Source organism: Heptranchias perlo, chromosome 2 (assembly GCF_035084215.1).
Source record: "Heptranchias perlo isolate sHepPer1 chromosome 2, sHepPer1.hap1, whole genome shotgun sequence".
Taxonomy (NCBI): domain Eukaryota; kingdom Metazoa; phylum Chordata; class Chondrichthyes; order Hexanchiformes; family Hexanchidae; genus Heptranchias; species Heptranchias perlo.
Window position 1 is genome coordinate 150,282,175 of NC_090326.1, and position 72,089 is coordinate 150,354,263.

The 72,089-nt window shown below is 44.8% G+C and overlaps 1 protein-coding gene across 1 annotated transcript; it reads right to left on the reverse strand.

The window, feature by feature from the left end:
* Positions 1-35,508: 35,508 nt before the first annotated feature.
* Positions 35,509-52,760, reverse strand: insig1 (insulin induced gene 1). Its single transcript, XM_068008269.1, has 6 exons — positions 52,498-52,760; positions 51,530-51,923; positions 48,983-49,107; positions 44,508-44,674; positions 42,632-42,731; positions 35,509-36,532 (listed from the first exon to the last, which is right to left on the reverse strand). Exons 2-6 carry the CDS (start codon positions 51,867-51,869, stop codon positions 36,479-36,481), a joined length of 786 nt encoding a protein of 261 aa, XP_067864370.1. The 5' UTR covers positions 51,870-51,923; positions 52,498-52,760; the 3' UTR covers positions 35,509-36,478.
* Positions 52,761-72,089: the final 19,329 nt, after the last annotated feature.

A 72,089-nucleotide genomic window follows, 5' to 3' on the forward strand; every position in this document is an offset into this window, starting at 1 on the left:
GCCAGGAGCAGCTCGGCATGAAAGACGCTGCAGATCTCCACGACTACATGTCGAGCGAATCTGCGCCTCCCTGTGCACTGCTGCTCGGAGAGGTCCGGGGAGCTGCGCCTCGGTCTGTGGACCCTGTGGCGAGGGTAGTGCCCTCTGCGACGCGTCTCTCTCTGCGGTAGCCCTCCCTCCTGCTGTGCAGGTGGGCGTGCAACAACACCGTGTTGGGGGGATCCACGTCTCTGCGGCGGACGGCGTGGACTGCGAGGCTGCTGGTGCTGGTCATGCTCTTCGTCCTCCGAGGGTCTCCACACACCACCCAACTGGCAGGTGTTGGTCTGAGGGGTTGTGCAGGGTAGGTGTGTGGTTCCTCGGACTGGGGCTGCGGTTTCGTGTCGGTCTGTCCTCTGGCTTGGCGGGGGGTAGTGGAGGGCAGGGGTTGCCCTATGTGACGGGGTGGCCTCCTGCGTGGGTGAGGGCTCTCCCCCGTGGAGCGCACCTTGGCACCTGCCACAGGCTGCTGGCTGCAACACGCCTGGTTGGAGGGAGACTGTTTCCCCCAGTGTGGGAAACTCACTGCCTTGAACCGAAAATCCCACACTTCCTCTTTTGACAGCTGCTTCAGCTCATTAACTGACCACAACGAGCAAGGTAAGTACACTCAAGTGGAACCCCGCTGGCTTTAATTGCCTGCGGGATTCCCACCAGCGGGGCTTGCGCGCGCAGCCCCGCACGTCAGCGCGGTACCCGGAAGTGGCCGGGATTTCGTCGCGATCCAGTCACGTGACCGGATATCGGGATTTTCGGGGCCACCCCGCTGGGAACCCGCCGGAAACACGATCCTAAAATTGAGCCCAATGTCTTTTTTTGTTGGCTAATTTAAAACATTTGGTAAAGATATGAAGTAAAGCCAAATCCATGGTTAAACACACAAACTGTTTGGTTACAGTTGGTGCTCATCTCCATTCTTGTGTGCTAAAATATCTTATTTTGATTTTCTAAAAGTACTGAACTGTATGCTTATTATTTTAAAGGAAAAACCTCACCATCAGCAGCCATATTAAAAATCAAACGGCTAATAAAAATCTGTATTCAATATTACTAGCAAATATATTATTGCATTTGTATGGAAATCCTTTATTAGAATAAACGGGTTAAAACATTTATTAAAATAGTGTCAAAAGAATTTCATACAATCATAATCTTTATAAATATCACAGTGTAATTTTAGCCCATTGATAAACTTCAATATCCTTTTGTAGTTCTTTCAATTTTTTGGATTTTTTTTGTTTTAACCATGAATACAAGCGACATCATCAAATGAACTGGCTTGAAAGGCATTACTGAAACCAAGAGTGCGCAGTCCAGCCAAGTGTCATTCACTGGCAGTGACAGTCACTCACTTTCTTTTGTTTTAAAAGTGTAACCTAGTTTCATTTATGTCACTCTGAAAAAAATAAACAAACATAGCTTCATGTGTTTAAATGGGATCTACAATCTAGGCCGCTATTCTTGATAGTAAATCCCATTCGGAATTTCCCACTGTTGACAGCTCTGATTGTGAAGGAGATGAATTTAATATGCACAGTTAAAATGACAAGCTCTTTGAATCACGCTGAGTTCATGACTGTACCTACTGGTGTTAATTCAGCTGTCTCACACTGTCGGAGTTAGTAAGTCCTCAAAGCCATTTCCTCCAATGATGTCATCAGTATGCACAGCTTAAATGTTTAAACCCCGCCCCCCACAAAAAAGTCAGTTGAAAAGAATTAGAATTAGTATAAAAGTAAATCAATAATTCACGGAATAATTTTAAATAGAAGAGTTACCATCTGTCAGGTTTGTATGGTCACCAGCGCGAGGACTGGCATTGCTGAAGAATAGAGAGTTTTCCTTCGTCTTTTGTTCTTCTCCACATGCCATAAGTTACTTTCCCAGATCACAAACTCACGAGGATGCATGCATTACTTGCACCCTTAGATTCCAGATTCGAATGTCTCTAATTGACCGGTTACACAGCTGTTTCTGAAATGATGAGTTTTTCACTTTGCATCAATTCAAGAACTGTAGTATAATCGGAGAGTGAAAGAAAGAAAGAAAGAACGAAAAGAAAGACATGCATTTATACAGCACCTTTCATGACCTCAGGATGTCCCAAAGCACTTTATAGCCAACAAAGTGCTTTTGAAGTGTAGTCACGATTGTAATGTAGGAAATGCAGCAGCCAATTTGCGCACAGCAAGATCCCACAAACAGCAATGTGATAATGACCAGATAATCTGTTATAGTGATGTTGGTTGAGATATAAACATTGGCCAGGACACCGGGGAAAACTCCCTTGCTCTTCTTCCAATAGTGCCATGGGATCTTTTGCATATGAAGTTGGTATTCTGAAAGCTCACAGCATTTTGAACAAATGGGGTGAGATCATCTTGAAGAGCTTGTCTCAGTATAATTGCACTGGTGAACATCAGAAAAGGTGGATACCCTAGAACCTTGTTACTTTTCATTTTCTTTTAATATTAGTGCTTTCAAAGAGCTGACTGTCCTGTCTGCCCTTCACTAACATTAACCATTTAGATGGTATTAAGGGATATGGGCCAAAGGCAGGTATATGGAGTTAGATCACAGATCAGCCATGATCTTATCAAATGGCGGAGCAGGCACGAGGGGCTGAATGGCCTACTCCTGTTCCTATGTTCCTATGGAGTTTGGACCTGGTGACGCAATTAATTTCAAGTCTGTGTGCCTTCCTTCGTGACTTTCAAGTTGACATTCTGCTGGACGATACTTGTAACTAAAAGCAAAATAAAAGCAGCAGATGCTGGAAATCTGAAGGAAAAATAGAAAAAAACTGGGAAACACTCAGCAAGTCAGTGGAGAGAAGAGAGAAGTTAACAGGGGTAAAATTCAACTTTAGCCAGGGCATAGAAACATAGAAACATAGAAAATAGGAGCAAGAGTAGGCCATTCGGCCCTTCGGGCCTGCTCCACCATTCAAAATGATCATGGATGATCATCTAACTCAGTATCCTGTTCCTGCTTTTTCCCCAGATACCTTGATCCCTTTAGCATTAAGAAATATATGTATCTCCTTCTTGAATACATCTAATGACTTGGCCTCCACTGCCTTCTGTGGGAGAGAATTCCACAGGTTCACCACCCTCTGAGTGAAGAAATTTCTCCTCATCTTGGTTCTAAATGGCATACCCCGTATCCTGAGACTGTGATCCCTGGTTCTGGACTCCCCAGCCATCGGGAACATCCTTCCTGCATCTAGTCTGTCTAGTCCTGTTAGAATTTTATATGTTTCGATGAGATCACCTCTCATTCTTCTAAACTCTAGTGAATATAGGCCTAGTCGACCCAATTTCTTCTCATACGTCAGTCCTGCCATCTCAGGAATCAGTCTGGTAAACCTTCATTGCACTCCCTCCATGGTAAGGACATCCTTCCTCAGATAAGGGGACCAAAACTGCACACAATACTCCAGATGTGGTCTCACCGAGGCCCTGTATAACTGCAGTAAGACATCCCTGCTCCTGTACTCAAATCCTCTTGCAATGAAGGCCAACATACTATTCGCCTTCCTAACTGCTTGCTGCACCTGAATGCTCGCTTTCAGCGACTGGTGTACAAGGGCACCCAGGTCTCGTTGCACCTCCCCTTTTCCCAATCTATCACCATTCAGATAATAATCTGCCTTTCTGTTTTACAACCTAAGTGGGTAACCTCACATTTATCTACGTTATACTGCATCTGCCATGTTCTTGCCTACTCACCCAACTTGTCTAAATCACATTGGAGCCACTTTGCATCCTCCTCACAGCTCACATTCCACCCCAGCTCTGTGACATCTGCAAACTTGGAAATGTTACATTTAGTTCCCTCATCCAAATCATTGATATATATTGTGAATAGCTGGGGCCCAAGCACTGATCCCTGCGGTACCCCACTAGTCACTGTCTGCCACCCGGAAAAATACCCGTTTATTCCTACTCTCTGTTTCCTGTCTGTTAACCAATTCTCAATCCATGCCAGTATACTCCCCCCAATCCCATGTGCTTTAATTTTGCACACTAACCTCTTGTGTGGGACCTTATCAAAAGCCTTCTGAAAATCCAAATACACCACATCCACTGGTTCTCCCCTATCTATTCTACTAGTTACCTCCTCAAAAAAACTCCAGTAGATTTGTTAAGCACAAATCAGGTGGTAAGTGAATGGCTGCCCACAAAGCCAATGGAAAGGAAAATCATTCTGGGTGTGTCATGGGGGGCCGATCAGCTTCCGCCCACTTTGCACCCCTGCTGAAGTTGAACTTTACCCCCAGCATTTCAGAGGTGGACTTTTCGTTCGAACTGTACAGACTCCAGTTCTGAAACGTTAACATGTCTGTTTTCCCCACAGGTGCTGACTGGCTTGCTGAGTGTTTCCAGCGCTTCCCGTTTTTGATACTCTTATCACATTGGAGTTTGTGTGAAATTCCTCTGTTCGTTTATTAAAGATGGTGTTTAACCTGTTTAAAGTAAATGGGTTAACCACTTCATTAAAACAGATGAATGCATTAACCAATGAGTTATAACTATCACACAGTGGATTTTCAAAAACTTGTCAGTGCCAGAACTATTCTCGTCATTCTTCTCTCGACGTTCCTCAGTCCCTTGAAACTAGGGTACGCAAAACTACACACAATTTTCCAAATGTCGCCAGGGCACATTAGTGTAGTGGTTATGGTATTGGATTAGCAACCCAGAGGTTGTGAATTCAAATACACTATTAAAAGTTGTGAAATTGAATTCAACAAATCTGGTAATTTGAGAAAAAATCATTAAAATTGCTGGTTTAATGTAACAAGCCATTAATACTAGTATCAACCAGCTCCTATTCACAAAAAACAATAAATCCAACCTGGACAACTAGCACCTGATCAGAACTCCTCCTTGGGATTGGATTTTGCCAGCACCACATGGCTCTAGCTCACTGATAATTCCACAGTCATCGGCTTCATTTTCAACTCCTCTGATAATGAGTCAGTCCATACCAAAGTACAGGAAGACCTGGGCAACATCCAGGTTCAGGCTGAAATGACAGGTAACATGTGCACCACTTATGTGCTCAGTAATGACTATCTCCAACAAGAAAATTCTCATCCACTTCCCCCGACATTTAATGGCACCATCACTAAATACCCAGTCACTATTAACCAGAAGATTAACTGGACCAGACATGTTAATGCCGTGACAACAAGAGCAGAGTAGACGTTGGCTACTCTGTGACAAGTGGCTCACCTCCTGATCCCTCAAAGCCTCTCTGCCGTCCACAAGGCTCAAGTCAGGAGTGTGATGGAGTACTTACCTGGATGGGTGCAGCTGCAACAACACTTGAAAACTGCGGCACCATCCAGGACAGAGTCATCGGTTAGGTCGGCAGCCTTGCCACTGGAATCAATACCTAGTCCCTCCACAACCCGTGCACCGTGGCTGCTCGATGTACTATCTACAGAGTGCACTGCAGCAACTCGCCAAGCTTACTTGGACAGCGCCTCCCAGCTCGTAATCTGTACCACCCCGAAGGTACAAGAGCAGCAATATCATGGGAATGCTATCATCTCTAAATTCCCTTACCAGTCACATTTTTAACTGTTCCTTCATTGTCACTGGATCAAATCCTGGAATTTCCTGCCTAACTTTCCATTGCCACAAGGACTGCAATGGTTTAAAAGGCCCCATTACCATCTTCTCAGGGTAACGAAGGATGAACAATAAAATGTATCCTTGCCAGTGTTGCCCACATCCCATGAACAAATATAAACAAATTATAACTGAGTTGTAGAGGGTTCATATAACCCCTCTCAACTCAATCCTGGCTCACACCAAGTCCCGTTCATCCATCATCCCTGTGCTTGCTGACCTACATTGGCTCCCAGTCCAGCAGCGGCTCAAATTTAAAATTCTCATCCTTGTTTTCAAATCCCTCCATGGCCTCACCCCTCCCTATCTCTGTAACCTCCTCCAGCACTACAACCTTCTGAGATCTCTGCGCTCCTCTAATTCTGGCCTCTAGTGCATCCGCGATTTCCTTCGCCCCACATTGGCGGCCGTGCCTTCAGCTATCTAGGCCCTAAGCTCTGGAATTCTGTCCCTAAACCTCTCCGCCTCTCTACCTCTCTCTCCTTTAAGACATTTCTTAAAACCTACCCCTTTGACCAACTTTTGGTCACCTGTCCTAATTTATCCTTATGTTGTGCAGTGTCAAATTTTGTCTGATATCCCTTCTGTGAAATCCCGTGGGACGTTTTACTATGATAAAGGTGTTATATAACTGAAAGTTGCTAATGTTGTTGTCATTAAATGCCCTTGAGCTGCATTCCACTACTGAACAACTTTGTTGAGTAATAGATTCACATTGAGTGAGAACTTTCATTGAATGTTCAATAATTACACACAAAGGAAAATAGGAACAGGAGTAGGCCATTCAGCCCCTCGAGCCCACTCAGCCATTTGATAAGATCATGGCTGATCTGTGATCGAACTCCATATACCTGCCTTTGGCCCATATCCCTTAATACCTTTGCTTGGCAAAAAGCTATCTATCTCAGATTTAAAATTAGCAATTGAGCTGGTATCAATTACCGTTTGCGGAAGAGAGTTCCAAACTTCTACCACCCTTTGTGTGTAGAAGTGTTTTCTAATCTCGCTCCTGAAAGGTCTGGCTCTAATTTTTAGACTGTGCCCCCTACTCCTAGAATCCCCAACCAGCGGAAATAGTTTCTCTCTATCCACCCTATCTGTTCCCCTTAATATCTTATAAACTTCAATCAGATCACCCCTTCACCTTCTAAACTCGAGAGAATACAACCCCAATTTGTGTAATCTCTCTTCGTAACTTAACCCTTGAAGTCCGGATATCATTCTACTAAACCTACGCTGTACTCCCTCCAAGGCCAATATGTCCTTCCGAAGGTGCGGTGCCCAGAACTGCTCACAGTACTCCAGGTGCGGTCTAACCAGGGTTTTGTATAGCTGCAGCATAACTTCTGCCCCCTTGTACTCCAGTCCTCCAGATATAAAGGCCAGCATTCTATTCGCCTTATTGATTATTTTCTGCACCTCTTCATGACACTTCAATGATATATGTACCTGAACCCCTAAGTCCCTTTGGACATCCACTGTTTTTAACTTTTTACCATTTAGAAAGTACCCTGTTCTATCCTTTTTTGGTCCAAAGTGGATGACCTCACATTTGTCTACATTGAATTCCATTTGCCACAGTTTTGCCCATTCACCTAATCTATCAATATCTCTTTGTAATTTTATGTTTTCATCTACACTGCTTACAATGCCACCAATCTTTGTGTCATTGGTAAACTTAGATATGAGACTTTCTATGCCTTCATCTAAGTCGTTAATAAATATTGTGAATAATTGAGGCCCCAAGACAGATCCCTGCGGGACTCCACTATTCAAATCCTGCCAATGTGAGTACCTACACATTATCCTACTCTCTGTCGCCTTTCGCTCAGCCAACTTCCTAACCAAGTCCGTACTTTTCCCTCGATTCCATGGGCTTCTATCTTAGCTAACAGTCACTTTAGTGGGTCTTTATCAAATGCCTTCTGGAAGTCCATATAAATAACATCCATTGACATTCCCGTGTCCACTACTTTAGTCACCTCTTCAAAAAATTCAATCAGGTTTGTTAGGCATAACCTACCTTTCACAATTCCATGCTGGCTCTCTCTGATTAACTGAAAATTTTTGAGGTGTTCAGTCACCCTATCCTTAATTATAGACTCCAGCATTTTCCCCACCACAGATGTTAAGCTAACTGGTCTATAATTCCCTGGTTTCCCTCTCTCTCCTTTCTTAAAGAGCGGAGTGATGTGCAATTTTCCAATCCAGAGGGATAGTTCCTGAACCTCGAGAACTTTGAAAGATTATAGTTAGGGCATCTGCAATGTGCTCATCTACTTCTTTTAAAACCCTGGGATGGAAACCATCTGGTCCTGGGGATTTTTTACTCTTTAGTGCTATTATTTTCTTCATTACTGTTGTTTTACTTATGTTAATTTTATTGAGTCCCTGTCCCCGATTCAATAATAGTTTTCCTGGGATTTCTGGCACGCTATCCTCTTTTTCTACTGTAAATACTAACGCAAAGTAATTATTCAACATGTCTGCCATTTCCCCATTGTCAATGACAATATCACACAAATGCTGATCTACTTTTGCTGATGTGTTTATAGGCACATTATCCCTATTAAAGTCATCTGCCATTTCTTAACCTGTTCATTTAACTATCCAGAATCCACTGAATGTTTCTCCTATCCTACTACCTTGATATGAGGTCTCAGAGCCTGTTAGCTTTTTGGATCTTATTTAACCTTCTTATGCTAGATTATTTTGTCTCTCAAATCTTAGATTACTCTCATGTGTGAGTCCCAACTCCCAAACCTTTCCCTCCAGTGCTGCATGGGTCCAGAGAGGCCATCTTGAATACCCGCCTTGCCCCACGGGCTGGAAAACACTGATATAACTTTCCCGTTCTGGACTCCTCTCGTGGAAAACAATGGATCTTGGCCCCAGGAGCTCCCTGTGTCAGGGGGCCGCTTTAAAAGTTAAACCCCCTCCCAAACCCAAGCCCTCACCTTGGCCTGTGCAATTGTGCACTTCAGGAGGCCGGTATACTTCATCTCACTTGGCGTACCGGCCTCCAAACATACGCTAGGTCCCTTTGAGGCCGAAGAAGCAAGAATGCCCATTAAAGGAATCTCTACCTTTAACCTCACCTCCTCTGTATTATTGACAGTAGGCTAGGATATGATTCCATAGGCGCTGGTCCTCATTCAAGGAATCATTGTTTACATGCCCATAGGTGTTGGCAGATTTTTCAACAAGGAATCACTGGATTGAGATTAAGAGCAGCACTCTGGTGGATTTTCTCTTTTCTAACCCAGGGCTGCTGATGCCAATGATAATAATCTCCAATTACTATCGAAATCAGCTGACTCAGCACAGATCAGGGGTCAAACCTGGGATCTTCCTAGTTCAGCAAATCACTTGATAAACTCAGTTACATTTTCAATCTTCGTGAAGAGACCATTGGACAGTCTTACTAGGGCTAAAATGCTCAAAAATGAAGTGTCAAAAGTTGGGCAGCCTGATGGTGAATGGTGAAATTTGTACAGCACTCTTGGGGATTTGTAAACACCATGAGAGTCAGATCAGTCGTATCTTTAATGTCTAGGGCTTTTAAAGTTTATTTATAAAGTTTTGATTGTGCTGGTTGGGGGTTGATTAGTCCTGTTTCTTTGGTTGACATTGTTTTCGTTATGTGGCCCCATGTTTCTGACAACAGGTTGCTGGTTCTTTCCACTTGAATCTCAATCCTCACTGTATCAGCAGATTTATTTGCAACTTTATTTATTTTCTGGGTAATTGTTGCCCAGGCCTTTGAGTGACCTTCAGTGGTTGCTATACAAGATCTCACTGCCAACAACTATGTCAAAGCCACCGAGGAATGATGTCTGTTTGGTTACAGTTGCCATTTTTTACACACTTAGGGGGTAATTTTAACCCCCCCCAGGATGAGCCAGACATATTAATGCTGTGACTACAAGGGCAGAGCAGGTGTTGGTTACCTGCTTCCATCCCCGTGATCGACCGACCCTCCACCCACAGCAATTGGACCTCCGATGTCCGACTCACCTCCTGACCTCCGATGTCCAACAACCCCCGGCACGATCTCCTCCTCCCAGCATCGGACCCCCACCCACCCCACCCAGCACCGATCTCTTCCTCCCGGCCCGTGATCTTCATCTTCTCCCTGCCCCCTCACCCCAGCCTCCCGATGTCCTCCACAGCCCACGATCTCCCCCTCCCTTCCTTCCGCTCACCGGCTGTGGCCTGGTGTCGCAGGCCTCCCTGCCCGACAGCCTCTCAATCTGGCTGGCTGCGGGTCGGAAACCGATTTGCAAAATTTTAAACAGCCGCTAAATCTCCTTCCCCCCTTACTGCCTCTGTTATTATTGAGACCTTAGAATCAGAGCACTAGAAGCTATGCTCAGATGCAAAGTTATGGTGGCTCATTTCTAGTTGTTTTGGTAAATTGGAATAATTTCAAATTAGTTGCCAAAAAATTTCCTGAATTTATGTCATAAATTAAGATATTGAGTTAAAATGCAGTGGATTGGAAAGCTAATTTTTTTCAGTTGCCTGGTAACAGAGTTAAGTGTTCAACTGGCTGCCCAAGATGGTCCTATTCATCTAGATTGGAAGAGAAGCCCCCAAGACGTTTACTTGTAGGGTTGAGCCACAGTCTAATCAATTGGTCTTAAGAGGAATTACCTTTGACGATTCTAAACCAGGCCACCAGGGAGCAAACCAGCACAATGAGGAAAACCTGATGCATGCGACTCCTCGGCAAGTATCCCTCCTTTTTCACTCCTCTACAATTTCTCTTTCCTCTCCTGAATGTGATGACTGGTGCTGGGGTATGGTTCCTTGGCGATGGCCACCCTTTTGTTCTCTCCCAGTCTCTACACATAACAGGGGAGGGTCTCCTGGGTCTGCGCATAGGTGGCCTGAATTGCTTGGGCGTAGCAAATATTGGTGGGCTCCTTGACAACCGTGCGCTCCGATCTTTCTGATTTTCGCTAAGCCCAGGTGATCCAGGCCTGACCAAGGAAAATCTCACCTAACGGGTGCTGCATCAGGAGTTATTGGGTCGCAGGGTTACCCCTGGGGGTAGGTCAGAACGGTTCGGCGTGCTGTTCGGGGTTCTTGCTTCAACGAGTCCTTAAAGTACTGCCACTCCTGCAAAACCAAAATATGCCGTTAAGCATGCTATAATCTTTTTACATGGCTGCCACACGGTGTGAGGACAACACAGTGTGCTGAGAGTTCGGTACGTGTGGGAGTTTGGTAAAGTGGGGGAAGGAGGTGCTGCTTTGCCTTGCTTTTCCTGCAGAGCGGTAGTGGACCTGAGAGCGGTGAGCGGCGGGAGAGAGCGAGACCAGAGCGGGGATAAAAACAGCGCGGAGAGAGCGAGAGTCCAGTCGGTGAGCGGCGGTAAAGAGCGAGACCAGAGCGGAGATATAAACAGCGCGGAGAGAGCGAGAGTCCAGTCGGTGAGCGGCGGGAGAGAGCGAGACCAGAGCGGGGATAAAAACAGCGCGGAGAGAGCGAGAGTCCAGTCGGTGAGCGGCGGTAAAGAGCGAGACCAGAGCGGAGATATAAACAGCGCGGAGAGAGCGAGAGTCCAGTCGGTGAGCGGCGGGAGAGAGCGAGACCAGAGCGGGGATATAAACAGCGCGGAGAGAGCGAGACCAGAGCTTACTCTGAGAGCGAGACTCTGAGACCAGCGGCAGAGTTCGGGGTGACGTCACCAGTCAGAAAGTGACGCGGCACAGGGGAGGCAGCTGATTGGTGAGTAGGTTCAGGTGAGTATTTCTACCATTTTACTGTAAGTAAAGTAATAAGAAAGGGAAGATCTGCAGGTTTTATAGCAGATAGTGTTTTTTTTTAGTGAACCTAGGTCCCTAGTATAGTTAACATTTTCTAATTTCAAAGTAATTTAAAAGGGGTAACTAAGCTAAGGCAAGTCATGGCAGCAGACCTCGCACCCGTGATATGCCCCTCCTGCAAGATGTGGGAAGTCATGGACACTACCAGTGTCCCTGCCGACCATGTGTGCGGGAAGTGTGTCCACCTGCAGCTACTGACCGATCGTATCTCGGAGCTGGAGCTGCGGGTGGACTCACTGTGGAGCATCCGCGATGCAGAGAAACTCGTGGATAGCACGTTTAGCGAGTTGGTCACACCGCAGGTAAAGGGTATACAGGGCAGGAAGTGAATGGGTGACCACCAGGAAGAGTAAGAGATGCAGGCAGGTAGTGCAGGGGTCCCCTGTGGCCATCCCCCTCTCAAACAGATATGCCACTTTGGATGCTGTTGGGGGGGATGACTTATCAGGGGAAGGCAGCAGCAGCCAACTTCCTGGCACCACGGGTAGCTCTGCTGCACAGGCTGGGAGGAAAAAGAGTGGCAGAGCTATAGTGATAGGGGACTCAATTGTAAGGGGAATAGACAGGCGTTTCTGCGGCCGCAACCGAGACTCCAGGATGGTGTGTTGCCTCCCTGGTGCAAGGATCAAGGATGTCTCGGAGCGGCTACAGAACATTTTGGAGGGGGAGGGCGAACAGCCAGCTGTCGTGGTGCACATAGGCACCAACGATATAGGTAAAAAAGGGGATGAGGTCCTAAAAGCAGAATATAGGGAGTTAGGAGGTAAATTAAAAAATAGGACCTCAAAGGTAGTAATCTCAGGATTGCTGCCAGTGCCACGTGCTAGTCAGAGTAGAAATAGGAGGATATTTCAAATGAATACGTGGCTAGAGGAATGGTGCAAGGGGGAGGGATTCAAATTCCTGGGACACTGGAAACGGTTCTGGGGGAGGTGGGACCAGTACAAACCGGATGGTCTGCACCTGGGCAGGGCCGGGACCGCTGTCCTAGGAGGAGTGTTTGCTAGTGCTGTTGGGGAGGGTTTAAACTAAAGTGGCAGGGGGTTGGGAACCTGAGCAGGGAGAGAGAGGAAAGCGTAACAGGAAGGGACAGAAGGTATGGAGTAATAGGTAAAGTGTTAAAAAAGGAAAAAGCAGGAACTAAGCGTCACAAAACAGATTTGAAAGTTCTTTATCTGAATGCACGTAGCATTCGTAATAAAATGGACGAGTTAACGGCACAAATAACTACGTATGGGTATGATCTTGTGGCCATTACAGAAACATGGCTGCAGGGTGACAACGACTGGGAATTAAATATGCCAGGGTATTTAACAATCAGGAAGGACAGGCAGGAAGGAAGGGGAGGTGGGGTGGCTATGTTAATAAAGGAAGGAATCACTGTAATACAGAGAAATGATATTGGGACAAAGCATCAAGATAATGAAACAGTTTGGGTGGAGATAAGGAATAATAAGGGAAAAAAAACATTAGTGGGCGTAGTATATAGGCCTCCTAATAGTTGCAACTCTGCTGGAAGAAGTATTAATCAGGAGATAGTCGGGGCATGTAATAAGGGAACAGCCATAATTATGGGGGATTTTAATTATCATATTAACTGGACAAATCAAATTGGGCAGAGCAGCCTTGAGGACGAGTTCATTGAGTGCATCAGGGATGGATTTCTTGAGCAGTATGTAACTGATCCTACAAGGGGGCAGGCAACCTTGGACCTGGTCCTGTGTAATGAGTCAGGATTAATTAATAATGTCCTAGTTAAGGATCCCCTTGGAACGAGCGACCACAACATGGTTGAATTCCATATCCAATTAGAGGGTGAGAAGGTTGATTCTCAAACAAGCGTACTGAGCTTGAATAAAGGAGACTATGATGGTATGAGAGCGGAATTGATTAAAGTGGACTGGGAAAATAGATTAAAGGGTAAGACGGTACATGAGCAGTGGTGTTCATTTAGGGAGTTATTTTACAACTTTCAAAATAAATATATTCCACTGAGGAAAAAAGGGTGTAAAAGAAATGACAGCCATCCGTGGCTAAGTAAAGAAATCAAGGATAGTATCCGACTAAAAACAAGGACATATAAGGTAGCCAAACTTAGTGGGAGGATAGAAGATTGGGAATTCTTCAAAAGACAGCAAAAAGTAACTAAAGGATTGATTAAGAAAGGGAAGTTAGATTATGAAAAGAAATTAGCAAAAAATATAAAAACAGATAGCAAGAGTTTCTATAGTTATATAAAAAGAAAAAGGGTGGCTAAGGCAAACATAGGTCCCTTAGAGGATGAGACCGGGAAATTAATGGTGGGAAACATGGAGATGGCAAAAATGCTGAACAAATATTTTGTTTCAGTCTTTACAGTAGAGGACACTAAGAATATCCCAACACTGGACAAACAGGGGACTCTCGGGGGGGAGGAGCTAAATACGATTAAAATCACTCAGGAGATGGTACTCAGTAAAATAATGGGACTCAAGGCGGATAAATCCCCTGGACCTGATGGCTTCCATCCTAGGGTCTTGAGGGAAGTGGCAGTAGGGATTGTGGATGCTTTGGTGATAGTTTTCCAAAATTCCCTGGACTCAGGAGAGGTCCCGGCAGATTGGAAAACTGCTAATGTAACACCGTTATTTAAAAAGGGTAGTAGGCAGAAGGCTGGAAATTATAGGCCAGTTAGCTTAACATCTGTGGTGGGTAAAATTTTGGAGTCTATTATTAAGGAGACAGTAACGGAACATTTAGATAAGCATAATTTAATAGGACAAAGTCAGCATGGCTTTATGAAGGGGAAGTCATGTCTGACAAATTTGCTTGAGTTCTTCGAGGATATAACGTATAGGGTGGATAAAGGGGAACCAGTGGACATAGTGTATTTAGACTTCCAGAAGGCATTCGACAAGGTACCACATAAAAGATTATTACTTAAGATAAAAAATCACGGGATTGGGGGTAATATTCTGGCATGGGTGGAGGATTGGTTATCGAACAGGAAGCAGAGAGTTGGGATAAATGGTTCATTTTCGGACTGGCAACCAGTAACCAGTGGTGTTCCACAGGGGTCGGTGCTGGGTCCCCAACTCTTTACAATCTATATTAACGATTTGGAGGAGGGGACCGAATGCAACATATCAAAATTTGCAGATGATACAAAGATGGGAGGGAAAGTAGAGAGTGAGGAGGACATAAAAAACCTGCAAGGGGATATAGACAGGCTGGGTGAGTGGGCGGAGATTTGGCAGATGCAATATAATATTGGAAAATGTGAGGTTATGCACTTTGGCAGGAAAAATCAGAGAGCAAGTTATTTTCTTAATGGCGAGAGACTGGAAAGTACTGCAGTACAAAGGGATCTGGGGGTCCTAGTGCAAGAAAATCAAAAAGTTGGTATGCAGGTGCAGCAGGTGATCAAGAAAGCCAACGGAATGTTGGCTTTTATTGCTAGGGGGATAGAATATAAAAACAAGGAGGTATTGCTGCAGTTATATAAGGTATTGGTGAGACCGCACCTGGAATACTGCATACAGTTTTGGTCTCCATACTTAAGAAAAGACATACTTGCTCTCGAGGCAGTACAAAGAAGGTTCACTCGGTTAATCCCGGGGATGAGGGGGCGGACATATGAGGAGAGGTTGAGTAGATTGGGACTCTACTCATTGGAGTTCAGAAGAATGAGAGGCGATCTTATTGAAACATATAAGATTGTGAAGGGTCTTGATCGGGTGGATGCAGTAAGGATGTTCCCAAAGATGGGTGAAACTAGAACTAGGGGGCATAATCTTAGAATAAGGGGCTGCTCTTTCAAAACTGAGATGAGGAGAAACTTCTTCACTCAGAGGGTGGTAGGTCTGTGGAATTTGCTGCCCCAGGAAGCTGTGGAAGCTACATCATTAGATAAATTTAAAACAGAAATAGACAGTTTCCTAGAAGTAAAGGGAATTAGGGGTTATGGGGAGCGGGCAGGAAATTGGACATGAAGCTGAGTTCGGATCGGTCAATGCCCTGTGGGTGGCGGAGAGGGCCCAGGGGCTATGTGGCCGGGTCCTGCTCCGACTTCTTGTGTTCTTTAGATTTGTGGTTGGGATCAGATCAGCCATGATCTTATTGAATGGCGGAGCAGGCTCGAGGGGCCGATTGGCCTCCTCCTGCTCCAATTTCTTATGTTCTTATGTTCTTATGTACAACTCAAGGCTTCAAAAGCAAAATACTGCAGATGCTGGAAATCTGAAATAAAAACAGAAAACGTTGGAAAAGCTCAGCAAGTGAGGCAGCAACTGTGGGGAAGGAAACAGAGTTAGTGTTGCAGGTCGAAGACCTTTTGTCAAAACTGCTCTGAATTCAAGGCTTCTTCAACAGCACCTCCCAAACCCACGACCTCCACCACCAAGTCACACACCATCCTGATTTGGTCATATATTGCCGTTCCTTCATCGTCGCAGGGTTAAAATCCTGGAACTCCCGACCTAACAGCACTGTGGGAGAACCTTCACCACCACCTTCTCAAGGGCAATTAGGGATGGGCAATAAATGCTGGCCTTGCTAGCGATGCCCACATCCCAAGAATCAATTTTTTAAAAACAATTCTGGTTTCTCTGTCTGAGCTTCCCCCCGATCATTGTTACTGCAGGTAAGCTGCTTGTTTTTAAATGTTAAAATTTGTCTCATTGTTTTCAACAAAGCCAAAGTCGAATGATGCATGGAAAAGAAACAAAGAGCAATAAATATATTAAATCACCTTTATGTTATGTATTGAAGAGCATACAACACAGCAGATCTCAGAATTCACAAGTATCAGTAAAAACTAACCCTCAGTGTTTAAAGTCACAGTGACTTTATATCAAATTTTCCAGCACAGAAATAGCCCACTTGGCCCAACAGATCAATACCGGTGTTTATGCTCCACACGAGCCTCCTTCCCAACCTATTTTATCTAACCCTATCAGCATATCCTTCTATTTCTTTCTCCCTCATGTGTTTATCCAGCTTCCCCTTAAATGCATCTATGCCATTTGCCTCAACTACCCCATGTGGCAGCAAGTTCCACATTCTCACCACTTCGGTGCAGGCATTGCAGCCCAAGTACAAGCCCTAACTGCCAGAGTAAACTTGTCCTAGTATGACATTAATCTTCCTGTAGGTGTGGGGTAGGTTCATACAGTTTGGAGTCAGTCCAATACAAACAATAAACAACAACAACAACTTGCATTTATGTAGTGCCTTTAACATCGTAAAATGTCCCAAGGCGCTTCACAGGTTTTCAAACAAAATTTGACACCGAACCACATAAGGAAATATTAGGACAGGAGACCAAAAGCTTGGTCAAAGAGGTAGGTTTTTAGGAGCGTCTTAAAGGAGGAGAGCAAGGTGAAGAGGTGGAGGGGTTTAGGGAGGGAATTCCAGAGTTTAGGGCCTAGGCAGCTGAAGGCACGGCCGCCAATGGTGAAGTGATTAAAATCGGGGATGTGTAGGATGCAAGAATTGGAGGAGCGCAGAGATCTCAGAGGGTTGTAGGGCCGGAGGAGGTTACAGAGCTAAGGAGGAGCAAGGCCACTGAGGGATTTGAAAACAAGGATGCGAATTTTAAAATTGAAGCTGGACTGGGAACCAATGTAGGTAGTGAGCACAGGGGTAATGGGAGAACGGGGCTTGGTGTGAGTTAGGATATGGGCAGCAGAGTTTTTGATGAGCTCAATTTTATGGAGGGTGGAAGATGGGAGGCCAGTCAGGAGAGCACTGGAATAGTTAAGTCTAGAGGTAACAAAGGCATGGATGAGGGTTTCAGTAGCAGATGAGCTGAGGCAGGGGCAGAGGCCCAGATTTGCTGCTGTACCTGACCCTTTATATTTACTATGTCCATTCTGTTCTTGCCACTATATTAATAATTACTTTTTTTTGGTTTGCAATAATGAAATATCGTATGTGCTATAAAAATAACCCACTTCAGTGATGGGGTTGCCTTATTGTCAACCATCAGGGTAAACCATCCTACTCAACTCAATCCACCATGGAGATTCACATACTGAACACTGATTAAATGCACAACAGTTTTACCTTCAAGAACTGTCACAGTTTGAGCTTGTTCCAGATGCTTATTCTTGTACCAAAAGCAAAAATCTACTTTCACAGGTAAGGACTTGCTTTCTGTGAGCTGAACGTGACTTTATGCACAAAGTAATCTGGAATGGCAAGTTGCAGGGCAAACAATGAACTCTTTTTACTGTTCGGGTATGCGCTGGAAATGTTACAGGATTGCACCCTACAGTCCTGATCTCACAAACTGATGGACAAATAACATGCTGACGGACTATAGATCTCAGGCTAAAACTACAAATTGAGTTTATTAAAAAAAAGAAGAAGCAAGATGAAAACCAGCAGATTCAGTTTAATGATAGCCCTGCATTTAACTCACCTCTCTCTCTTTTAAAACATTGCAAGTTCTGAAGCTCTAACAGCTTGTTGTAGTAAACCTTTGAGTTCGGATCAGGCAGCAATGATGAGCCTTTCGTTAACCTCCGTTCATACAAGGGTACAGTGAAAAGTAGTGTGGTGAGCTAGCAAAAGCATGCCACACTTGTATGCAGTTTCAAGCAGCTTCTGGCTATTCTTCTTGCTCGTTCTTCAGTTATCACGGCTGGAAAGTGCGAGTGTGGGAACATCAGGTGGCTGCAATACCGTTCACCTTTGAACAGCCCACCGACACTCACCGTTTAGGCTCATACATGAAGATCGGCTATTGTGACCGGGTGCGTGCCATTACCCATGGAATTGTAGCCCAGAATGAATCAGTGGCTTCAGATGAGGGCAGAAAAAAAAGAAAAGGTTGTCATGGAGAAATTTGTAAACAATTTTACAACACCAAGTTATAGTCCAACAATTTTATTTTAAAATCCACAAGCTTTCGGAGGCTTTCTCCTTCCTCAGGTGAATGTTTGAAGCACCTCCCAAACACGTGGCCTCGACCACCTAGAAGGACAAGGGCAGCAGATACATGGGAACACTATCACCTCCAAGTTCCCCTCCAAGTCACACACCATCCCGACTTGGACAAATATCGCCGTTCCTTCGTCGTCGCTAGGTCAAAATTCTGGAACTCTCTACCTAACAGCACTGTGGGAACACGTTCACCACACAGACTGCAGCAGCTCACGAAGGCGGCTCAACACCACCACCTCAAGGGCAATTAGGGATGGGCAATAAATGCCGATCTTGCCAGCGACGCTCATATCCCAAGAATGAATTTTTAATAAATTCATGGGCTTGGATTTTGGTAAGGGCTGTTTTTAGAGCTGTTGCATCATTGGTGAACACATCCTAAGACAGAACAATGAAATCTGTTACATCTGTACTTGAGAATATGCAAATTAATAGTAACGTTGATTTAAACTTTACACTTGGCCACCAAGGCTCCATGATATGCCCCTAAGTGGTCCACAAAGACCAGAAGCTAGTGTCTTCCGGGCTCACTTGGTAGCATTCGCGCCTGCAAATCAGAATGCTTAGTGTTTGCCTCTCTCCAGGACTTGACACATGAACCTAGACTAATACTTCAGTGCAGTACGGAGGGAGAGTGCTGGGTTGTCAGAAATGCTGCCCTTTGGAGAGGTTCAACCTGTTCCAGTGATTCAAGTTAAGCATCCTGTGGCATGATCCAAAGAGCAGCGAGTTCTCCTGGTAACCAGGCCAACATTCTTCTCTCAACCAACTGTACCGAAAACAAATGAACTGCGTTTTCATCTCATTGCTGTTTGTGGGGCATTGCTGTGTGCAAAATAGCTGCGTGCTTACCTACATCATTTTATGTAAAGGGCTTTGGGCGACATTAAGGAACCAGTTGGGTTTTTATGACAATCCGACAACTTCACGGCCACTTTTACTGATACCAGCTTTGGATCTGTCTTTGCCAAGAAAGAAGATGCTGTCAAAGTCATAGTAAAAGAAGAGGTAGTTGCGATACTGGATGGGCTAAAAATTGATAAAGAGGAAGTATTAGAAAGGTTAGCTGTACTTAAAGTAGATCGGTCCAGATGAGATGCATCCCAGGTTGCTGAGGGAAGTAAGGGTGGAAATTGCTGACGTGCTGGCCAAAATCTTCCAATCCTCCTTAGATAAGGGGGTGGTGCCAGAGGACTGGAGAATTGCAAATGTTATACCCTTGTTCAAAAAAGGGTGTAAGGATAAACCCAGCAGCTCCAGGCCACTCAGGGGTAGGGAAACTTTTACAAATGATAATCCGGGACAAAGTTAATAGTCACTTGGACAAGTGTGGATTAATTAAAGAAAGCCAGCACGGATTTGTTAAAGGCAAATCGTGTTTAACTAACTTGATTGAGTTTTTTGATGAGGTATCAGAGAGGGTCGATGAGGGCGATGCAGTTGGTGTGGTGTACGTGGACTTCCAAAAGGCGTTTGATAAAGTGCTGCATAATAGTTTTGTTATCAAAATTGAAGACCATGGAAAAAAGGGGCAGTGGCAGCATGGATATGAAATTGGCTTAGTCACAGGAAACAGAGAGTGATGGTGAATGGTTGTTTTTCGGACTGGAGGGAGGTGTACAGTGGTGTTCCCCAAGGGGCGGTACTAGAACCACTGCTTTTCTTGATATAAATTAATGACTTGAACTTGGGTGTACAGGGCAAAATTTCCAAATTTGCAGATGACACAAAACTTGGAAGTATAATAAACAGTGAGGAGGATAGTGATACATTTCGGTAGGAAGAACATAGTTATCATAGAAAGGTTACAGCACAGAAGGAGGCCGTTCGGCCCATCGAGTCCATGCTGGCTCGATGCAAGAGCAATCCAGGTAGTCCAGCTCCAGCGCCCTATTCCCATAACCCTGCAATTTTCTTTCCTTTCAAGTACTTATCCAGTTTCCTTTTGAAAGCCACAATTGAATCTACCCCCACGGCCCACCCTGGCAGCACATTCCAGATCATAACCATTCGCTGCGTAAAAATGTTTTTCCTCCTGTCGCCTTTGGTTCTTTTGCCAATCACCTTAAGTCTATGTCCTCTGGTTCTTGGCTCTTCCGCCTGTTGGAACAGTTTCTCTCTATCCATTCTGTCTAGACCCTTCATGATTTTAAATACCTCTATCAAATCTCCTCTCAATCTTCTCTGTTCCAAGGAGAACAACCCAAGCTTCTCCAATCTATCCACGTAACTAAAGTCCCTCATCCCTGGAATCATTCGAGTAAATCTTTACTGCGTCCTCTCTAAGGCCTTCACATCTTTCCTTAAGTGCGGTGCTCAGAACTGGACACAATTCTCCAGTTGTGGTTGAACCAGTGTTTAATAAAGGTTCATCATGACTTCCATACTTTTGTACTCTATGCCTCTATTTATAAAGCCCAGGATCCCGTATGCTTTTTTATCCGCTTTCTCAACCTGCCCTGGCACCTTCAACGATTTGTGCACATGTACCCCCAGATCTCTCTGTTCCTGTACCACTTTTATAACTATGCCCTCTAGTTTATATTGCCTCTCCTCGTTCTTCCTACCAAAATGTGTCACTTTGCATTTTTCTGTGTTAAATTTCATCTGCCATGTGTCTGCCCATTTCACCAACCTGTCTATATCCTCTTGAAGTCTATCACTATCCTCCTCACTGTTCACTACACTTCCAAGTTTTGTGTCATCTGCAAATTTGGAAATTGTGCCCTGTACACCCAAGTCCAAGTCATTAATATATATCAAGAAAAGCAATTGTCCAGTACTGATCCCTGTGAAAAACCGCTGCACACCTCCCTCCAGTCCGAAAAACAACAGTTCACCACTACTCTCTGCCTTCTGCTACTTAGCCAATTTTGTATCCATGCTGCTACTGCCCACTTTATTACATGGGCTTCAATCTTGATGACAAGCCTATTATATGGCATTTTATCAAATGCCTTTTGAAAGTCGATATACACAACATCAACCGCATTGCCCTCATCTATTACCTCATCAAAAAACTCTATCAAGTTAGTTAAACACACTTTGCCTTTAACAAATCCGTGCTGGCTTTCCATAATCAATCCACACTTGTCCAAGTGACTGCTAGTTCTGTTCTGGATTATCATTTCTAAAAGTTTCCCCACCACTGAAGTTAAACTGACTGGCCTGTAGTTGCTAGGTTTACCCTTATACCCTTTTTTGAACCAAGGTGTAACATTTGCAATTCTCCAGTCCTCTGGCACCACCCCCGTATCTAAGGATGATTGGAAGATTATTTCCACCCTTACTTCCCTCAGCAACCTAGGATGCATCCCATCCGGACCGGGTGACTTAGTCATAGAGTCATAGAGTTATACAGCATGGATAGAGGCCCTTCGGCCCATCATGTCCGCGCCGGCCATCAGCCCTGTCTACTCTAATCCCATATTCCAGCATTTGGTCCGTAGCCTTGTATGCTATGGCATTTCAAGTGCTCATCCAAATGCTTCTTGAATGTTGTGAGGGTTCCTGCCTCCACAACCCTTTCAGACAGTGAGTTCCAGACTCCAACCACCCTCTGGGTGAAAAAGTTCTTTCTCAAATCCCCTCTAAACCTCCCGCCTTTTACCTTGAATCTATGTCCCCTTGTTATAGAACCCTCAACGAAGGGAAAAAGCTCCTTAGTATCCATCCTATCTGTGCCCCTCATAATTTTGTACACCTCAATCATGTCCCCCCTCAGCCTCCTCTGCTCCAAGGAAAACAAACCCAATCTTCCCAGTCTCTCTTCATAGCTGAAGCGCTCCAGCCCTGGTAACATCCTGGTGAATCTCCTCTGCACCCTCTCCAAAGCGATCACATCCTTCCTGTAGTGTGGCGACCAGAACTGCACACAGTACTCCAGCTGTGGCCTAACCAGTGTTTTATACAGCTCCATCATAACCTCCTTGCTCTTATATTCTATGCCTCGGCTAATAAAGGCAAGTATCCCATATGCCTTCTTTACCACCTTATCTACCTGTTCCGCCGCCTTCAGGGATCTGTGAACTTGCACACCAAGATCCCTCTGACCCTCTGTCTTGCCTAGGGTCCTCCCATTCATTGTGTATTCCCTTGCCTTGTTAGTCCCTCCAAAGTGCATCACCTCGCACTTTTCCGGGTTAAATTCCATTTGCCACTGTTCCGCCCATCTGACCAACCCATCTATATCGTCCTGCAGACTGAGGCTATCCTCCTCGCTATTTACCACCCTACCAATCTTTGTATCATCAGCGAACTTACTGATCATACCTTTTACATTCATATCCAAGTCATTAATGTAGACCACAAACAGCAAGGGACCCAGCACCGATCCCTGTGGTACCCCACTGGCCACAGGCTTCCAGTCACAAAAACAACCTTCGGCCATCACCCTCTGCCTTCTGCCACTAAGCCAGTTTTGTATCCAAAGTGCCAAGGCACCCTGGATTCCATGTTAAGTTATCGACGTTAAGTACAGCTAGCCTTCTAGTACCTCCTCTTTATCAATTTTTAGCCCATCTAGTATCTCAACTACATCCTCGTTTACTGAGACTCTGGCAGCGTCATCTTCCTTGGTAAGGACAGATGCAAAGTACTCATTTAGTACCTCAGCCATGCCCTCTGCCTCCATGGGTAGATCTCCTTTTTGGTCCCTGATCGGCCCCACCCCTCCTCTTACTACCCGTTTACTGTTTACATACCTATAGAAGACTTTTGGATTCCATTTTATGTTTGCCACCAGTCTATTCTCATACTCTCTCTTTGCCCCTCTTATTTCCTTTTTCACTTCCCCTCTGAACTTTCTATATTCAGCCTGGTTCTCACTTGTATTATCAACCTGACATCTGTTATACGTCCCCTTCTTCTGCTTAGTTGCCCTACTTTTCTCCCGCGTGGGAATGTACCCAGACTGTACCTGAACCATCTCCTCCTTAAAGGCCGCCCATTGTTCAATTACAGTTTTGCCTGCCAATCTTTGATTCCAATTTACAGATCTGTTTTCATCCCACTGAAATTGGCCCTCCTCCAATTGAGTATTTTTACTTCAGTGTCGTCCATGTCCTTTTCCATAGCTATTCTGCACCTTATGATATTATGATCATTGTTCCCTAAGTGTTCGCTCACTGACACTTGCTCAATTTGGCCCGTCTCATTCCCCAGAACCAAGTCCAGCAATGCCACCTTCCTCGTTGGGCTGGAAATGTACTGGTCAAGAAGATATTCCTGAACACACTTCAAAAATTCCTCCCCCTTTTTTCCCCTTATATTATTACTATCCCAGTCTATATTAGGGTAGTTGAAGTCCCCTGTTATCACAACATTATGGCTTTTGCACCTCTCTGTAATTTTCCTGCAAATTTGCTCCTCTATATTCTTCCCACTAGTTGGTGGCCTATAGAATAGACCCAGTAGTGTAATGGCACCTCTATTGTTTCTTAACTCTAACCAAATAGACTCTGTCCTTGACCCCTCCAAGACAGCCTCTCTCTCCAGTACTGCAATATTCTCCTTAATCAATACTGCCACCCCTCTTCCTTTCTTCCCTTCCCTATCTTGCCTGAACACCTTGCATCCAAGAACATTTAGTACCCAATCCTGCCCTTTCTTGAGCTAGGTCTCTGTTATCGCCACAACATCATATTCCCATGTGGCTAATTGCGCTTGCAGCTCTCCAACTTTGTTTACCACGCTTTGTGCGTTTACACACATGCATTGTAAACCTATCTTAGACTTTCTTGTACTCTCTCTTAGTCTGATAGTGATAGATTTCAAGAGGACGTAGACAGGCTGGTGGAATGGGCAGACATGTGGCAGATGAAATTTAACGCAGAAAAGTGCGAAGTGATACATTTTGCTAGGAAGAACAAGGAGAGGCAATACAAACTAAAGGGTACAATTCTAAAATGGGCTCAGAAACAAAGAGATCTGGGGGTATGTGTGCACAAGTCTTTGAAGTTGGTAGGTCAGGTTGAGAAAGCAGTTAAAAAAGCATACGGGATCCTAGGCTTTATAAATAGAGGCATAGAGTACAAAAGCAAGGAAGTTATGATGAACCTTTATAAAACACTGGTTTGGCCACAACTGGAGTATTGCGTCCAGTTATGGGCACCGCACTTTTGGAAGGATGTGAAGACCTTAGACAGGGTGCAGAAGTGATTTACTAGGATGGTTCCAGGCAAAAAAGACTTCAGTTATGTGGATAGACTGGAGAAGCTGGGGTTGTTCTCCTTAGAGCAGAGGTGGTTGAGAGGAGATTTGATAGAGGTATTCAAAATCATGAAAGGTTTAGACAGAGTAGATAGAGAGAACCTTTTCCCATTGGCGGAAGGGTCAAGAACTAGAGGACATAGGTTTAAGGTGATTGGCAAAAGAACCAAAGGTGACTTGAGGAAAAACTTTTTTACACAGCGAGTAGTTAAGATTTGGAATGCACTGCCTGAGGGGGTGGTGGAGGCAGATTCAACTGTGGCTTTCAAAAGGGAATTGGATAAGGAAAATTTGCAGGGCTACGGGGAAAGAGCGTGAGAGTGGGACTAGCTGGATTGCTCTTGTAGGGAGCCGGCATGGACTCGACAGGCCGACTGGCCTCCTTCCCTGCTGTAACCATTCTATGATTCTTATTTCCAGATTTTACAAAACTGAATTCAAATTCTCAAACTGCCATGGTGGCGATTTGAACTCACGCTCCACTGGATTATTTGTCCAGGCCTCTAGATTACTGCTCCATTAACATAACCATTATTGTACTGTACCCTAATGTCTGGTGTTAACCATCCTCACCCCTGACACTTATTGGCAATCTAACTTAAAGAAGCCACAAGGACGGATGGTGTGGGAAATGGAAATCAAACGTTGGTACAATAGGGGGAGCTATCTTACTGTTGAAGTTAAGAGACATTAGGGCCGATTTTCGGGGCGGTAGAGGGACGCCCATTTCAAGATAAATCTCGCCAACTTACTGCTGGAGGTCTGCCAGTAGCGTTTGACAAAGTGCCGCACGGTAGGCTTATCCTCAAGATTGCGGCCCATGGAATAAAGGGGGCAGTAGCAACATGGATACAGAATTGGCTAAAATTTGCAGATGACACAAAACTTGGAAGGGTAGTGAACAGTGAGGGGGATAGTGATAGACTTCAACAGGATATAGACAGGCTGATGGCCTGGGCGGACACGTGGCAGGTGAAATTTAACACAGAAAAATGCGAAGTTATACGAGAAGAGGCACTATAAACTAGAGGGCACAACTCTAAAAGGGGTGCAGGAACAGAGAGATCTGGGGGTATATGTACACATATTGTTGAAGATGGCAGGGCAGGTTGAGAAAGCGGTTAAAAAAGCATAAGGGATCCTGGGCTTTATAAATAGAAGCATAGAGTACAAAAGAGGCATAGAGTACAAATGGAAGTCATGATGAACCTTTATAAAACACTGGTTCGGCCACAAGTGGAATTTTGTGTCCAGTTCTGGGCACCTCACTTTAGGAAAGATGTGAAGGCCTTAGAGAGGGTGCAGAAGAGATTTACTAGAATGATTCCAGGGATGAAGGACTTTAGTTACGTGGATAGACTGGAGAAGCTGGGGTTGTTCTCCTTGGAACAGAGACAGTTGAGAAGCGATTTGATAGAGGTGTTCAAAATCATGAAGTGTCTAGACAGAGTAGATAGAGAGAAAATTTTCCCATTGGCGGAAGGGAAAGAATCAGAGGACATAGATTTAAGTTGATTGGCAAAAGAACCAAAGGTGACACGAGGGAAAACTTTTTACACAGCGAGTGGTTAGGATCTGGAATGCGCTGCCCGAGAGGAGGTAGATTCAATCATGGCCTTCAAAAGGGAACTGGATAAGTACTTGAAAGGAAAACATTTGCAGGGCTACAGGGATAGGGCGGGGGGAGTGGGACTAGCTGGGTTGTTCTTGCATAGTGCCAGTGCGGACTCGACGGGCCGAATGGCCTCCTTCTGTGCTGTAACCTTTCTATGATTCTACGGTTTCCAGGCCGACGATGATGTAGACAACCAGCACTCTCATCAGAAACAAGTAGGCGCTCAATGAATATATTTAAATAAGGGGCAGATGACACAGTTAAGACTCCGGTGCAATTTTCATGCCAGTCAGCGCTGCTACCGCAACTTCCTCAACCCACCCATAGCTCATGGAAGGATGTGGTCATTTCCAGTGCAACTTAAAGGTGTCAGCTGTGGCTCAGTGGGTAGCGCTCTTGCCTGTAAGTCAGAAGGGCATCCCACTCCGGAGACTTGAGTGCAAAATCTAGGCTGACACTCCAGTGCAGTACTGAGGGAGTGCTGCCCTGTCGGTGGTGCCGTCTTTAGATATGTTGATAGGGTGAGATGAAGTAAGGTGGGAGGAGATTCATGTGGAGCATAAATACTGGCATAGACCTGTTGGGCTGAATGGCCTGTTTCTGTGCTGTAAATATTATGTAAAACTATGCATCCCCATCTGCTCTCAATTAAAACTCAGCAAAGGTTTTGCAGACATTTTATAGTAGTTTTTGGTAAGTTACTTGATTTTAAAGTGCCTGTAGTAGCTGGGGGCCAGGCAACCGTTTGAAGTCATAAGGGGGGGCACTGGGAACGTGCTTTTTTTCAAAATAGGGCATCTGTCTAACAATTCTCGAGGAAGAGGAGCAGCAGCATCGGGTGGACGGAGCACGTAAAGCTTCAGCTTCAAAGAGACCAGCTAGAAGGAGCTGAGCTTGTAGGAATCCTTAACCTCAGAGTCTAAAGGCTCAGGACAACATACCTGCATTTCTTTGAAGAACGCTACATAAGGAAGCCACACTTCTCTTGGGAGGCTCTCATAGACCGGTGTCGCCTCCTGCAACCCACTGCCACAGCTGCCACAGCATTGCTCGTCTCAGTCAAGGTCATTGCAGGCTTGAACTTCTTTGCCTCCAGCTCCTTCCTGGCTGCCACTGGGGAGATCATCAACAGCAGTCAGTCTGCAGTTCACACATGCATTAAGCAGGTGACTGATGCCATGTTTTTTAAAGCAAGTACTTTCATGATGTTCCCAATGGACAACCGGAAACAGCAGGATGGGGCTCTGGGATTCACGCAGATTGCAGGCTTCCTCCAAGCCCAGGGCCTCATTGACTGCACTAACGTCGCCTTGCTGCGAGGCCTCTCCTGGGCTGTCCTTTTCACTTGTTCCTGTTCTTGCTCGCTTGTGCTCTGTGACTCCCCCAGTGTAGGCCCCTTTAACTTGCTATCCATTCTGCCCGGGGTGTCAATTTCTATGCTTGGAAGGGTAAGCGTGATTGATGGTGCATCCTCGGGAGGGTTCTCCCCCTCTGTCTGTGTGGCTGCAGGGCTCGAGTCATCTGAAGGACATAGAAGAAGGGCAGAGGGACAAGGGCTAACGTGTAATGGCAAGGATAAGCAGTAGTAGGTGAGTGGCAGCGGAATGCAGACCCAGGTTGTCATGCTGTGTGTGTGTGAGCTGCGTGATCTCTCCCTCCATATAAACTCCCCCACCCATATTCACAGCCACACCCTCGATCTTGCCATCTCACATGGCCCCTCTACTCCCATCGTGTCAATCACGGATAAGGCCATCTCTGATCACTCCCTTTAATCCCTCTCCACACATATCCCCCTTCCCCCTCCCAACCCCACTTCCTTCTATGTTCGCCCTTGGAAAAAACTCTTTCCCTAAGTCACTTAAAACGGCACTTTCAAATTCCCAACTGTCTAGCCTTTGGCCCTCCATTCACCACAACATTTCTGCAGCTACCGATCTGCTCAGTCACACCCTCACCTCCACTTTGATGCCCTTGTCCCCATTAAACCCATTACTCTCTCTTACTCTGGTCATTCCCCCTGGTAGGACCCTCATCTCTGCTCCCTTGAGTCAAAGGGACGCAGACTTGAATGTTTATGGCGGACAACTAATTTAGCCGTTCATTGCCAGACCTGGCTGGACCATATAAATCTCTATCAGGTCCTGCTTTCCTCTGCCAAAACTGCTCACTATTCCAGGATCATCCTGGAATGCAAAGATAACTCCCAGCTTCTCTTCTCCACTACACACTGTCTTCTTAAACCCCTCTCCGCTGCCTCCTCCACCCTCACCTCCAACAAGTGCGAGGAGCTCATGGACTACTCTGTCACTAAGATTGAGACCCTCCGTTCAGCTGCCTCTGTCACTTCAATCCCTTCCCCTAGACCACCAAGCCAAACTTCCCCTACGGATCCCCCATGCCCTAGCCCTGAACTCGCATCTTTCTCTAGTTTCTCTCCTATCTCCCCTCATGCCCTCTCCGAACTAATCTTGACCACGAGACCCACCCCCTGCTCCCTAGACCCTATTCGCACCAAACTGCTGACCACGCAACTTCCCTTCCTGGCCCCCTGTTAGCTGATATTGTTAACGGTTCCCTCTCCTCAGGTACTGTCCCTCTCTCCTTCAAATCTGCCATCATCAACCCACTCCTCAAAAAAACCCACCCTTGACCCCTCTGTCCTTGCAAACTACAGCCCCATCTCCAGCCTCCCATTCCTCTCCAAAGTCCTTGAATGCGTTGTCACCTCCCAACCCATCTTTCCCGCAACTCCATGTTTGAATCCCTCCAATTATGTTTCAGCTCCTGATACAGTACTGAAACAGCCCTTATCAAAGTCACAAATGACATCCTATGTGACTGTGACGATGGTAAACTATCCCTCCTCATCCTTCTCGACCTGTTTGCAGCCTTTGACACAGTTGACCACACCATCCTCCTCCAACACCTCTCGTCTGTTGTCCAGCAGGGTGGGACTGCGCTCGCCTGGTTACATTCTTATCTATTCAGTTGTAGCTTGAGAATCACCTGCAATGGCTTCTCGTCCTGCTCCCGCACCATTACCTCTGGAGTCTCCCAAGGATCTATCCTTGGCCCCCTCCTATTTCTCTTATGCATGCTACCGCTCGGTGACATCAACCAAAAATACAATGTCAGGTTCCACATGTACGCTGACGACACCTAGCTCGACCTCACCACCACCTCTCTCGACTCCTCCACTGTCTCTGATTTGTCACACTGCTTGACGGACATCCAGTACTGGATGAGCAAAAATTTCCTCCAATTAAATACTGGGAAGACCGAAGCCATTGACTTTGGTCCCCGCCACAAACTCTGTTCTCTAGTCACCGACTCCATTCTTCTCCCCGGCTATTGCCTAAGGCAGAACCAGATTGTGCGCAACCTTGGCATCCCATGTGACCCTGAGATGAGCTTCTGACCAGATAGCCACTCCATCATCAAGACCGCCTGTAACATCGCTCATCTCCGCCCCTGCCTCAGCTCATCTGCTGCTGAAACTCTCATCCATGCCTTTGTTACCTCCAGTCTTGACTATTCCAATGCTCTCCTGGCCGGCCTCCCATCTTCCACCCTCCATAAACTTGAGCTCATCCAAAACTCTGCTGCCTGTATCCTAACTCGCACCAAGTCCCGTTCACCCATCACCCCTGTGCTCGCTGACCTACATTGGCTCCCGGTCCGGGAATGCCTCGATTTGAAATTTCTTATCCTTGTTTTCAAATCCCTCTGTGGCCTCGGCCCTCCCTATTTCTGTAACCTCCTCCAGTCCTACACCTCCCGAGATCTCTGCGCTCCTCCAAATCTGGCCTCTTGCATATCCCCGATTTTAATCGCTCCACCATCGGCGGCCATGCCTTCAGCTGCCTAGGCCCTAAGTTCCGGAATTCCCTCCCTAAACCTCTCTATCCTCCGATAAGAAGCTCCGTAAAACCTACCTCTTTGACCAAGCTTTTGGTCACCTGTCCTAATATCTCATGTGGCTCGGTGCCAAATTTTGTTTGATAATCACTCCTGTGATGCGCCTTGGGACGCTTTACTATGTTAAAGGTGCTATATAAATGCAAGTTGTTGTTGTAGAGTGGAAAGAGAAAAGGAAGGGAAAATGCCCAGTAACCATCCTGTGCATGGCCTCCAGCCTGGCAAACTCCAATTCTTCATGTCCTCGCTCTACCACTGACAGTGATGTTAACGTCCTCTACTGGAGTCAAAGCTCACAACGTGCCGGGACCTCCTCCTGTTAAGATCACCCTCCGATTGTATGTCAGCTTCTTCTCCACTTGTTGAAGGGTTCTGAAGATGTGCTTAACAATACCGTGCATGCTGAGAGAAAGCAGCAGCGTGAGCAAGAGTGGGCAGATGTTGTCGGGGCAGGGTCAGGTGTTGAGTACGTGAGTGCGAGCAGGAGGTGCAGTGAAATGTTCCATTGTGATTGGAAGAGAGGTTTATGAAGTGGGGGTGGGAAAGATTGATAGTTCTGGGATTAAGGTCTGGTTGTTTCAGGGTCATGTAGAGGCTGGTAAGGTCATTAAATTTCATCCCCCCACTACAGTCACATCTTAGGAACTATGCTGTTGGCATTGACCTGCGCAACCCTCCACGACTGCCCTGGAGTCTCCAGGAATTAAAGATTAATCTCCAGGACACTGCTGTCTGTGGGCAACCCAGGAGAAAAATCACAGGGGCATCAATAAATTGTGTGTTTTTTTCATTTTCATTGAACACTTTTATTAGAACTAAAAAATATTGGAGATGGATGAAAGGCTGTTTGACTGACAGCCAAGAATCATCCAATGGGGTAACAGAGAGTCTGCTCCCTTTCCAATTGACGAGTCAGGTGACCATTGGCAGGTGTGTGAGGGCGGTGCATTTGGAGGCCGGAGGTCATGTGATGAAATCTCCAGGGATACGTCCAATCAGAGTTGGCAACCCTTCTGCGCAGCCACAGCTGTTGTTGAATTTGCTGGTGCACTGTCACCCATCTGAAGGAAAGAGGAACTCCTTTCTGGTCCTCACTTGTTCCACGAAGACCTCCATGGCAGTATCTGAAAATAGGGGTGCTCTGGCCGGGGTCGTTGTGTCTGCTCACCATTAAAAATGGCACTTTGAGAGCTGCAGGCTTTCTCACCCTCCCACACGGCGAGCTGCCTATAAGCGGTGGTGCAAATATCCCTGGTAACATGGCTCCAGTATTTAAATGAGGCCTGGTCACAAAAAGCATTCAGGCCTCTCGCCGTCATCCGGTGGGAGAGATGGGCATCTCGTCCATCCGATCTGTGTCATGAACAAAAGTTGAGTTGGGTTACTTTTGGACTGTAAAATCCACTGAGGGAGTGCTGCACTGTTGGAGATGCCGTCTTTCGGATGAGACGTTAAACCGAGGCCTCGCCTGCCCTCTTGGGTGGATGTAGAACAGCCTATGGCACTGTTTTGAAGAAGAGCAGGGCAGTCCTGGCCAATATTCATCCTTGAACCAACATCACTAAAACAGGTTATCTGGTCGTTAACATATTGCTGTTTGTGGGACCTTGCTGTATGCAAATTGGCTGCTGCGTTTCCTACATTACAACAGTGACTACGCTTCAAAAGTACTTTATTGGCTGTAAAGCACTTTGGGATGTCCTGAGGTTGTATACGCAAGTCTATCTTTCTTTAAATAATTATTATTGAAAATAAGAAAATAGTATTAATAAATAAAAAAAAGGTAAAGCAAAAACACGCAAGGGTTGTAACTCAAATGCACTGTGTCGCCAGGACTCCTTATTGTTTTGCTTTTTATCTTTTCAAGGTCCATCACTGTTGACTTTTCCAGGGCTACAATTCCTGTCAGATATTCCTTCCTCTGTGCTGTGGTGCTGCAGTGCTCCATCTAGTGCTTGGCAGAGAAACTTGCACATTTGTGGAAGCAACAAAGGGATTCGAAAGACTTACATTTATGAATCTTACGCATTTCTCAAACGTCTCAAAGTGCTTTTATTTACTTTTTAGAATGCAGCGATAGTTGAGCAAATGTGGGAGACATTTTATGCACCACAAATAGCATTGTGACAAATGAATATTTTTGGTGATGTTGGTGGAGAGAGAAATGTCGGCAACACCCAGGAGAATGCACTATACTCAGTGCGGTAGAGTGTTTCCGCTTTGCGCAAAATGCGCTTGAAAGTGCACTGGTTAGGTTACAGTTCAAGTTTCTGATAAAATTAATTTCAATACAATAAAATCTTCCATGAACCAGCCCAATTGGGCAGCGTAATAGAATGTAGTCGTTTCATTTTTTCTTTCCATTAAAAAATAATTAATGTATTTAAGATGGTACCCTAATGCAGTTTTATTGATACTAAAAGTGTTTATTTTTTTAGCTGTAAGTGTTCGCTCCTCCACCTGTGAGTAACCTGATTTAAAATCACTGAAAATGGCTTAAAAAAAACTATACTGAGCCATTTACTATTTCCAATGGTGCACATGTCAGTTCCCTGGCCTACTAGTGCCTGTGCGCCGAAGAAAATGAGTGGAATTTGAAGAGCCTTCCCTAACCATCTAACCAGTTCAATTGGCAGAATCTCGCAATGTCGGCCTGGGGACAAGGCAGTTTTGTGGACGGGGCCTGATCCAGGCAAAGTGAATCTTAAACCAGCGTAAAAGATCGCGGAAAACACAAACGTAAGTGGCCTTGGGCGTAACGCACTTAGGTTTAAAGTACCCCGATCTTTTGCACTGGTTTGGCCAATTTCGCCCGGATTACACTGACATTACTGGCGTGGTATTGATAAATACAGAAAAGACTGGAATTTTAAGAAAGTTAAGCTCAACAATCATTTAGCGTGAGCTAGGTTGGGGTAGATGTCTGCCGTCGCTCAGTGATAGCGCTCTCGCCTCGGAGTTAGAAGTTTGTGGGTTTAAGGCCCACTCCATAGGCTTGAGCACAAAATCTAGGCCGACACTCCAGTGCAGTACTGGGGGAGTGCTGCACAGTTGGAGGTCCTGTCTTTTGGATGAGACATTAAACTAAGGCCAGCCTGCCCTATCAGGTGGACGTAAAAGATCCCTTGCCACTATTTCGAAGAAAAGCAGGGGCTTTCTCCCTGGTGTCCAGGTCAATACTTATCCACAACCAACATCACTAACACAGATTAACTGGTCATTATCACACTGCTATTTGTGGGACCCTGCTATGTCTGTATTGGCTGCCGTGTTTCCTAAACTACAACAGTGACTATACTTCAAAAAGTACTTAATTGACTGTAAAGTGCTCTGGGACATCCTGAGGTTGTGAAAGGCACTCTATAAATGCAAGTTCTTTCTTAATATTTAAACACAAAAATAAAAAGTATTGCCTTGGAGCACCCAGTGGCTCAGAGGGTATATGAACTGCCCAGTGCGGAACTGACCCATACAGACTGGGATGGGGCCATGTTTGATTGACTTTACATGCTATAGAATCATAGAATCATAGAAGTTACAACATGGAAACAGGCCCTTCGGCCCAACATGTCCATGTCGTCCAGTTTATACCACTAAGCTAGTCCCAATTGCCTGCACTTGGCCCATATCCCTCGATACCCATCTTCCCCATGTAACTGTCCAAATGCTTTTTAAAAGACAAAATTGTACCCGCCTCTACTACTGCCTCTGGCAGCTCGTTCCAGACACTCACCACCCTTTGAGTGAAAAAATTGCCCCTCTGGATCCTTTTGTATCTCTCCCCTCTCACCTTAAATCTGTGCCCCCTCGTTATAGACTCCCCTACCTTTGGGAAAAGATTTTGACTATCGACCTTATCTATGCCCCTCATTATTTTATAGACTTCTATAAGATCACCCCTTAACCTCCTACTCTCCAGGGAATAAAGTCCCAGTCTGTCTAACCTCTCCCTGTAAGTCAAACCATCAAGTCCCGGTAGCATCCTAGTAAATCTTTTCTGCACTCTTTCTAGTTTAATAATATCCTTTCTATAATAGGGTGACCAGAACTGTACACAGTACTCCAAGTGTGGCCTCACCAATGCCCTGTACAACTTCAACAAGACATCCCAACTCCTGCATTCAATGTTCTGACCAATGAAACCAAGCATGCTGAATGCCTTCTTCACCACCCTATCCACCTGTGACTCCACTTTCAAGGAGCTATGAATCTGTACTCCTAGATCTCTTTGTTCTATAACTCTCCCCAACGCCCTACCATTAACGGAGTAGGTCCTGGCCCGATTCGATCTACCAAAATGCATCACCTCACATTTATCTAAATTAAACTCCATCTGCCATTCATCGGCCCACTGGCCCAATTTATCAAGATCCCGGCAAAGGGACCCACAACTGGCCTCAGGGCCATGGGCTTGGGAGAGGAAAAACATCAGCCACTCCTCCTCACTGTCCAGTTTTTCCAACAGCGATCACACGTGTATCTGGGTGAGGACAGGACCGGACTCGACTTTGATGCACCCAAACCCTCAATAATAGCCCACCAATGTTCATTGTAAATGTTCACACACGAAGAATGACCATTTGGGTGAGGTAGCAGAGAGCGGCAACCTATTGGAAGCACGGTTATGTTGCCACCTTCAGGAGAGGACGAAGAGATCTGGGGAACGGAAAGCCAAAAATGGTAGAAATTGTTTTTCTTGGAGCAGCACTCAGCCAATCTCAACAGTGAGCAGCACTAAGAATTACTGAGCCCTGCATCCTATTGGTCACATGCCATTTGTTCTATTTATATAATACCTTTCACATCCTCGAGACATCTCAAAGTAATTCACAGTCAATTAATTACTTTTTAAGTGTAGTCACCGTTAGGGAGGCAAATGCAGCAACCAATTACAGTAAGATAAATGACTAGTTAATTTGCTTTGCTTGATAGGATACCAAGAGAACTGCTCTACTTGAATGGTGACGTGGGATCTTTTATGTCCACCTGAACAGCCAGATGGTTTAATGTCTCATCTGACAGATGACACATCTGACAATGCACTGAAGTGTCAGCCTAGATTATACGGTCAAATTCTGGAGTGGGGCTTGAACCCATGACCTTCTGACGCAGAAGTACGATTGCTACCACTAAGTCAGGCTGCATTGTGTCAACTCCAGAAAGCAAATTTTATTTACTTATTTCTAGGAGCTAACACGATTGTGGGAAAAATACTGTTTTCAGGTTGACAATAACATAAAATGATATTTTTCAGATGAACTATTACTTTTAGCTGCTCCTTTGTATTTTTTTTTAAGAAAGCGCAACAAGGGAAAACCACTTGACAATTACTGTACATTTTTATTCAGAACGGAAAAACAAAGAATACATTTAAACAGAATGCGTACATTTAATTTACAAAAAATCAGATAAATCATCCTATTGACAGGCGTGCAAACTCGATGATTGGTTCAGATCAGAAACACTGCAAAAACAAAAATAAATCACTTCACTCTGTGTGTGTGTATATGTGTGTGGGGGGAGGGGGTTGGGGAGCAGGCACAGACAGATTTGGCCCAAAGCAATGGAATTATTCTGTCATTGCCTTATTGCACTGTGAAGTTAGAGGGGAAAAAAAATACACCTTCACTCTGTGTCTGTCTCAATATTGGTTCAAGTGGAGAACTCCGGCTCGAGAAAGTTCACTTGCTTCTGTTCGGCACTGCGCACATCCCTTAGGATCATATATCTTTATATATACACTGTACATATACACATTGTGGCACAGGAGCTAAATTCTGATGAAAGCTATTGTCACTTGCACATACTGACTAACAGTTTGAAAAAAAACACTATCTCTTTGCTTACAATTTAATACTCATGCAGTACAAAGAGTCAGGAACCCCTGCTATATGCTTATAGTACAAATGAAGTTGAAAAAGGGAAATAAATAAGGTACGGGTATACAACACGGCTCAGGTACTGTGTATATTGCACGATCAATCAGACCTAATACTTGCTAATTAGGTCTGCTGTAGCATGGCATTGCAGTTCATACACAGATTAAATGATGTACTCATTAGACTCGGTATGTACAGTTTACAAAAAAAACCTTCGATGCTGAGAAATGAATCAATTGTATGAAGGCAATCACAGATTGCAAATGTTCCCTTTTATGAATATCATGCAGTAATCACAACCTCCACCATATATAGCAACTATTGTTCGTCCCAGTGTACATACGTGCACTCTCACACGAAGCATCTATATTGGCACCGTTATCACTCCTTTCTACAAAAGCACTCAATTGTTCAATCCTTGTGCACCTTATCAAGGCAATCCTTGTGTGTGATTTCAGTGACTCCCTAGAAAAAGAGAAAAGCGGCAAATCAGAAAAACAGTTCAAGGCAGTTCAGACTGGTGTAGGCCAATCTGTTATAGCACTAAAAACAAAAACAAACAAATGCTGGAAATACCCAGCAGGTCTGAAGCTGAAAAATAGGTTGATGTTTCAGGCATGACCCGTCATCACATCTGGCCATTCAAATGCTCATCCACCTGTGTATTTCTATCAAGTTTCTGGTGATTTAGTAATGCTACTATTTTACATCTATAATTATATAGAATTTACAGCACAGAAACAGGCCATTCAGCCCAACCGGTGTTTATGCTCCACACGAGCCTCCTCCCACTCTATTTACTTCATTTCACCCTATCAACATATCTTCCAATTCCTTTCTCTCTCATGTACTTATCCAGCTCCCCCTTAAATGCATCTATGCTTTTTGCCTCCATTTGGTAGCAAGTTCCACATTCTATACAACATTATAAACACAAACACCACAGAACGTGGTAAAGCACTTCACACAATGGATACTTTTGGAGGGCAGTGACTGTTGTTATGCAGGCAAACGTGGCAGCTGTACTGGGTCAGCAGTGCCCTACAATGAGTAATGAGATGAACGGCCAGTGGCCTTGGTTGAGCGAGCAGCGTTGGCTCGGACACCAGAGGAACTCATTTTCCATTGGAATTTCCCACAATCATGACTTTTTTCTTGTTAGGGCCGATACTACGATCGAGTGTTCCCAGCAAGCAGAAAACCACAGGCTGTGGGCCTACGATTTCTCGCCCGCGTACTCCCTGTGACGCCACTCTTCGCTAGAAGCGCCCAGTCCGTGTCATCAGCTCGTTTACCTCTACTCTTAGCATTACTTTGCTAGACGTGTAAAACTTGCCTATTTGTTATGTCTCAAGCTACCATTCCCAAACAAGCACATCAAAGTAAAATACCTTTTCCTTTCTGGATTTTAATAGCAAAATTATTTTTTTGAAAGTAGTTATAATTTCAGGGTTCCCCCCGGAAACAAAATAACAAATATTGGTCGGGTTGCCAGAACAGAATGGACAGGACAGATAAAGTGACACTGGCAGGGTGGATGGGAATTTTTGACAGATCTCTTGTCCCATTGTGTGTGCAGCTCCTACAGTTGCCCCGAGCTCGCAGACATTGGCACAGACATGCCTTCCGACCCCCTGTCGTAGGTTAAAGCTCTACTGACCCTACCGTTTTCAGCACCCTCGAATTAGACTCCACCCCACCCGACCCCATTCCTATCTGTGGACACTCAACTTCCTGCACTGTCCTTGCTCCAGAGTTGAGTTGGTGGCCTGTTCCAACACTTTGCCAAGGCCACTCTCTGAAAGGTTCCATGAGGTACACACGAGTGACCTGGGTAATTTCTACTCAGATTTTTCCCGTCACCCCATAATTTAAGTGAACGGACTGCATCAACCACAAGCAAACAACCTCCCTAAGGATGCAGGGCTGCTATTCTCCTGTAATTAAAGTGCTCTTTTTAAAGTATGGCCCAGAAACAATTACCAATAATCCAGAAAGAAAACTTCAATCTGAAAGCAAAGTGTTTCTATTTCAGATTTCCAGCATTCGTAGTCTTCCCTTTTTATTTTATTGTTTTACGTTACCAATCTCAAAAGTTAAAGAGCATGAAATAAGATTTTTTTAAAACTAATGCAACACAAAGTACCTTTCTCTAATTATCATCTTGGCTCAGTTGGTAGCACTTTTGCCTGAGCCAGAAGGTTGTGGGTTTAAGCCCCACTCTAGGATTTGAGCACATAATCTAGGCTGACACTTCAGTGCAGTACTGAAGGAGTGCCGCATTGCTGGAGGTGCTGTTAAACCAAAGTCTCATCTCCCTATTCAGGTGAAAGTAACAGATCCCCTGACACGATTTGAAGAGGAGCTCTTCCACTGTCCAGGCCAACATTTATCCCTCAACCATTACATAGAACGTACAGCACAGAACCAGGCCATTCGGCCCAACAGGTCCATACCGGAGTTTATGCTCCATTTGAGCCTCCTCCCTTCCTACCTCATCTAACCCTAATAGCATATCCTTCTATTCCATTCTCCCTCATGTGTTTATTTAGCTTCCCCTTAAATGCATCTATGCTGGTTACCTCAACAACTCCATGTGGGAGCATGTTCCACATTCTTACCACTCTCAGGGTGAAGAAGTTTCTCCTGAATTCCCTATTGGATTTATTAGTGACTATCTTATATTTATGGCCCCTAGTTCTGGTCTCCCCCGCGAGTGGAAACATCTTCTCTATGTCTACCTTATCAAATTCTTTCATAATCTTAAAACACCTTTATCAGGTCACCCCTCAGTTTTCTCTTTTCGAAAGAAAAGGGCCCCAGCCTGTTTAATCTTTCCTGAGAAGTATGACCTCGCAGTTCTGGTATCATCCTAGTAAATCTTTTTTGCACCTTCTCCAGTGCCTTTATAACCTCTTTATAATATGGAGACCAGAACTGTTCACAGTTCACCAACACCACTATGACAAATTAGCTGCTCATGCAACTCATTGCTGCAAGTGATTTTGCTGTGCGCAAATTGGCTGTTGTATTCGGGCCTACAAAACAACATTGATTACACTTAAATAGTATCTCCTTGGCTGTGAAGTGCTATGGATGAACTAAGGACGTGAAAGGTGCTATATTAATGCAGGCTTGTTCTTTCTAGTTAAACCGCAAACAGCTTCAAAAAGATCATGATTACGGGTTAGCTAGAAATATTGATCAGGGAAATCTTCTTCCATTTGTTTACAATGTCACTACACATAGTAACCAGGAAGAAATTATCCCCACCAATCTCTTCCCATCAGGGATTGGATTCTACTTCTTTGGGTTCCAACTCCTGAAAGGAACATCAGGTTAGCAAAGCTACGCAAGGCTTTTGTTCTTCTGCTATTTTCTCCCCTGCACGTTGAGGGTACAGTTCTACCAGGTATCAGGCACCCTCTGGTACCTTGACAAAGCGGCCATTCTTCATCTGAGGGCCTTTACAGTGAATACCAAGAGGCTGGCCGACTGTGGGTAGGAATGACATCAAGTTGAAGCTGAAGCTAATTCTGTCTTGATCCGATGTCCACATGCACGGACTTCCAGCAGAGATTGCTGTGATCAGCAACAGGAACCAGAGTTAATTTTCCCTTTGCTGATGCATGAATGTGGGCAATTGTAATGCCCTTATTACTGCTAACTTGGCATGGACTAGGAATCCAACCTGGGATCTTTCTATGTTTAAAATGTTAAAAGGATTCGATAGAGGAGATAGAGAGAAAGTATTTCCACTGATGGGGGGGGGGGGGGGGGGGGAAATCAAGAGCGAGGGGACATAATCTTAAAATTAGAGCCAGGCCATTCAGGAGGAAAATCAGGAAGCACTTTTTCCACATGAAGATTAGTAGAAATCAGGAATTCTCTCCCCCAGAAGGCTGTGCATCCTGGGGGACAGTTGGAGCTTTCAAGTCTGAGAGCGATAGATTTTTGTTAAATAAGGGTATCAAGGGATATGGAGCTGAGGTGGGCAAATGGAGCTGAGGTACAGATCAACCACAATCTAACTGAATGGCAGAGCAGGCTCGAGGGGCTGAATGGCCTACTCCTGTTCCTATGGCTTAGCTACTCCCCTGGATAAACTCACTGACCTATAGCCCTGGTAAGATCGAAAAAAGAAAATAATGGTTAGAATAGGAAAGGGAGAATAGGAGAGGAGTGGGGAGGACAGATAACACAGCAGAAATAAAGCTATGTTTTCAAGCTTTATTTAGAACTTTTTGATGCCTGTGTATTATAATTATAGCTACTGACACATCAATACCACTATTACTGTAATATGAGAGGATGTTTTTTGGCTGATAGTGTGAGGGGTGAAATGGGCAGCCAGGAAACACAGGATTCTGATAATCAGAGGGTTAGTTTTTAAAAAATAATTCTATTCGTGGCTTCCTTTGCTCTGCCCCAATGACGTACCTGATCTAACCTCTCTCCCCTCAGAATAGCACCTGCAACTCTTATCGAGGTGAATTTTCAGATCTTTGCACGTGACGATATAATCATATTCAGTTCTGACCTGCTCCTTTTTTATTTTTAAACTTTATATATGAAACTTAATCTCCCTATCGTAACCAAAACAGAAAATAACTGCATTACACGATTGACAATTGCTTTATTTGGCAGGTTTCAAAGTTGGCAGGCAGGAAGCAGCTGCACAGTGTCTTTGACAGATGTTGGCTAAAAATAAATTCTGCATTTGTCAGATAGTTTATTAAGAATTTTCATTCTGTTGGTTACAGTTGAATCTGTATATTTTTAATTGAGGATTTTTTTTAAAAAAGCAACCTTATAATCATTGTCACCTTTGTTTAGAATCTGCTTGACATTATATGGCCAGTTTACACTGTGGGGTGGTCTTCAGAACGTAGATGCCATTTGGCCCGTTAAATGTCAGCCATGGCTCAGTTGGTAGCACTCACGCCCGAGTCAGAAGGTTGTGGTCCAGAGACTTGAGCACACAATCCAGGCTGACACTCCAGTGCAGTAGAGGGTGTGCTGCATTGTCGGAGGTGCTGTCTTTTGGATGAGACGTTAAATTGAGGTCCCGTCTGCACATTCAGGTGGACATAAAAGATTCTACCCTGGTGTCCTGGCCAATATTTATCCCTCATCCAACACCACTAAAAAAAAAGATAGGAACAGGAGTAGGCCATTCAGCCCCTCGTGCCTGCTTCGCCATTTGGTAAGATCATGGCTGATCTGTGATCTAACTCCATATACCTGCCTTTGGCCCATATCCCTTAATACCTTTGGTTGCCAAAAAGCTATCTATCTCACATTTAAATTTAGCAATTGAGCTAGTATCAATTGCGCTAGTATCAATTGCCCTTTGCGGAGGAGAGTTCCAAACTTCTACCACCCTGTGTGTGTAGAAATGTTTTCTAATTTCACTCCTGAAAGGTCTGGCTCTAATTTTTAGACTGTGCCCCCTACTCCTAGAATCCCCAACCAGCGGAAATAGTTTCTCTCTATCCACCCTATCTGTTCCCCTTCATATCTTATAAACTTCAATCAGATCACCCCTTAACCTTCTAAACTCTAGAGAATACAACCCCAATTTGTGTAATCTCTCCTCGTAACTTAACCCTTGAAGTCCAGGTATCATTCTAGTAAACCTATGCTGCACTCCCTCCAAGGCCAATATGTCCTTCCGAAGGTGCGGTGCCCAGAACTGCTCAGAGTACTCCAGGTGCGGTCTAACCAGGGTTTTGTATAGCTGCAGCATAACTTCTGCCCCCTTGTACTCCAGTCCTCTAGATATAAAGGCCAGCATTCCATTAGCCTTCTTGATTATTTTCTGTACCTTTTCATGACACTTCAATGATCTATGTATCTGAACCCCTAAGTCCCTTTGGGCATCCACTGTTTTTAACTTTTTAGCATTTAGAAAGTACCCTGTTCTATCCTTTTTTGATCCAAAGTGGATGACCTCACATTTGTCTACATTGAATTCCATTTGCCACAGTTTTGCCCATTCACCTAATCTATCAACCTGCTTGCGACTAGAGAGAAAAAAAGTGGCCGGCAGAGACTTTGTGACATTTACATCTGTTGTTGGTGATGCCATACTTCCAGAATAGCCACCTACTGAGGTGCTGCTCCAGTTCTACTGCCACCTTGTTTATATTACATCACTGCCAACAAAGCCAAGTTTGTTGATCGCAACAGTGCTGTAACATAAATACAGCGTCACTTTAAATCATGGAGGTGTTAGATGCAGCAATACATAACACACAAAATGCACATATAGTCCTAGGAACAGGAGTAGGCCATTCAGCCCCTCCAGCCTGTTCTGTCATTCAATTAGATCATGGCTGATTTGTATCTTAACTCCATTCCCCCACCTTGGTTCCGTAACCTTTAATACCCTTGCCTAACAAAAATAGTCAACAGCAATAACAACCTGCATTTAGATAGTGCCTTTAACCTAGTAAAACATCCAGAGGTGCTTAACAGGAGCACAATCAGACAAAAATCGACAAATTCAGTCATCCACACAGATGAAAATGAGCAGATTTGTTTTTGACAGAAACAGCTTACCATGGCCAACTGCCTTCCTATGTTTCCCACGGTCACTCCTCCCGAGAAAAATATACAGGGCAGCCAAGAGCGAATATACAGAAAGTCTGGTGAGGTGTACCTAGAACAACAATGAAACATACTTTCCTTATTCCTTAGCTTATTACAGGAATAGTTGGTTTAATGAAACTTTGAACAATCTTACTACCCTTTGGTGGGGGGGGGGGGGGTGGGTGATTCTTTGACCTGGCCCTGGGAATAGCGCTCACAGGAGATAGACTGCGTCTGTGCAGCCTGTGACTTTCCGGACATTAAAATGAATGGTCAGAACATATGCATGTGATTTTACGAGAAGCACTCCAGCTGGGAGTGGCCTATCACAGGTCACCTTGTATTTCTTCAATTTAAATACCAGTTAGCAATTTTCTTTTTCCATTTTTCTCCCACCAGTTGTGGTAGCCCTCCACTATCCCCCCCTCCCACAGTGGGGAGTCTTCATGTGGGAATCTGGCTATTTGAACACTGGAGACATCACAGCGGAGATGATTCCACCCTCACTCAATACATGTGCGCCTTCCGGGGGAGAGGGAGATCAGGCTACTGGATAGTGATCAAGAGCAGGAACACTGAATGACTGGAACCCTTCCCCTGACTGGAACCACAAGTTAAGTTTAGTGCCACCAACACTATCCTAGAATTGTAAACAATTTTACAACACCAAGTTATAGTCCAGCAATTTTATTTTAAATTCACAAGCTTTCGGAGGCTTCCCCCTTCGTCAGGTGAACGATGTGAAGGAGGAAGCCTCCGAAAGCTTGTGACGAAGGGGGAAGCCTCCGAAAGCTTGTGAATTTAAAATAAAATTGCTGGACTATAACTTGGTGTTGTAAAATTGTTTACAATTGTCAACCCCAGTCCATCACCGGCATCTCCACATCATGACTATCCTAGAAGACAGACCTAACTCGCTGTAGGCCAGGAACTTTATTAACAATTCAGCAAAGCCCCTATAAATGGCTCAGCACTCCATCATATGTTGAATTTGTCTACATTCAGCAATCAGCTGTGCCTAGTTTTTTGTCTCTCACTGCGACAGCAGGCACTTAGCTTATGGCTCAGTAGCTGCCTGCCACCATCTCCACTCCCTGTCCCCCAGGTGGCATAGTCGACCGTGTGAACTCGTCGTATGGGAAAGAACAGGAAAAGAACCTACCAATACACTGAATGACTACACTGCCTTCAGGTGGTACTACAGTTCAGCTGCTAGTGCACTTGGCAAGAGTGGGGAGGTTATATATCAACTAATGGGACGAGGATGGGGGAGAAAGGGATAGTCTAGTTCTATGAATTTAATACTAACTATGTGAGGAGTACATCACTGGATATTGTAACTTTAACATAACCATCTAAAATACCACAAAAAAGGACATAGCAATTTTTACAATTATTAATAAAAGTGAAATAAACATTGAATAATGTTGTAATAAAGCTCATTATCTTCCTATAGACATCATCGTTACACTCCTTTTATCAACCGGACACAAAATGGTTGAAAGCATTTCCATGGGGCGTTGAGTAGGTACAACACTCGACCAGCAGATAAGACTCTGAATGCCGGTCTAGGCTGATATTCTAGGCTTGGGTTTGCCAGTGATTTTTCCCTATCTTGAGCAGTTGTCTTGCTATTGGGATACAGCATGTACCATTTGGCACCATCTGAGAGGCTCCTCCTGGGCAGTTAATGATGGGGGAAGATATCCGTAATTGCCATGGAAATACTTGTCGGTTGAACTTTTATACATTACTAATAATGTGGATGCTGGGGGGGGGGGAAATGAGGGAATTGATGAGCAGATGACAAAAGTAAAAGTTACAAATCAAACACTTTTGTACTTACTGGTATACGCCATTATACACCAACAGTTGAGTGACCAAGGTTGCTACAAAGGCTATTGTAAGGCCAAGTCCAAATCCACTTCTAGAGCGATCAAAGGTCCACCAGAGACCCAGCGAGAGGGCCGCCAGGGTCAAGGACAATTGCATGTTATTGGCAAAATCTAATTTCTGATTGAATGAGAGTTAAAGAAAGCACCATAAACATTCTTGGATTATAAAATGACACATCTACGAGACATCTAATAATTCATACAGCATGCACCAAACTGCAGTTAAATACAGGATGACTGATTCTTCAGTATTTGCTATTTAACAATAAAGAGCTGACAAGAAGTTAAACGACCTGAAATCAATCAATTTCCATTAATAAATTCCCTGGGGGAGTACTTTTAACTTCCGTCGATGGTGTAAAGGAGGAGATATCAGATCCGCCGCCCGTTATACATCTCTCCCCATTTTTCTTTCCGTCGGAGTCAATGGAAACAGAAATAGGGTGAGGTGTATAACAGGCGTCCGATCAGATATCGCCTCCTTTACACCATCGACGGAAGTTAAAATTACCACTCCCCCCACCCCATGTTTTATTTTCGGGTGATGAATTAGTAAAATAAAACAATTTCCTCCTGAATTCGAGGAAAAAAAAATTCCTGGGGTTTCTTTACCCTACACTGGGTCCAGAGATGATTGTGTGTCACATCTGTGACCTCAGTATGCACACGGTGCGCTGTACATGCTGCAGTGACGATACGGAGGCACGGACATCTCAGCACCTGATTTTTGGCAGGAAAAGAAAGCAAGGCTGTGCAATTGAAAGGAACATGGATCTTCTTTGCATATTGCTGTTAAGACCATATGCCACAGCAAACAATCTTTCATTCCTAGTTGGGTATGGAGCAATGATAGCAGTGCGAGGACACATTATTACACCGATAGTTCCTTGAAGATTGAAGCCAGGAGGTCACCAATGAAAGGCTGACTCTGGTCACTTCCCAGCACGTTGTTTATTAAAATCAAGATTGCACTGTTCCACTGTGCATAATCTAACAATTTTTATTGTCCCACCAGCATAGCAGCAGGCAAGAAACAAAAGCTAAAACAATAAACATAGGAGACCAAAAATCCATGACCGTTTTGGCATACTACTGCCACAATAATTGTGGGTTATTATTTTGTTTGACTACCTTTTTTGTTTTGGTCTTTTGCTAGTTTTCTTGAGTTTCAGCGATACACAAAATAAAGACTGTTTGTTTACTGGTTTCTTTGAACTTTTAGGGTCCAATTTTTTCCCCCTCACTGATTTTTGATCCTTTTACACAAATAAAATCTTAAAAAAAGATTTTTAAACAGACTTCAAAGATCCTTAATGTAGTATTACAGCCAGCTGAGTCTGCATTCAGAAAGACCCTAAGCCAGCAACAGAGGGTAGGAGGACTCATGTATAGGGCTAACCAGAACAATAGTGGGGGCAGGGACAGGAAGAGAACAACACGCAAGAGTTCAAATATGCTCATTTGTTTCAGAAAGAGGCAGCTAATGGTCTTAACCTGGAAATAGATATTAAAATGATGGAAAAAATGTAAAGTGCTGTCAACTACAAAAGGTAATCAGAATCAGGCTTTGAAAGACAAATGGTGAGTCAAACATGCCTCCAAAAGGGAATGACAAAATGCTGGAATATGAATGGGAGAATGCAGCAGGAAAACAGGCGAAGATAGCGAAGTTGTTGAATACCCAAACGGAAGAGGAGCTTGGTTGGAGCAGCGTAGGAGGCCAACATGGAATGTGAGAATGGGGAGGTTGAATTGAAGTGATGAGTCACTGGGAGATCAGGATCAGTCTTTCACTTTCAGTTGCTGACTGGCAAGATTTGCATTCCTACCATTTTATATTTTACTACAAATACAATATCATATGCCAAGGAAATATATATATTTGTTTTAAATGATTTTTGACATTCTCTAGATGGCAGGGTATTTTATATTGTGTTTGCTTCCTCTAGTGTGCTTTAACTGACAGAAGGGAGATTTGGCAGCAGGGATTAAATGGCAGGAACCCAACTGATGGCATTCAGTCCACTTCCAATGCCGTTATAGTTTGATGATGTAACTGATGTAACAGTAAATCATACATTATTACTGTAGCACTTCTCGGAAATCATGTTGTAAAACTGCTTTGGCTGGTTTGTTAACAACAACTTGCATTTAATATAACTCCTTTAACGTAGTAAAATGTCCCAATGCGCTTAGAGAGAGAAGGGTGGACATCATGCAGGAAGTAAAGAACTTGTATTTATATAGCACCTTTCAGGATATCTCAAGGCACTTCACAGCCAGATCCCATAACCAGGAAATGAGATAAATGACTAGTTAAAAGCTGGAAATCTGAAATAAAAACAGAAAATGCTGGAAAGAGTCAGCAAGTCAGGCAGTATCTGGAGAAAGAAACAGAGTTAACGTTTCAGGTCGATGACCCTTCATCAGATTATTATGAATGACTAGTTAATCTGTTTAATCTTTTAATTAAATTTAATTTACGTGTTAATCTTTGACCAAGCTTTTGGTTACCCCTCCCAATATCTCCTTATGGGGCTCAGTGTCAAAGTCTGTTTGATAATGCTCAGGTGAAGCGCCTTGGGACATTTTACTACGTTAAAGACGCGTTATAAATGCAAGTTGTTGTTGTTGGTGGTGGAAGGATAAATGTTGGCCTGAACACCACAATTCCTTGCTCTTCGAATAGTACCATGCGATCTTTTACGCCTGCGTGAACACACAAATAGGTCCTCAGTTTAATGCCTCATCCAAAAGATTGCACACCTCTGATAATGCAGTATGCCTTCAAGATTGCAATGAAGTGCCAATCTAGATTATGTGCTCAAGTTCTAGCAGTGGGGCTTTAACGTACTACCTTCTGACTCAAGAGGCAAGTGAGGTACCACTAAGCCAAGCTGACACATAATTAGGGAAGATGATAAGAACATAAGAAATTGGAGCAGGAGTAGGCCAATCGGCCCCTCGAGCCTGCTCCGCCATTCAATAAGATCATGGCTGATCTGATCCCAACCACAAAACTAAAGAACACACGAAGTCGGAGCAGGACCCGGCCACATAGCCCCTGGGCCCGCTCCGCCACCCACAGGGCATTGACCGATCCGAACTCAGCTTCATGTCCAATTTCCTGCCCGCTCCCCATAACCCCTAATTCCCTTTACTTCTAGGAAACTGTCTATTTCTGTTTTAAATTTATCTAATGATGTAGCTTCCACAGCTTCCTGGGGCAGCAAATTCCACAGACCTACCACCCTCTGAGTGAAGAAGTTTCTCCTCATCTCAGTTTTGAAAGAGCAGCCCCTTATTCTAAGATTATGCCCCCTAGTTCTAGTTTCACCCATCTTTGGGAACATCCTTACCGCATCCACCCGATCAAGCCCCTTCACAATCTTATATGTTTCAATAAGATCGCCTCTCATTCTTCTGAACTCCAATGAGTAGAGTCCCAATCTACTCAACCTCTCCTCATATGTCCGCCCCCTCATCCCCGGGATTAACCGAGTGAACCTTCTTTGTACTGCCTCGAGAGCATAAGATCAAAGAGGTAAGTTCTGAGGAATGCTTTCAATGGTGGGGAAAGAGAGCGACAGCAACACAGAAATTTAGGAGGAGAATTCCAGAGCGCGTGGATGTGAGGGGTGGAGAATTTCGTGAATTAAAATTGTAAGATTACAATCCTAATCTTCCAGTGTGCACATCATGACCTCGGCAAAATGGTGCCATTTGGATGCGTTGGGAGAAAAAGGAGCCAAAATCTGACAAAACCCACGATCTTCACTGTATTTGTGTAAATATATGTATCATGGAGTGATGTCAATGCTGGAATCATATTTCAGGAATTGGATGAAATTTGGAAACCACTTCAGTCTTGCTCTTGCAGTTTATGAACCTCTCAATGAGATTACTGCCATATAATCACAGCCAGGCATCCATCATTCCTTTTTTTTTTAATAGTTTGATATTGAGATATATAGTGCCTTTTTTGTGCTGCATGTTTCTTGACATCAAGGGCTTAAGTTTTGAGTTCTGATGAAAGGTCATCGACCTAAAACTTTAACTCTGTTTCTCTCTCCACAGATGCGGCCTGACCTGCTGAGTGTTTCCAGCATTTTCTGTTTTTAAAGTTTTCCCCTGATGCGTTACTCACCTATGGGAATGTCTCACCCTGATGGACTTTGACCTCTCTGTTAGCAACCTAGTGCCTAGGATCTTTAGGAGAAGCCCAGCTGGCAGAAAAAAAAATGCAAATTCCCTCTCAAGCTAAATATTTTTCTTGTCCTATTCAAAAGTAAGCCGCCACCAGAAAGTTTTGGAAAAATCAGCAACAATATCCACTTGGCAGTTACACAAAAGTTATTAATAATAACAAAAAAAAATTAAAAGCTCTTGGCTGGAATTAACCTGTTGTTAACAATTGGAAGGATACAGCGCTCGCATGATTGATTCCAACAAAGACTGCTACACATCTCATGACACTTGCCCATTCTCTTTTGAACTTGTGAGGCTCTCCAAGATGGCTGTCAATGCAGGGGTAGAGCAGGCCCACTACAGCTGAATAAAGATTAGAAGTTAAAGTAATTAGGACCATAAACAGTGGCACCAGTTGACTACGACCATGCAGAAGAACATTAATTGAAGCTAGCTGTTGTGGATTTAGTAAAATACTTTCAGATTTCTGTACGGTAAACATTGTCATTATTCACCCTTCAATATATTAGTAAGAGTCATTCATAAAATATTATAGTATATTGTACAATTATCACTAAATGTACAATACATGGAGGGAGGAATAAAACCAAAAAAAAAACTATGAATGCTGGAAAAGCAAAATAAAAATACAGAATATGATGGGCATAAACACCAGGACAATCAGCATCTGAAAGAAAAGGTCAAAGTTTTGGGATGAGCCTTTTGCCCAAATGTTAACCTGTCTTTCTCTTTCGCATGCTGATTGACCTATTGTGTATTTGCATCAGTTTCTGTTCCTTTATTGGACTACATACACACACACAAATATATATATATATATATATATAAAAAAAGTAAAAATCAGCTTTAACATATTATTTGTTTGCTGAACCCCACTTTAAACGCATTGGATAACAACAACTTGCATTTATATGGTGCCTTTAACTAGTAAAGCATCCCAAAGCACTTCACAGGAAACAAGTAACACATTAATGTAAGAGTTCTATGAGTGTTTTAATGACAGTGTTAACCCAAAATAAGTTATCACACAGATGGGTAGAAAAATATTATTGGCATTGCAAACTCCTACCAAATTTTCCCAACATTATGCAGGAACATAGCAATTGCTCGAAGACAGACCAAAGTCTATCTAGTTCGCAGTGTACCATCCCGGTAGATACAACGATAATGGATAATTACAACAGTGACTACACTTCAAAAGTACAGTGTTGGCTGTGAAGCTGCTGGGGACATACAGAGATGGCGAAAGGCGCTATATAAACGCAAGACCTTTCTTTCAAATAATTCTCTCTCCGCTGTTGCACTGAGGGGGGTTAACCCATTTAAAGCAAACAGACTGCAATCAGCAACAAAATAGCAGGGAGGGCAATGTGGTGGGTCAGCTGCATTTCAAACCCACCCCCCCCCAGCAGAAGGGGTACAATAAAAACAATGCATCTTGCCCACCACCTCCTCCTCCTCCTCCTCCCAATGCTGCACTGACTCTGACTGACTGACTGGGGGACCCTGGTTGCCGAGCCTGGGGAACACGTGACGCCTCATTTCCTTGTTTTCATTCTTCTTCTTGGAGTGCGCGGTGGCATGTTGCACATAGCAACCAATCGGCAACAAACATCCCAGCTCACCAGTTCCCAGCCGGGCCAATGAAAAGGCGGCGCTCCTTCCCGTAAGGCTCCTCCCCCTTCCCCGGAACATTTATGCAAATTCAACGACACGTGGCGCGAAATCAACCTGAGCAGGCGCCGTGCGGTCGGAGGGGCTTTAACAGCTGGCAAAATACAAGAGGCATAACCGCAATATCCAGGAACCTTGTGTGTGCAACAATTCAACACTAAAATAGATATGCACTTTACCCAATGCAAAGATATTATTTAAATGTTTCAATAGTTCCCCCCCCCCCCCGTCCCCCAAGTATTTTTTTTTGGGGGGGGGGGGAAAGCCCAATTTTCAAATTTAAAGTCACAATGCAAAATTTTAGCATTTCTAAAATAAAAATCTTTAATTGATCCTCCAGACTTAAAGGTTCTTGTGATTTTTTTTTGGGGGGGGTGGGGATTCGAGCTATTGCCACGCACAATCCACGTGTTGCACCGCTTGTTTGGAGGGGGGGGGGCTTCAAGCTGCTTTAACTACATTGCAGCAAGTTTCTCACCAAAGTGAGTTTTTATTTTCTCAAAAGGTTCATAATGTTCCAAGTAGTTGCATTTTTAAAAAGTTTCAACTGCAAGAAATGACATCGTTGCTGTTGATAGAACACACAAACGATTACATTTCTTTGTTCTCACAGTTAGAGATCTATTAACATCTATTAAATTCACATTTTAACTGCTGTAATGTTTGCAACTCATTAGATTAACGCGTTTGGCGACCAGATGTGAAATGCATCTTCGTTTTACAACAACGTGCAGTACACATAGATAAAGGCAACTGGGTTTTTATTGCTTCTTTTGTATACCAAATCAATCCTGATTTCCATTTATTGAAGCAAACATGTTTTATTAATACAGTAGCTAATAAAAAATGCCAAAAATCAATGACAGGATAACTAATATCGGAGAGGTCTTGCTGAAATTGAAAGTGCCCCTCTTGCCAAAGTTAAGGTCATGCCAACTGCAGATCTTGAACTCTGCTGAAGAACTTTATATTGCTAAAATTGTACAAGTCTTGCTAAGCCACATATGACACGAACACTCACTCTCTCTCTCTCCGCCCTTCCTCCCTCCCTCCCCAAGACACACACACACACACATATGCCCATCCTTACCTGCAGCCGTGCCACAGCAAGGTGGCACCCACCAGGCAGAAGAAAAGATTGTGGCTATGACCTCTTCGGGGAACAGGGTAACGTGCCTCTGGATCTGCAGCAGGTTTAACACGAGAGCCAGGAAAACCCCCACAGCGAAGAGCACCAAACCCCGTCGGAATAAGTTCATGGCGTGGCCGCTGACCAGGGAGCAGTAGGCACTGCCCAGGATCGAGGTGACGATGGTCATCATTTCGTAGACTTTTGCCACCAGCAGCGGGCTGCTGCTGCTGGGATTGTTTGGAGATGTACGAGCCCGTGTGCAACTGCACGTCCAGCAAGCCTCTTCAATCCTTGACATTTGGTACAAGGAGACTTCCTGGTATTACACTAAATTGGCGGTACCCTTACGGCCCTGGAGGGTGGACAGAGAAAACAAATAAGACATAATTAGGTGACTTCATTCGCGTGACACAACTCAAACAAAAAACACGAGACCTAGCCCGAGTCAAAACTTTGAATGCGGAAACTGAAGTAGAATAAAAAGACTATTTGTGTTACTGATACCAAAATAAAAGGGCAGTGCGAGAACCCCAATTATCAGGCAAATGTGAATTACGGTGTACGTGTTGAAAAGATCAAATTCAGTGCCTTTAAAGGAGAGTTCACTGGTTATATAGAATGAACACAGGCTCCACTTTGCATCTCACTTTCACTTTCTTGGAGCATCGACAATCGCCCCCATGACCCTGATTTTAAATTAAGGGAGTAGGTAGGCAGTAAACCTTTGCACAGCAAAAGATTTCAGGCAAAAACAAAAACCTCACACATCCTATCCACACACACACACACACACACAAAAAATGCCCATTTACTCTTCACTTCAGTCTGGCGCTGTAAAGATGAATCGCACCCTGGGTCGCTGTGTAACCAGACAGGCCCTGAAACTGAGTGAATTCTGAATGAGCTTAATAATGGAAAGAACCTACCGTCCAAGAGGTGCAGCCAGGTACCAGCACCATTAAGGTCAGTGTTCTGTACGGGGGGGGGGGGGGGAACTTTTAAGCCTGCTGTCGGTGCTTTTCGGCTGCTGCTGGATTACATTGCATGTTAAGTTATTAGGTCACATCCTGCATGAGACTATTCATACGGTGCAGACAGGCGAGCGGTCAAAACAATCTGTCTGGTGAGCGCAGTCGAGCCAATGGCAGCCCGGCGGCCCATATGACGTTCAGGACACACCACCAGCCGCACCGTCCCCTGTTCATATTCTCTCCCTCCCTCCCTCCCTCCTCCCTCCCTTCGCACAGAAAGAGGAAGAGGAAGGCAAACCACACCTCTTCGTCATAGCATCACCAGATGCACGCACCATCAGCCCCAGATCAACCCTTTTACACAGAGAGGGAGAGAGAGAAAAAAAAAACATGAGAGCAAAGTACAAACAAAAAGTGATACATTTTGGTAGGAAGAAGGAGGAGAGGCAATATAAACTAGAGGGCACAATTCTAAAAGGGGGTGCAGGAACAGAGTGATCTGGGGGTATAAGTGCACAAATCGTTGAAGGTGGCAGGGCAGGGTGAGAAAGCGGTTAAAGAAAGCATACGGGATCCTGGGCTTTGTAAAGAGAGGCACAGAGTGCAAAAGCAAGGAACTCATGATGAAACACTGGTTCGACCACAACAGGAGTATTGTGTCCAATTCTGGGCACCGCACTTTTGGAAAGATGTGAAGGTCTTAGAGAGGGTGCAGAAAAGAATTACTAGAACGATTCCATGGGTGAGGGACTTTAGTTACGTGGATAGACTGGAGAAGCTGGGGTTGTTCTCCTTGGAACAGAGAAGATTGAGAGGAGATTTGATAGAGGTATTTAAAATCATGAAAGGTCTAGACAGAATAGATAGAGAGAAACTGTTCCCATTGGCGGAAGGGTCAAGAACCAGAGGACATAGATTTAAGGTGATTTGCAAAAGAACGGGGATATGGTGGGGGAGTGGGACTAGCTGGATTGCTCTTGCATAGAGCTGGCATGGACCCAATGGGCCGAATGGCCTCCTTCCATGCTGTGACCTTTCTATGATTCTAAAAGAGGGGATTGAAAGGGAGACAGGTGTGAGAGAACATAGACAAAGGCAGACAGACGCTAATTGGCAGGATAGAGAGAATGAGGAAATTAGAGGCAGACAGAAAGTGAAAGAGACAGGCAGAGAAGGAACAGATGTAGAGATACAGAGGCAGAGAATGAGAGGAACAAACAGAAAAATGGAGAGGGGCAAGCCAGAAAAAAAATTAGGCAAGAGTAAGCAGAGAGGTAATATATAAGAGAGCAAGACACACAAATACATACACAGAAAATGAGAAGGAAAGATAGATAAAGTAGAAGATATTCAGGACAAAAAAAAGTGTCAGTCAAGGAGAGTAGTACTCCCACTGTCCGAGGCTGAACCTGTTTGACCCTGAGCTGAGCTTTGACCCCATAGCCTCTCCATCACCAAGACCACTTACTTCCACATCCGTAATATCGCCCGTCTCCACCCTTGCCTCAGCCCATCTCCTGCTGAAACTCTCATCCATTACCTCCAGACTTAACTATTCCAATGCTCTCATGTCTCACCTCCCATCTTCCACCCTTGAGCTCATCCTAAACTCTGCCGTCCGTATCCTAACTCGCACCAAGTCCCGTTGTTCCATCACCCATGTACTCGCTGACCTACATTGGCTCCCGGTCCAGCAATGCCTTAAATTTAAAATTCTCATCCCTGTGTTCAAATCCGCCATGGCCTCGCCTCTCCCAATCTCTGTAACCTCGTCAGCCCTTAAACCCTCCGAGATCTCAGTGCTCCTCCAATTCTGGCCTCTTGCGCATCCCCGATTTCCATCACTCCACCATTGGCAGCTGTGCCTTCAGCTGCCTAGGCCCTAAACTCTGGAATTCATTCCCTAAGCCTCTCTACCTCTCCTCCTTTAAGACGCTTCTTAAAACCTACCTCTTTGACCAAGCTTTTGGTCACCTGTCCTAATATCTTATGTGGCTTAACATCTTAGAATCATAGAATCATAGAAAGGTTACAGCACAGAAGGAGGCCTTTCTGCCCCCCGAATTCATGCCTTATGTGGCTCGGTGTCATATTTTGTCTGATGACACTTCTGTGAAGTGCCTTTGAACATGTTACTACATTAAAGATTCTATATTAATGTAGCTTGTTGCTGTTATAATCCACTGGAAGTGGTTCTGCAATATGATCCAGTGGCAACAACTCTGCATACGCAAGAGTTAATGCAAAGTCATCTTTGTGACTTTCTTGATTGGGGAATCTTCCAGAGCCATAGGAAGTTCCCAGGTTTCATACCTAGTCAATGCTGAGTTAGCAGCAATAGGGACATTACAGTTGTCCTCAGCACCACCCTTTAACCCACCCCTCACCCCCCCAGCTAGGAGAAATTGTTTCAGGCTCCTGTTCTTGATTACTTACGGCATTCCCAAACTACTTCCTCATGTGCCACTAATTTTGAAAGGATCACAAGATCAGTTTGGATGAAGAAAGCCTTTAAGCCCATTTGATTCCATCCCCCCAGAAGGCCAACTCTACAATCTTCCCATCACAACATCTAGTCATTTTTAAATGGGTCCAGTGTCTTTGCCTCAAACCACCATTGTTGGGCTGAATGGCCTGTTTCTGTGCTGTAAATTTGATGTTATTTTTTAAATTATTACATATTTTTGGTAAAAATTACAGAAGATTACATGGCTGTGGGGTGGGATGGGGAGGGAAGAAGTGTCTAGTCAGGATGCTCCGGCCATCATGGTGTGGGTCAGGCTTGATGGACCAGCTGGTCTTTTCCTACCCTTCAATTTCATATTCTTTTTATTCATTCATGGGACGTGGATGTCGCTGGCAAGGCAGCATTTATTGCCCATCCCTAATTGCCCTTGAGAAGGTGGTGGTGAGCCGCCTTCTCGAACCGCTGCAGTCCGTGTGGTGAAGGTTCTCCCACAGTGCTGTTACGTGGGAAGTTCTAGGATTTTGACCCAGCGACGGTGAAGGAATGGCGATATATTTCCAAGTCAGGATGGTGTGTGACTTGGAGGGGAACGTGCAGGTGGTGGTGTTCCCATGTGCCTGCTGCCCTTGTCTTTCTAGGTGGTAATGAGAATCCCTACGTGGTCAGTTTTCAGTAAAATATTAAAATGCCTACGTGGCAAAGAAGCAGAATGCAAAATGGATAGAAAGGGTTAATTAGTTAGTAACTGAGATTGGTACAGGTGGCCTGGCCTCCTGCTGGGCCATATGTTTGCGTAGTCAGCAGGTTTGCATGGTCTTATCAATGTAGAGTCTTTGATGTGATTCAAGGACTGGTCTGAATGTCTCCATGTTTATGGCAGATCAATATAGGTAACGAGCTTAGCCAAAGTTGAAAGACATTCCAGGTTGGGAGATAAGGAACAGAAGGGACAGGGAAGAACATTCCAAGTTGGAAGGTGAGGAAGTATCCCCTTTGATGTCTAACAGCAACATGATCAGCACATGGACGATTTATGATTGGCCGGAAATAATGTAACCTCGCATGGCAACCTATGCCCGGCTTATGATTGGTGTTGACCCTCGTTAAGTATGTTCCAACCCTATTGATTTGTATAAAAACGTGTGGATTTCTGTATGTTTTTGTTCTTGCTCTGCCAGCATAGAGGGACTCTATCAGGAGTCCAAATCAATGCTGCAGACTAAGAACCCTGCTATTAAAGTTGTGCTGAACTTTAAAATGTATTCGACTTCAGTTTTTACTGAACCAGACTGAGGGGAAAGAATCCGGATCGTCAGTAGAGGTCATGGGTTTGGGAGGTGCTGTCGAAGAAGCCTTGGTGAATTGCTGCAGAGCATCTTGTAGATGGTATACACTGCAGCCATTGTGCGCCGGTGGTGGAGGGAGTGAATGTTTAAGATGGTGGATGGGGTGCCATTCAAGCGGGCTGCTTTGACCTGGATGGTGTCAAGCTTCTTAAGTGTTGTTGGAGCTGCACTCATTCAGGCAAGTGAAGAGTATTCCATCACACTCCTGACTTGTGCCTTGTAGATGGTGGAAAGGCTTTGTGGAGTCAGGAGGGGAGTTGCTCGCCGCAGAATATCCAGCCTCTGGCCTGCTCTTGTAGCCACAATATGTTTGTATGCTCATAAAAGTAGATTCACTATTTCAAGACTTTATACCTGTTTCCTCTCCCCATACCCCCACCCTGGTTGCGAGGGTAAGTGGGTTTACCTGCTCCAATGCCAATGTGAAAGTAGCAGTGGGAAGTACGTTAGAATGACCCAGGGAGAGCACTCAGTCTGACTCTTGCCCCTTCTCTCTCTCTCTGTATCTCTAAAGATGCACCTGGCCTCTACTTTGTTCTCTTGCTCCCACAGTGACATATCTGAGACCAGGCACTCTGTGTGTGGAGGACTACGTCCCACTGTTCCCCCCCTACTACTCACATTCACCACCTCACAGGAGGGAGTGGGGAATGCACAAGAGGCCTAAGTTGGAGGAATGCAGAGTTCTTGGAGGGTTGCAGGGCTGTTTTAGTGTTGTAGCAGTGGCAAAACCTGATTAGAGAGTTCAAACATGCAGTTGTGGTAAAAATAGGCATGGATTTGTTAGGTGACAACATTATATAGAATTACATAGAATGTACAGCACAGAAACAGGTCATTCGGCCCAACAGGTCCATGCCAGTGCTTATGCTCCACACGAGCCTCCTTCCTCTCTACTTCATCTAATCCTATCAGCATATCCTTCTATTCCTTTCTCCCTCATGTGTTTATCTCGCTTCCCCTTAAATGCATCCATGCTATTCACCTCAACTACTCCTTGTGGTTGAGTTCCACATTCTAACCACTCCCTGGGTAGAGAAGATTCTCCTGAGTTCCCTATTGGATTTATTAGTGACTGTCTTATATTTATGGCCCCTAGTTCTGGTCTCCCCCGCAAGTGGAAACATCTTCTCTTCATCTACCTATCAAACCTTTCGTAATCTTAAAGACCTTTATCAGATCACCCCTAAGTCTTCTCTTTTCTAGAGAAAAAAACCCCAGCTTGCTCAAACAAGTTCAAGGATTTTGAAGAGGAATGGGAGATTGGAGATGGGGCGATAATTTGCAGAGATGGAAGGGTCAAGGGTAAGTTTTTTGAAGGGGTGGGGTGATGATGGCAGATTTGAAAGGAAGAGGGGAGTACCTGAGGGGAGGAAACCATTTACAATATCAGCTAGCGTGGCAGCCAGGAAGGGAAGTTGGGTGGTCAGCAGTTTAGTGGGAATAGAGAGAGAGAGAGAGAGAGAGCAGGAGGTGGGTCTCATGGACAAGATTCAAAAGATACAGAAGAGAGCAACCAGAACGATTGAGGGGATGGTGGGATTGGATTATGAGCAGCGATTATGTAAATCGGGCATGTTCTCACTGGAAAAGTGAAGGCTGAGAGGAACTGTGATTGTTGTTTTTAGGATTCTAAAGGGACCAGATAATGTAGGCCATGACAAACTATTTCTCATTGTTCACAACAGTAGAACCAGAGGACACGGCCTGCGCTTGAAGGGCGGTAAATCCAAAACGAATCTGCGGAAACAATATTTCAGTAAGCGAGTGGTCAATCTATGGAACAGGCTCCTAGGGAGCTGGTAGAAGCAGTTAATATCGATTCATTCATGTGCAAATTAGATAGGTTTCTTTCAGAAAATAACAGATTGGGATACAGTATATGAGAAATTTGAGCTATGACATGTGGTAAGTGTAGCATCCTTGGAAGGATAAAGGTAACTTTGGACCTACGGTTCCCAAAGCTCTCCACCGCTGGAGGTTTCTCTCATGTCATTTCTGGGTGTGTTGTAGATTAGTTGATAGAGATTGATTGCTATGATCAGTTATCAACTCCATTATTTTTGTATCATGTGACTACCAGGATGGTAGAAGACGACTAGATGGATCGTGGTCTTTTTGCGTCTAGCAATTCCTCCTGTTCCTGTGACCTCGGATAGGGCAGGGAGGATCATTGTGGGAAGCATGACTTAGTGGGCAAGGGGAAGGGAGGGGTGTGGCAGAGACAGCTGAACGGATGGTCTCAATCTTAGTGACAAAGATGTCCATGAGCTCCACGCACTTGTTGTTGGAGGTGAGAGTGGAGGGGTCATGTGAGATGGGTCTAAGGAGATGGCTGGTAGTGGAGAAAAGAAGCCAGGGGTTATCCAGGATGATCCTGGAGTAGTGAGCAGTTTTGGAAGAGGGCTGCAGGGCCCGATAGTGCTTGGTGTAGCTGAGCCAGACCTGGCGATGAATGGCTAAACCAATTGACCGCCATATGTGCTTGCCTGCGTCCCTTGGACTTAAGGGAGCGAAGATGCGGGCCGTACCAAGGGGAACAGCCAGGGTGAGAGAGAGTAGGGTTTTTACTAGGGACAAGGGCATCAAATGCTGAGTTGAGGGAGTGATGGAGCAGATTGACAGTGCCAGAGGTATTGTGGTAAATGGAGGGCCAGAGAGAGAGAGACGAGACTTGCCATTGTAAGTGATTTGGGGGAGAGTTTTTTCTAGGATAAAGATTAATGACTTGGACTTGGGTGTACAGGGCACAGTTTCAAAATTTTGCAGATGTCACAAAACTTGGAATTGTAGTAAACAGTGAGGAGGATAGTAATAGACTTCAAGAGGACATGAACAGGCTGGTGGAATGGGCGGACATGGGCAGATGAAATTTAACGCGAGAAGTGTGAAGTGATATATTTTGGCAGGAAGAACGAGGAGAGGGAATATAAACTAAATGGTACAATTCTAAAGGGGGTGCAGGAACAGAGAGACCTGGGGGTATATGGCACAAATCTTTGAAGGTGGCAGGACAGGTTGAGAAAATGGTTAAAAAAAGCATATGGGGATCTTGGGCTTTATAAATAGAGGCATAGAGGACAAAATCAAGGAAGTTATGATGAACCTTTATAAAAGACTGGTTCGGCCACAACTGGAGTATTGAGTCCAATTCTGGGCACCGTACTTTAGCAAGGATGTGAAGGCCTTAGAGAGGGTGCAGAAAAGATTTACTAGAATGGTTCCAGGGATGAGAGACTTCAGTGACGTGGATAGACTGGAGAAGCTGGGGTTGTTCTCCTTAGAGCAGAGAAGGTTGAGAGGAGATTTGATAGAAGTGTTCAAAATCATGAAGGGTTTAGATAAAGTAAATAAAGAGAAACTGTTCTCATTGGCAGAAGGCTCGAGAACCAGAGGACACAGATTTAAGGTGATTAGCAAAAGAACCAAAGGCGATATGAGGAAAAACTTTTATACGCAGGGTGTGGTTATGATCTGGAATGCGCTGCCTGAAAGGGAGGTGGAAGCAGATTCAATTGTGGCTTTCAAAAAGGAACTGGATAAATGCTTGAAGGGAAAAAATTTGCAGGGCTACAGGAAAAGCGCGGGAAAATGGGACTAACTGGATTGCTCTTACAAAGAACTGGCACGGGCTCGATGGGCTGAATGGCCACCTTCTGTGCTGCAACCATTCTATGATTCCATGATTCTAGGAGCGAGCGCTGAAGGAGGTGGGATTGGAAGGGAGAAGGGGGATGTAAGTGGTGAGGGATATAAGAAATTGATCAGAGATAGCCTTGTCTGTGATTAAGATGATGGGAATAGAAAGGCCATGTGAGATGGCGAGGTTGAGGGGGTGCCCTCGAATATGGGTAGGAGAGTTTAAATGGAGGGAGAGATTAAGGGAGGACAGGAGGGCAATGAACTCACAGGAGAGAGGACACGTTGAGTTGAGATGGAAGTTAAAATCACCAAGGATGAGAAGTCACTCAGTGCAGAAGCTGAGGGAGGAAAGGAGTTCATAGAATCATAGAAAGGTTACAGCATGGAAGGAGGCCATTCAGCCCATCGAGTCTGTGCTGGCTCTATGCAACAGCAATCCAGCTAGTCCCCATAGCCCTGCAGATTATTTCCTTTCAAGTACTTATCCAGTTCCCTTTTGAAGGCCATGATTGAATCCAACACCCCCTCGGGCAGTGCATTCCCGATCCTAACCACTCGCTGTGTAAAAAAGTTTTTCCTCATGTCACCTTTGGTTCTTTTGCCAATCACCATAAATCTATATCCTTTGGTTCTTGACCCTTCCGCCAATGGGAACAGTTTCTCTCTGTCTACTCTGTCTAGAACCTTCATGATTTTGAATACCTCTAACAAATCTCCTCGCAAACGTCTCTGTTCCAAGGAGAACAACATCAGCTTCTCTAGTCTATCCACGTAAATAAAGTCCCTCATCCCTGGAACCATTCTAGTAAATCTCTTCTGCATCCTCTCTAAGGTCTTCACATCTTTCCTAAAGTGCGGTGCCCAGAACTGGACATAATACTCCAGTTGTGGTCGAACCAGTGTTTTATAAAGGTTTATCATGACTTCCATACTTTTGTACTCTATGCCTCTATTTATAAAGCCCAGGACCCCGTATGCGTTTTTAACCGCTTTCTCACCCTGCCCTGCCACCTTCAACGATTTGTGCACATATACCCCCAGATCTCTCTGTTCCTGTATCCCTTTTAGAATTGTGCCCTCTAGTTTATATTGCCTCTCCTCGTTCTTCCTACCGAAATGCATCACTTTGCATTTTTCTGCGTTAAATTTCATTTGCCACCTGTCCGCCGAGTTGGGATATCTTGGTGAGAAACTTGGGATGGGGCTTGGGTGAGTGGTGGAGAATGAGGATTTTAAAGGAGATGCGAGAGGAGGTGGTCAAAGGAGAACTTGCCAGAAAAGTAGGAGGACCGACCAAGGTGAGATTTGGTGATAAAGGCCACACCGCCACTGTGGCAGTTTGGATGGGGCAGATGATGAAAGCTATAGCCAGGCAGGGAGGCTTCAATAAGGGGAAAGGTGTCGTCACTCATAAGCCAAGTTTTCCAAAAGGCCATGATGTCAATGCAATTATCCACAATAAGCTCTTGGATGGCAAGGGCCTTGTTCGCAAGTGAACGGACATTCTGGAGGGAGATGCAAAGAGGAACAGTAATTGTTGATCCACTGACAGAGTCCAGAGGCTCATCGGTGGGAGGGGTGCGTGGGCAAGATTAGCCCTCAGAGGGCGTGCTGGGTGGGAAGATTGGCGAGAGAGGAAGCTGGGGCAGTTAGCGTTGCTGCTTGTAAGGAGGCGGCAATGACTGTTTTGAAAGGCCCTTCAGGGAATGCCGAAGCACAGAGGGAAGCTGTGGGATCATTCAAGAGGGAGTCAAGCCTGGGACGGCGGCAGGAGAGTAAGAAGGTAGAGGAATAGTAAAGGGTTGGGGTAAGAATTTGGAGGGGAAAACTACCTGAGAGGAGAGAAATGAAAGGAGGCATGACTGAATAACAGGAGGGGGGAGGAGATAGAAAAAAAGAGCCCAAGAGGGAGTAAGAGAAAGCAAAAGGGGGAAAGAAGTAATGGGCTCTGGTTCGAAGTGGCAGCCAAAATGCACATGCGAATGGATACAGAGGAACTTCAGGTTACACAGGCATGTAGACAAAGAAGGGATCAAAGAAAGACAGGGGTAAAGGAGAAAGTTTGTGCGCGTGTGTGTGTTTGTGTGCGGGGTGGGGGGGGGGAGAACAGAAGGGGTGATGTTGAGTATATTTTGTTGAGTTAGTTGATTTTACAAGACCATGTTATTAATTGCTAAGGTGACCTTGTTTTTGATTGACGATGGGAAGCAGGTGTTGTATTTGCACCATTGATTTTGAGAACCAGACCAATGACCTCCATTCATTGTTTGTCCTGGACCAATAATTGGGCACTTTGAAAATTAAGTTTTTGATACCTGCAGCCAACCTTCTTACCCACAGTGCACCAGTGCTGAACAAATTGGTTTTGTACAGTGCGAACAGGAATTACAAACCAAGAACTATTGAGGTGACTGAAGGTTGTACAGTTTACTGTGATTGGAAGTAATGACAAATTAGACATAATTTAGAGAGAGGAAGAGGCAAAATGCATCAGAGAGAGAGCGATTATTCTCGTGAGGATAAAGCTCTTTCTTTGTAAGCCTCTGTAACAGTCTCCCATGACATGATTGGTGTCCTGATCTGGGCTTTTCAAAAGTGTGGAACATTATTTGACAGGTGATTTTAGGCTATGGTATTTGGAGAAAGAGGAGGTAGTGTTGGTACCATATAACATTAATCAGGGCCAGAGTGGTTTTAATTGTCTAAGATGGTTGTAGAGGAATTTTTCAGATTTCCCCCCCGTAATTGGCCCGGGTTTTTATCTGTTTGCTTGCCTTTCCCAGGAGATTACATGGCTGCAAGTGGGTGGGGAGTGTATGTGTTGTGATGTACAAGACAGACAAGTTGGATGGACCAGTAGGTCTTTTCCTTGCTGTCATTTTTTGTATGTTTGCATGATTGTGAGTGTAGAATTAGCCAGGTATCAGTGGAGAATTGAAAACAGCAGGGAAAGATATCATAGTCTATTCTGGTCTGACTAGAATTAGCTCCCTTTTTAATTTTACTCATTTTCAACATTTTCATTTTCCATAATGTGTGTGTACAATATATGCAGAACCCAGCTTTCTGCTTATTTAGCAGAGTGAGGGTGGATTTGTGATGCACTGTCAGCTCTGGGTCACAGGTTGTAGGTCCAAGCTCACACCAGGTGTTATCACATAAATTAGGCTGTCACACCAGTGCAGTATTGAGAAAAAGCCTCACTGATATAGGTACCGTCCTTTGGATGAAACTTCACATGTTTCTGAAAAAAAGTCCAACTTAAGCTTTCCCTCATGGCTTAAATTCCTGATACCTGTAATCATTTTTGTTGCCCCTGTATCCTCTCAAGAATAATCATTCCTTTCCTTATGACTAGGTGATCAGAACTACACACAGTGCTGCAGGTAGGTTCGGTTGCAAGCTCTCCCTCTGGTCCTTGAAGAAAGTGGAGCTAAGCTCACAGGTTGTCAACGCCATTTGATGGGAAATAAGGGAAATAACACAAGGGTAGGAATTTAAATTCTTTTGACCTCCAGTTAGCAAATGCTTGTAATTTAGCAACTACAACATCCAAATCTAATGCTGAAATACATATGGGATAACATATTCGATATTCGAAAGTGTGAAAGACCTACAGACCAGATGCATGGTGAACTAGAACATCATCCTTTCACCTTGAGTTTGATCCAGCAGAGGCTGATGGGATGAAAATCTCCTCCCTCTGCCAGCTGGAGCAACCTAAATGAAATTAGTTTGGGCAGTCTGAGCTCAGTTCCTAGTTGGCATGAGTTCACAACACAAAACCGCCTTGTGTCTTGGCACAAACTACAGGCCACAGCTCTCAGGAAGCCAGCAATGATGGCTGGTGTGGGAAATCTGAATCTCACACTCGTACAGAGTAGGAGAGTCTCCTTCGAGGCTTAGGGTGAAGCAGAATTGTTGTGAGAGTGAAGCGGTGTGCTAATATGTGCTAAGGCCGATCTGGGAATGACTGATGTTCACAACGTGTACGCAAAGCAGAAAAATGCTCGAAATCCAGCACTTATAGCCCTTGCCTCGATGAATACAAAAAAGAAAACAGCTTGCCCAAAGAAAGAAAGACTTGCATTTATACAATGGCTTTCACAACCTCAGAACGTCCCAAAACACTTCACAGCCAATGAAGTACTTTTGAAATGTAATGTAGGAAACTTGGCAGCCACTCTGTGCACAGCAAGATCCCAAACAGCAATGAGATAATGACCAGATAACCTGTTTTTTTAGTGATGTTGGTTGAGGGATAAACATTGGCCAGGACACCGGGGAGAACTCCCCTGCACTTCGTCAAAATAGTGCCATGGGATCTTGTACATCCACCTGAAAGGGTTTAACTTCTCACCCGAAAGACAGTGCAGCACTCCTTCAGTACTGCACTGGAGTGCCAGCCGAGATTATGAGCTGAAGTCTCTAGAGTGGGACATGTCCTTCTTACTCAGAGGTAAGAGTGCTACCCACTGAGCCATGGCTGACACCTTAAAGAAACAGATCACAATATATCCATTTTCTTAAATGTTGAGTGGACGTTTCCTCAGACAAAATTCTTTTTAAGAATAGGAAAATACAAGAGAATGTATTAACTGGCTTGTGTGGCGGAGGTGGGTTGCAAGAGGCACAGAACAGACCAAGGCCACATTCCTGAGTAACATATTCAGAAAAAAAAATTGTGCCTCCTCTTTTCTTTCTTTCTGTTCCCTCCTCCTTCTGCTTCATGCACAGCATGGTTGAACAGCAGCTAGGGATTTCTACTCCCTCACCCAAGATACCATTCTCCATTTGTAAACATAGAGAGTGAGTGCTAGCTGGCTAATCGAATGTGGAGGGCATTGTATCCAAGTCTAAATCAAGAGCAAAATACTGTGGATGCTGGAAATCTGAAATAAAAACAGAAAATGTTGGAGAAGCTCAGCAAGTCAGGCAGCATCTGTTGGAGAAAGAAACAGAGTTAATGTTTCAGGTCGATGACCATTTGTCAGAACTGGAAGAAGTTAAAAATTTAACAGTTTTAAAGCAAGTACAGAGTCGGGCAAGAGGGGGGAGGAAGGGGAGGGGAGGAAAGAACAAAAGGGAAGGTCTGTGATAGGATGGAGGGCAGGAGTGATTCAATTACAAAAGGGATGATGGTGCAAGGAAAGGAGGGTGGTAACGGGACAAGTAAAGAAACAAAAGATGGGTCTAGAGGAGCTTTACAACCTTCCAGACTCAACACTGATTTCAATAACTTCAGATCATAATCACTGCTCCCATTTTTTCAGACAGCAGGTGCTGGTAATGGTTCTGCTGTTGACATTTACAGCTCCTATAATCATAGAATCATAGAAAGGTTACAGCACGGAAGGAGGCCATTTGGCCCATCGAGTCCGTGCCGCCTCTATGCAAGAGCAATCCAGCTAGTCCCACTCCCCCGCCCTATCCCCGAAGGCCTGCAAATTTTTTCCTTTCAAGTACTTATCCAGTTCCCTTTTGAAGGCCATGATTCAATCTGCCTCCACCACCCCCTCAGGCAGTGCATTCCAGATCCTAACCACTCGCTGTGTTAAAAAAGTTTTTCCTCATGTCCCCTTTGGTTCTTTTGCCAATCTCCTTAATTCTGTGTCCTCTGGTTCTTGACACTTCTGCCAGTGGGAACAGTTTCTCTCTATCTACTCTGTCTAAACCCTTCATGATTTTGAATATCTCTATCAAATCTCCTCTCAATCTTCTCTGTTCCAAGGAGAATAACCCCAGCTTCTCCAGTCTATCCACGTAACTAAAGTCCCTCATCCCTGGAATCATTCTAGTAAATCTCTTCTGCACATCCTTCCTAAAGTGTGGTGCCCAGAACTGGACATAATACTCCAGTTGTGGCCAAACCAGTCGTTTATAAAAGTTCATCATGACTTCCTTGCTTTTGTACTCTATGCCTCTATTTATAAAGCCCAGGATCTCGTATGCTTTTTTAACCGCTTTCTCAACCTGCCCCGCTACCTTCAACGATTTGTGCACATATACCCCCAGATCTCTCTGTTCCTGTACCCCTTTTGGGATTGTGCCCTTTAGCTCATATTGCCTCTCCTCGTTCTTCCTACCGAAATGTATCACCTCGCATTTTTCTGCATTAAATTTCATCTGCCACGTGTTTGCCCATGCCTGTCTATATCCTCTTGAAGTCTATCACTATCCTCCTTACTGTTTACTACACTTCGAAGTTTTGAGTCATATAGACCCATCTTTATTTCAACCAGCATGGTAAGTCAAAGGCTGGCTATTGATCGACTAAGGGTTATCCGCTCATGAAGTGGCTTGTGACTCCGGTCCGGAATGCATGCACAGGTGCACAGCAGGCACAACGAGAGCCATGCTGCCATACGGAACATCATTGAGCACACGATAGGCTTCACTAAGCAAAGCTTCCGCTGCCTGGACCGCTCTGGAGGAGCTGAGCGGGTATCAAGATTTGTCATTGTCTGCTGCATGCTGCACAACCTTGCCATTATGAGGGAACAGCCCATGTCACCGCCTATCTGGCGAGAACCAGAGCCTGGGGCAGAGGAAGAGGAGGAAGAGGCAGAGGAGAAGGAGGAGGAGGACGAGGACGGGAGGAAGTGGAGGAGGAGGAGGAGGAAGATGAAGTGGAGGAGGAGTTGGAGGAGGAGGAAGTGGAGGAGGAAGTGGAGGAAGAGGCAGGGAGGCAACAGGGTAGACAGGCCCTGTCTGCCAGGGCTTTGCGTGATCAGCTGATTAATGAGCGATACCAGTAACCTCAACACCTCCCCATTCACCAACAGTCCCACACTCCTTACCTTTCCACTCTCACATGAACATCAAATCGTCCTCCTTATGATTACACATTGCTTCCTCCTGCAGCTCATCGCAGAAATGAAAACCAACACAAAGTGCAAATTCAAATCCAAATTTATAAATGAACACATGTCGTAATTCAAACTAACTGATACTATTCACCCTTATGAATTCCCTTAGTGCCTGTCGTTCGTGTGCCTTTACCTTTCCTCGTACTCCTAAGAGATGCATCTCCAGTGGCTGGAGCATGGGTGGTGGAAGGCTGCTGACCTTCAACGGAGAAGAGTGCAGATGGCCTTGGAGGAAGACCACGAGCAGCTCTGGGCCAGGAGGGCCTGGCTTCAGACTGCACCATCTCAGCCTGTGCTGCAGCAGTTTGGCCTGGCTGGCTGACAGGCAACAGCAAGGGTACTGGCGGAGTGGCAGGGTTGGGAGCAGGAATGCTGTCATCCTGAGAGAGGACAGCAGGTTCGTGTTCCATGGCGCCACTGCCACTCTCCCAGGGCGGCGCCTCAACAATCCTGGTGATCTGCTGGAGGACAGATTGCTGGACTGCTGTGATGCCCTGGAAGCCCCGTTCTGCAGTGGAACCCAGAGCCATGATAGCAGCAGTCTGAGCTTCTAAAGCATCAGTCAGACCTTGGATGGCAGATGTTTGTGCTGCAATGGAAGCTGTGCCATCGGTCATCAGACGCTGTATCATGGTGGGTTCCACAGGTGTGCTGATGGAAGTGACCATCACGTGGGAAAGGATGGGCTCCAAGCTCTGCGCAAAGCCCTGTGCCAAGTTGGAGATGGACTCCTCCATGCCCCTTGACATTGTGCGCAGGTTTTCTGACAGGCTTTCCAGTGCACCAAGCATTTGGTTGTGTACGCCCATCAGCCTTCTTCTGTAGCCTGGCCCATCGAAGTCAGCATCTGACTCCACAACAGCAGAACTAGTGTGTGCCCTTCCGCAAGCTGGCACATGTGGTATCCGTTCCCCCTGCCCCAGCTCCTGTGTACTTGTGCCCGGTGTCTCACTACGTGCAGATCCCTCCTCCATCCTAGCCTCTAAAGTACGCGCACTGTCAGTATCTGAGCTGGTAGTTGCGAGTGTAAGATCGAGTGACGGTGTGCCTGCATCATCACTGTTGTCTTCCTCTGCCTCGTCCGACTGTGCTGGTTCCAGTTCTTGGGTATCTGAAATGATACGTGCTAGTGAGTATAGGAACAGGAGAATAGACAGGATGAATGTGTGGCTGCAGGGATGGTGTAGGAGGGAGGGATTTAGATTCCTGGGACATTGGGACCGGTTCTGGGGAAGGTGGGACCTGTACAAGCGGGACGGGTTACACCCGAGCAGGACCGGGACCATTGTCCTCGCGGGGGTGTTTGCTAGTGCTGTTGGGGAAGGTTTAAACTAGAGTGGCAGGGGGATGGGAACCTGAGCGGGGAGTCAGAAGGGAATAAAATTGAGAGCAGCAAGAGAGGGGAAGACCCAGGGGAAATCTATAATACAAATAGTACAAACAGTTGTTCAAGAACAAGTGAAAGGGAAAAGCGTAGAGCAGCGGAAAGAAAGTGTACTTTAGGCACGACAGAAAAAATAAAAACTAGAAGGCGTAAGGCGATTAACCCAGCATCAAAGCTGTGGCAGGGGGTTGGGAACCTGAGCAGGGAGACAGAGGAAAGCGTGTCAGGAAGGGACAGAAGGTATGGAGTAAAAGGTAAAGTGTTAAAAAAGGAAAAAGCAGGAACTAAGCGTCACAAAACATATTTGAAAGTTCTTTATCTGAATGCACGTAGCATTCGTACAAAATGGATGAGTTAACGGCACAAATAACTACGTATGGGTATGATCTTGTGGCCATTACAGAAACATGGCTGTAGGGTGACAACGACTGGGAATTAAATATGCCAGGTTATTTAACAATCAGGAAGGACAAGCAGGAAGGAAGGGGAGGTGGGGTGGCTATGTTAGTAAAGGAAGGAATCACTGTAATACAGAGAAATGATATTGGGACAAAGGATCAGGATAATGAAACAGTTTGGGTAGAGATAAGGAATAATAAGGGGAAAAAAACACTAGTGGGCGTAGTATATAGGCCTCCTAATGGTTGCAACTCTGCTGGAAGAAGTATTAATCAGGAAATAGTCAGGGCATGTAATAAGGGAACAGCTATAATTATGGGGGATTTCAACTATCATATTAACTGGACAAATCAAATTGGGCATTGGGCAGGGCAGCCTTGAGGAAGAGTTTATTGAGTGTATTAGGGATGGGTTTCCTGAGCAGTATGTAACTGATCCTACAAGGGGGAAAGCAACCTTGGACCTGGTCCTGTGTAATGAGCCAGGATTAATTAATAATGTCCTAGTTAAGGATCCCCTTGGAATGAGTGACCATAACATGGTTACATTCCATATCCAATTAGAGGGTGAGAAGGTTGGTTCTCAAACAAGCGAACTGAGCTTGAATAAAGGAGACTATGATGGTATGAGAGCGGAATTGATTAAAGTGGACTGGGAAAATAGATTAAAGGGTAAGACGGGACATGAGCAGTGGTGTTCATTCAAGGAGTTATTTTACAACTTTCAAAAAAAAAATATTCCACTGAGGAAAAAAGGGTATAAAAGAAATGACAGCCATCCGTGGCTAAGTAAAGAAATTAAGGACAGTATCCGACTAAAAACAAGGACATATAAGGTAGCCAAACTTAGTGGGAGGATAGAAGATTGGGAAGTCTTCAAAAGACAGCAAAAAGTAACTAAAGGATTGATTAAGAAAGGGAAGATAGATTATGAAAATAAATTAGCAAGAAATATAAAAACAGATAGCAAGAGTTTCTATAGTTATATAAAAAGAAAAAGGGTGGCTAAGGCAAACGTAGGTCCCTTAGAGGATGAGACCGGGAAATTAATGGTGGGAAACATGGAGATGGCAAAAATGCTGAACAAATATTTTGTTTCAGTCTTTACGGTAGAGGACACTAAGAATATCCCAACACTGGACAAAAAGGGGGCTCTAGTGGGGGAGGAGCTAAATACGATTAAAATCACTAAGGAATTGGTACTCAGTAAAATAATGGGACTCAAGGCGGATAAATCCCCTGGACCTGATGGCTTACATCCAAGGGTCTTGAGGGAAGTGGCAGTAGGGATTGTGGATGCTTTGGTAATAATTTTCCAAAATTCTCTGGACTCGGCAAAGGTCCCGGCAGATTGGAAAACTGCTAATGTAGCACCCTTATTTAAAAAGGGTAGTAGGCAGAAGGCTGGAAATTATAGACCAGTTAGTCTAACATCTGTGGTGGGTAAAATTTTGGAATCTATTATCAAGGAGACAGTAGCGGAACATTTGGATAAACATAATTTAATAGGACAAAGTCAGCATGGCTTTACGAAGGGGAAGTCACGTCTGACAAATTTGCTTGAGTTCTTTGAGGACATAACGTGCAGGGTGGATAAAGGGGAACCAGTGGATGTAGTGTATTTAGACTTCCAGAAGGCATTCGACAAGGTGCCACATAAAAGATTATTGCTCAAGATAAAGAATCACTGGATTGGGGGTAATATTCTGGCATGGGTGGAGGATTGGTTATCTAACAGGAAGCAGAGAGTTGGGATAAACGGTTCATTCTCGTACTGACAACCAGTAGCCAGTGGTGTTCCGCAGGGGTCGGTGCTGGGTCCCCAACTCTTTACAATCTATATTAACGATTTGGAGGAGGGGACCAAGTGTAACATATCAAAGTTTGCAGATGATACAAAGATGGGAGGGAAAGTGGAGAGTGAGGAGGACATAAAAAACCTACAGGGGGATATAGACAGGCTGGGTGAGTGGGCGGAGATTTGGCAGATGCAATACAATATTGGAAAATGTGAGGTTATGCACTTTGGCAGGAAAAATCAGAGAGCAAGTTATTATCTTAAAGGCGAGAAACTGGAAAGTACTGCAGTTCAAAGGGATCTGGGGGTCCTAGTGCAAGAAAATCAAAAAGTTAGTATGCAGGTGCAGCAGGTGATCAAGAAGGCCAACGGAATGTTGGCTTTTATTGCTAGGGGGATAGAATATAAAAACAGGGAGGTATTGCTGCAGTTATATAAGGTATTGGTGAGACCGCACCTGGAATACTGCATACAGTTTTGGTCTCCATACTTAAGAAAATACATACTTGCTCTCGAGGCAGTACAAAGAAGGTTCACTCGGTTAATCCCAGGGATGAGGGGGCGGACATATAGGAGAGGTTGAGTAGATTGGGACTCTACTCATTGGAGTTCAGAAGAATGAGAGGCGATCTTATTGAAACATATAAGATTGTGAAGGGGCTTGATCGGGTGGATGCGGTAAGGATGTTCCCAAGGATGGGTGAAACTAGAAGTAGGGGGCATAATCTTAGAATAAGGGGCTGCTCTTTCAAAACTGAGATGAGGAGAAACTTCTTCACTCAGAGGGTAGTCGGTCTGTGGAATTTGCTGCCCCAGGAAGCTGTGGAAGCTACATCATTAAATAAATTTAAAACAGAAATAGACAGTTTCCTAGAAGTAAAGGGAATTAGGGGTTACGGGGAACGGGCAGGAAATTGGACATGAATTTAGATTTGAGGTTAGGATCAGATCAGCCATGATCTTATTGAATGGCGGAGCAGGCTCGAGGGGCCGATTGGCCTACTCCTGCTCCTATTTCTTATGTTCTTATGTTCTTATAAAGGGACACGGGTTGAGTTATATTGAGGGGAGAGGAGAAAGGAAGACGTGCGTGCTCACACCATCTGCAGCACTTGAGTCAGAAAAGATTGTGGGCTGAGGGAGAAGTGGGAAATGAGAAGGAGGATTAGGTATAAAGAGATCCTCAGCATCGATACCCCTCCAGCACTGCCAGTGGCCACAGCCGCAATGACAACCCTCCCAATGATGGCCAGCACTGTCTCCTGGGGGTGAGGATGTATAGGTGTGCCTGTACTCCAAGCCTTTCCTGCTGCCTGTTGTTATGCACCACCTTCTCCTGCAAGAAAGAGGGAAGTGTGTCAGTGAGTGTCTTGCAAGATGTTTAGGTGATGTGGCTGTCATGGTTGAATAGCTGCCTGTGTGTGTGACCTGTGAGTTGTGGGCGTGAGGCTTGCAAGAGTGGTAATGTGTGAGGGTGAGATGCAGCATCTGATTGAAAGAGTTGTGTACTGATTGAAAGAGTTTGTTGGTATGTGGGTGATGGGGGGTGTAGTATGTGGAGCAGTAGATACGGCTAGTGGTGCAGTTGGTAGGAGATGTCACTTGACAGTTGGCCTCACTCATCTTGACCACTTGTGTCAAAT

Bases quoted from the DNA above. Each gene is read 5' to 3' on its own strand.
- insig1 (XM_068008269.1), bottom strand. From the start codon at position 51,869: ATGTCAAGGATTGAAGAGGCTTGCTGGACGTGCAGTTGCACACGGGCT. The intron at 44,675-48,982 runs GTATCCTTCCAA...TCATTCAATCAG, and splicing joins GAATCAATCATGCGAGCGCT to AAATTAGATTTTGCCAATAA. The intron at 36,533-42,631 runs GTAAGCTGTTTC...CTCTTTTTCTAG, and splicing joins TAGGAAGGCAGTTGGCCATG to GGAGTCACTGAAATCACACA.